Below are 57063 nucleotides of genomic sequence, written 5' to 3'. Positions count from 1 at the left end.
TCAGGAAGAAGGTGTCCTGGCAGTCTTAACGGTCTCATGCTCTTAGCTTTTGACGGCGATGTAGGTTTCGCTCAAGGGTGGTGGTAACGTTCAGCAGATTCATTTCAAGGCCTTGCATGCGTTAGGTGGGCGGTGGTTTGTGCGCTGGATGGCGCCCAAGGTTGGATGCATGCCACCTCATTGTGCGCATTGTCTTGTTCACCTGTCTCGCGCTGGCTTCACTTGATGCGGTACTAAACGACGTGCCTGTTGGCCTAGCTTAATCAAACTCATGTAAAGAGGCGCTCAGATGGAGCAATTTCTGGCAATTTAAGTAAGGCTAGACACGCCTGCAGTCAACATCCACTTCCTCCTCATGTCAGGGAAATTACTATGACATGGTAAATAGAAGAAGACGCGCGCTTTAGGAAGATTGCAAAAATGCTGACAAGGGGACGCCGCGAAGGAAGGTCGTGGTGTGGATATAGCTGCGCATCACAGATCACGCTGTTGCACTCTCGAACTTTTGCAAAATCTTGAAATGCTTCCAATTAGTTTGCGTTTGAGTTTTGAGTTTGAGTTTGAGTTTATTCAAACACATGGCAGGTACATGAAAGTGCACATGAACGTGGTTAGGTGTGATGGGAAAAAAGCTGCATTTAACAGCTTGACTGGCCCCGTCACCAATTAGTGTGGGTCAAATAACACATGCACTGGTGTTTCCGTTATTCTGCCCAGATACGGCGTTATTCTCGCCCATAAAATACGTAGTCACATTCGTCGATGTCTAAAATCGTGGATCAGTGGTCCAAGGTTGGGCAGTCCGCGTACCAGCATTCGTCTTCATATCACAGGTGTGTTACTATCATGTTCGTGTGCTCCGACGATGTATCGCGGCTGTCGCTCTCATAGCCGTATTTACTATCTTCTACAAAAAAGTGATCCTCGGCTTCCAGTTGACACCAAAACTTCTGAAACACTTTGTCAGACACCAGACCACCGTAAGCTTCGGGCAGTATGCTGGCTGGAACGTGTTCGTGGAGCCCTTCCATCTTGTGTCCGTGGAAGTGTATCTAAAAAGTACGTAAAGAAGAAACAAAAAGAAAACGACGTTGATGTGAACTTGACTTTGTTAAGTTATAGGTGTTACACTTCATGATAAAAAGCCAAACCTCTGTATTTCAATGAACACTCATGTCGCATTCGCTTTCATTTTTATCCCTCCTGCATACATTTATTGCTTTATTGTGCCTTATTGCGAAGTCCGACTCATGTACAGGCGGAGAACTATCGCATGAATCTCAGCTGCTGTAAAAGACGACAAATAATAGAGTGCACGTCTTAGTGTGATCCCTGCAAATGAAGGACAAAAGTGCAACCATGGGCGAGTTCTCTTCGACAGAAACGCACGCAGGAATGCGAACTGTGTTTTTTCTTTTCGATTCCGATTACCTTTAATGTGACAACGCTACGCAGTCGCAGCAAAGCAGCGGACGTGGATGCGTTTGTTTTTTTTAGCCAGGAAATGCGTCTGAAAGCCGTTCGATCGAAATCAATTTATCACTTCAAAAGAACTTACCAACGTGTTCCGGAAACATTCCAGTCATGGAACTTGGACCTCGTTTCCTTATGCCAGCTAGAGTGACTGTTGTAAAGCGGTAAAGTCATCGACTATCATCACCACTTCTACTAGCATTCAGACGGCCACATCTGAAACGTACACTGCCTTAACTGACGCAAGACAGCAGTGCTTGATTAAACCCATTCTAATTCAAGTGGAGAGTCTTGAGAAAGCTCGGCCTATGTGTATAACAGGACGCAAATGCGTTCAGATACACCGCTATATTCGAGTCGGCATGGACGTCTTCGACCCCAACATCCATCAGTTGCCATCTTCCATAACACTGAGCGTCAGCCTTCGAGGAAAAAGTGTTGTGAGAGCGCAAACGAGCGAACATCCCCAGTGTCGAGATAAAGAAGTGAGGTTCTATGGCGCGAAGATTGACGCTTGTGCTGAACCGAGAAGGAACATCGCTTAACAGAGTCTCATCTATGCATCACGTATTCCAGATGCAACCGAAAGCACGCATCTTCGACGACCCGGACTACTGTTACTGCGAATGAAATGTTTTTTATATCTCTTACTGTGAAGCCGGCTACCAAAGCCAAGCCATATGGTTCTCAAGCGGAGAAAACGTACTACACTGCTGCAAACAAGGCCCAGGCAGGATGAAAACGCAAAACCAGTGCTGCTGCAGAAAATTTATATCGAGGAGACAGAAGCTTCCTGTCGCATGTTAACACGTTCGACAGTACGCGACACTATAAATGCAGTCATGAAATGTGGTGTTGTGCGGCTGACGTTGCACAGTCAGTCTGACGACGCAGTGTTCACTAACTGTTGTGGAAGTTCCAGAGGTTTGCCAAGGTCGATTGCAAAGTGGTTGAATCATATAGGCGCTACTGACAATCAATTTGTGAAAAAAAATTGTGACAGAACCCATCTCATGATGACTGTCGATGGTAATGCGGTAGCCGTGAATAAATATAGCGACACAGCTTATTGCCACTGTCGAAATGAGTAACGTATGAGGCGTGTAATGCAGCGGGACTCCTTTGACGCCAACTTGGGTAACTAGGTACACGTGACACGGGGAACCGCGAAAGAGGAATCCCACTGCGCCTCACACATAGCTCGTTTCGACGGTGACAATATACAGTGTGTGGGTATATTGATTTAATGCCAACTCATTACCGTCGACAGTCATCATGGGATGTGTTCTACCCGTTTTTATTCATGTCTTTTTTTCCGGTGAAACCACGCGTCATATTAACTACAGTCTCAATGCCTTGAACATGAAGTTCCCGAATTATGAGGATGGTACTCGTTTCGAGGCATGCACTATCAAACTTGCGGTAAAAATGCGCTGTTGTTTCACGTACTTTAATAAAACGCCGTTTTATGCACTGAAGCACAAAAATAACTGGAACGCCCATGTATTTCGATCGTCCCACACTTTGGAAATGAATGTCTCGAGAAACTTGTGTCATCCTGGGAATTCGTTCCAAGTGTATACGCCTTGCGAAATCGCCGGCTACAATTCGTAAATTGCAATATGTGCCGTAAGGTGCTTAGTTGAAAACTTCACAATTTCTTGTGAATTTGTTGATTCTGTATTTCGATTTCTCATGCAAGTAATGTCCGTTTCCTTCGGCAATCTAGTTTAAGGATCAAAATTATACTAACTCCCGCAGGTGATTTTTTACAAATTCTGTATAGTCATTAAACAAGGAAAAGAAAGAAAGAAACTGTACATGGCAGTGTCAGAAATTAAGGAATGGGTCGTCGTACCCTCTTCTCCATGTATGTCTACGCCACTGGCTTTCAACACTTTCGTGTAGCCGCACTCGTTTTTCACGCACTCACCCTCTGAATAATCTTGCTCTTCAAGAACGGACGCACGAGCGCGAAGCAGAAGTCGAAGCCCCTCGACTCTCGCACGACGTGCACAGCCCGCAGACGCAGCGGCATGCTTTCCTGGGACAAGAAACAGGCAGACGATGCACTCTGGTCAATTTGACTAATCAAGCAATTAGATATGAAACACCATTTAATCTCGCGAATACAATACAGAGCTGGAATATAGTCGTAAGCGTATGTAAAAATCAATTTAAGTTGCGGCTAAAGTGAAGCGTAAGCACTAGTAAGAATATGTACACACAGTCAAACATTTACTATATTTATATTGTTACAGTAAACAGGGCAGAAGATGAAGACACGAAGAAGGAACACATATACCTCAAAGGGCTGACAAACAACTGAAGGTTTTTATTGCGAAAGGAACAGATAGCTTTAACAACGTACATGTGAAAAAAAGTATTTGTAGCTTGACGGGGCATCGTAATATTAGCGGGCAGAAGGCTCCGCATATTTTCTTTTGTTAGGCAACCTCCGTGCTTAGATGTTCTCACGCGTCATAGGAGATCATGCTTAAAAAGAAAAAAAGGAAGAGAAACTGAATTCTGGAGTTTTACGTAATTAAACAATGATCTGATTATGAGGCACACCGTAGTGGGGGACTCCGGGTTAATTTTAATCATCGCCCGGGGTTTTTAACGTGCACCCAATGCACAGTCACGAGCAATTTCGGCATTTCGCCTCCATCGAACCCGCGACCTTGCGCACAGCAGCGCAGCGCCATAGCCACTGAGTTGCCGTGGCAGGTAGTTCATGCTTTCACGTGTAGGTTGTTAGTGCTACTTACTCCAGTAAAACTCTTGCTTGGGCTAGTTGGTTCATGCTTGAAGTAGGTAAAGGCAAGGCGCAGAAGACCAGGACTTAGGAAGAAGAACACAAACGACAAGACGGGCGTCTTGTCGTTTGTGTTCTTCCTAAGTCCTGGTCTTCTGCGCCTTGCCTTTACCTACTTCAAGCTACTTACTCCCTTGTTCACAGTAGAGCTCTTCAGTTATTAGTCAGCTAGCGCTTCGTGGTATGTGTTCCTTATCCTTGCCTTTTTTTTTAATTTATAGTGCTTTACGTGCCAGGACCACGATCTGATTATGAGGCATGCCGTATTGGGGGACTCCGGAAATTCGGGCTGCTTGGGGTTCTTTAACGTGCACCTAAGTCTAAGTACACGGGTGTTTCGCATTTCGCCCCTATCGAAATGCGGCCGCTGGGGCCGTTATTCGATCACGTGACCTCGTGCTCTGCAGCTCAACACCGAAGCAACTAAGCAACCACGGCGGATCCCTTACGCCGTTTACCGTTACAAGCCTTGTCGAAGCAACAGCTCGCCGTCGCACACTTTACAACACAGTATATGTAGGTATAGCATATTCTTGACAGGGATACATTTCAGTCTCAATAAAAAAAAAACAGACTGGAATTAATTATGGTGGTCATTTACCTAATTTTGGCAATATAGAGAGCAAGGCAATTGTGTGATGTGGGCCAGGGACGCGCACACGCACGCACAGTAAAAAATCATCAACCTCATCATCCCAAGTCTATTTTATGTTCGTTGCAAGGCGAAAGCCTCTCCCGTCAATCTCCAACTACCGCTGCCTTGCGCCGGCTCACAGCATCTATATATGCCTGCAAAACAGTAGAAACTGTCAAAAGATAAACATATCAAATGTGACGTAGTTTAGGATGTATATATAGTGGTTTTGGCGCGTAGAACCCAAGAATTAAAAAGAAAGTTTAGGATGATACTGCATTTACTAGCCCATGAACTGACCAAGTCACGCCTCCTTCTACACGACACTTGGATACGCTGGCAATAATTAGGTTCGCAAAAAGTGCCAAGTCAGCTGTCGGGCTTCAGTAGCGGAACCTTCCAAACGTAACTTTACCGTTTTGTCATGCTTGGGCAGCAGCACGGATTTACTCATAATGATAGTAATGCTGAATTGAATTCTTACACTTGTAATATGGCAGTGATCTACTGTTGGCAGCGTCGGTTGAGAACTACTAATGTTCCGTCTAATTAAGGAGAAATAGAGAGACACTTGACACAAACATGTGACGTTAGGTTTTCGGGTTTAAATGCATACATAGGGATGAGCCCCCCATACCTCATGATTGTTGTCAAATTTTATAATTTCTACAGTGTAGAAGGTTTGCTGCGCCCTTCGCGTACGTGCTACATCTTGGGAGGACACCGCGCTGTAGCGGAGATAATTCGTTGTGGCTGAGGCAGCGTAGATAGTGCGGCTGGGCGACTTATGCATGCGTAAGCATGGCGTCAGTACAGCTTGCAGACGAATAGCCGACGTTTCTTTCCAGATCGTGAGGGTACGATAGGTGGCTACGGATTTCACATCCCTTTTGCACACGCTCGTGCGCAGATGGTTTACGAGCGTTATTATTAAGGTGTAAGCCTTTACTGGCTCATGAGTGTCCGGGCGCAGTCCGTGGTGGACGCAGGAAAGCGGTGATCACCGGCGAGGGAGCAAGGAGAAGAGGCGCCATGCCAGTAGTGCTGTGCGAGTGGGCGCGTTGGGGTGCGCGCACATCGGCGACAAGCCTTGCAGCCATATGGCTGTGATTGCATCCCATGCTCGCCGCCACGTCCGTTCGCAGAACAGTTCAGACAACAGCGACAGAGGCAGTCATAGATATAGGCTTTCGCCTATCGTGGTTTAGCTGAGCAAAGTGCCCATAGATGTTTTGTTTGTTTGTTGTTTCTTTGGTTCTTGGTTGCTTTACTATGCATCCGTTAAACGTAGCTGCAAGCATGTACAATTCAAATTGACATTTGTTGGAAGACAGCGCTGCGTCATGCGTATTTTTCGACGTTCTTATATATGGTTATAGTGACCTTTCAGCGCTGGTTACATGCTATCAATTTGCTATTCCAACCCGCCGAAATCAATACAATGTTTCTAGTTTTTGTTCGATTTAACAAGAAGAGTACAGCAAACGCTTTTTTTTTTTAATTCCGAGGATTTTCGTTAAACACTCGCTTCATGCCGCCGTGTAGTAGGTTACTAGAGGAGGCGGACATTGCTTGCACAACAAATCGCAATATGCAATTACCTAATTACAACGTTACTCTATAATTCAGCATTTAATTATTACTTTATATGTGCGGAATGGAAGAAAAAGTGTCAATCTAGAACGAATTCTGAGGCTAGCGCCAGTTCCGAGAAATCTGTTGCCAAAATTTGCTATACGAAATACATTGGCGTTCCATTTAGCTTTCACCTGCAGTGCACAAAGTAGGCTTTTGTGGAAAACAATAAATGGAACGCCACAGCACTTCGTAGCAAATCTTGGGGACAAACATGTGGAAGCTGGAGCCAGTCCTAGAATTCCTATTAAATGAAATTTACTTATTGATTCCCGTCTTTGATTTCTCAATTGTAATATCTAACCCGAAAAAACATCATGAAAAAGTTACTATTGGAACAGTGTTAATTAGGTAATTGGAAAATGCGATTCACTGTGCAAGAAAAGCCCGCTCCTTCATGTAATTCATGCAGCTGAATGCAGGAGAAATGCACTGTCTGCTAGAGGCAGTCTTTCAAAAGACATGTTCGTTAGAAACTACAAGAAGGTGAGCATTTACAGTGCGCACTTTTAGTCAGTGTCCCGTGTAGCCTTTTTGGCCGTTTCTCCAATAATAGTGAACGCACTTAACCCCAAGGAACCGCTGTGAACATTCTGGATTAATATAAACAATCCTTTTATGCCTAAATTGGCTAACAGAACGAAAAAAAAGAAAGGGAATGGCTGCTTAAAACGCACACACGCACAAAAACAAAGTTTGTGTGACATACAGAATAAAATTCCATTGATGTTTACTGCAACACATGACATACTATTGCTTTGATCAAGTCAGTGCGAAAACTACGCATTTTTATACACAAGAATGAACATTTCGGGTCATTTGGATTTATCCATTAGTGAGAGTTAGTTTTACGAAGACTTGCAGAATGAACAAGCTGACCACACGAAAATGACAATGCCCGCCAATGTTCATCATCCTTAGACGCATGCACAAGTACCAATACATGCATCTGATGTATTTTCACTGGCGCAATTGATAACATATAAGGACAGGGTCCTGATAAGCATGCGCGCTCTACATTTTGCAAAGGTGCATGTTTCGATATTCTTAATAAATTTTATTTTTACAGTCATTGCAAAGCAAAGTTTGAAATCAAAACGGTCCTGGCAAATCTTCAAAAGCATTGAAGGGAGGGCTACCTTTTACAAACGGCTCTGTAAAATATGTAGCAACAAGGCAAGAATCTTTGAAGGAAAATCTGAGATGGTGTCTGACACGTATAAGAGATTTTGAACCATGAAATGGTAGAGCGCTACCAATCCATTCTTCCCAAAATCAGAAATCGTAGCGCAGAAACACACAGTTGGACAGAAAGGAACACAAACAGATGATAGCTCACGTGGTCGTCCCATTCTGTCCGTCTGTTTCTGCGCGCTGAGATTTGCCATGATGTCGAACTAACAAGCCCAAACATCCACATTGCTTCCCAACTTTTCAAACACTGAGGATAGCGTGATCCGTTTCCATATGCCCTCCTATTTGCATAATTTTCGTTCTGAAGCGAAGGTAATGCACAAGGGCCCACCTGCACGTAGTCCGTTAGGTCTTTCATTGGGCCCAATTTGCAGTTCCTAGCGTGCTCAACACCGAACCCTTGGAAGTCATTGATGACAACGACGCCGGCCGTTTGACCTGAAGGGCTTCGCTCGAGGTGCTTCAGACACAGCATAAAGGCTCGATGTACATCAATTTGCGGCACCAAAGTGGGGTTCCACATGCCTGAAACCACCACCACCACAAAAAAGAAAAAGAAGAAAATGATAAGGCGATGGCCGATTGTGGGCGACACGTACACTTTTCTGACGACACTGCAGCATTACAGACGACCGGCTCAGCACGAATAACAGGTCTGGACTCAAAGCTCAGGCTAAAGTGGACACGTTCCTTACCACTTTGCACAGATTAACGCGTTACTTCCAGCATTGAGTTTGCTGTGTGTGCGTAAAAAAAGTACGACGACAGAAAGCTGAACTAGTATGGTAAGGATTCATTATGCTAAAAAAGGTGAGGCATGCAGACAGGACAAGAGAAGAGAAGTGGACAACACGAACGCCGACTATCAACTGAAGGGAGCGCAACTGAAGGCAGCCTTTTTTTTTTGCATAATGAATCCTTACCAAGTAGCTCAGCTTTCTGTCGTTCTAAGCTTCATTTCTAGTACTCTGAGCCCTTTTCCATGTTCCCCTTCTGCACAATCCTGCTTCGTTAGCTTCTTTAATTGCGACATGCATCTTCCGCGCTAGAACCATGTCGTGGTTTACTCGTAATCGTGTAGTCCCATTGGAAGTTCAAATGATGTGCGGCTTCCTTCAACCATCAACTGGAAATGCCAGGAGGCTTGAAGCTATTCTTTCTGCTGAATCATGGCGCCAAGTTGAATTCTATCAGGAGTGGTTAAAGGTCCGTTGCGAGGCTCTGGGAGACGGTCATCATTGGAACCGCCTTTACGCCGATTGGAACAGGTTAGCCGAGCAACACGTGGACGTTTTGTGGAGGATGAAACTTCCAGAGCTTCAACAAAGTAAGAGGTAACATCTTTCTAATAATTCACCCTTAAATAACGTACTGGTTTTTGGAGACGCCATCGTAAGTAATACCCATAGAAAAACCCTTGCTTTAGGTCCTAAGCGCTGTTTTAAGCCTAACATAAAACCCGTTGACGTTTTAAGCATACCACGCTGCATAACCAGGTTCGTCCCGCAAGAAGAACGCTCGCACTGTATTTCAGATTGCATTGCAAGCATTAAACAATCAAATTCTCATTTTAAGACGTCTGACCCTGTCCGACCGTTAGTTAATTACCTTGTAGAACATAAACTTAGACCAGTAATATCTGACAAGAAAGGTTATTTCGTAATTATGCCAGATGACATGTTTTCAGAAAAAGCGATTTCAGCCATAGAAAAGAATTTACAGCCAGTAAAACTCAAGCCCTCGGCAGTTTAGCAACGTGCGATTGACCTCCTGTCAAGGCATAATATTGATAGGGTTGTCTCTAATGTCAAGAAAGCAAAATCCCTCACCTTAGAACTATTTTTCTCGGCGAAGACCCATAAGCAAGAAATTCTTTTTCGTGCTATGGTGTCAGAAAAAGGGACGTGGCAGATCTGTGTCGCTATAGTTACCTACAGAACTGCTTAGCTTCACTCGTTTTTTCAAACACCTTTTGCTTGCGTAATTCTCAGGCACTAGCTCAGTATTTGAGAGAGGAAAATCCTGGTGATTGTACAGCCTTTAGCATGGATATCGAAGACCTGTATTACTCCTTGCCGCATGACGAGTTGCTAAATTCCGTAAATGAGTGCATTAAAGAACAAGTGCAAGAGTCGGCTGTTATTGACAGATGCGGTGTTTCCACGGGAGCTTTTCTAGAAATTCTTTCAATGTACTTAGCTGATTGGGAGGAGACATGGCATGTTTCTGCAGAAATCAGGCATTTGTATTGGCTCAAAGGTTGCCCCTATTCTTAGCGATATTTACCTGAGTAAAGTTGACAGCTGCTTAGAGAAACCCTTAGGTGATTGCGTTATCAAGATATTTCGTTACGTTGATGATTACCTGATTTTCTGCAATAGAGAAGAATTCGATTCCGCTGCTACCTTAGTAAGTGAGCAATTTAAACTTTATGGAGGATTAAAGTTTGCCAAGGAATTTCCTCAGCGACGCCTAATTCAGTTTCTAGACATTTCCTTGGTCTTCGAACAAAATCACGTTTGTTGGCAATATATACTCCCCAAGGTCTTCGAAGCCGTTGTTAAACTTTCAATCCAAGCATTCCAAAGTAGTAAAAAACGGAATTGCCATGTCGTGCCTTAAGTCTTCTCTCACGAGATCCTGCATGCACAAAATGAGCGCCAGTTTTAATGCACAGGTCCGGCGCCTATAAAAAGCAGGTTATCTTAGCGTAACAGTGGACACTGTCGCTGAATGCCTAAAGAAGTCGGTTTCGAGGGGAAAAGGACGTGAATACAGAAAGCAGTAATAGCAAAAAAAAGAGTAGTGGCTGTTCCATACATTCATTCAGTATCGCACAGGCTTAAAAAAGTTGCAAGTAGATATGATGTTAATGTTGCTTTCACTGCCCCCAATATGCTAGGTAAGATATGCGCTGCTGTGCAGAGAAAAAAATGAGCAGGTAAAAGGCAGAAAAAGAACAGATATTTGTCCAGTGAAGCACAATAAGAACAACAGTTTTACTGGCAGTCGTACGGGTGTGGTTTATAAAGTTCTCTTTAGCTGTGGCGAGTTCTACGTACGGCAAATGGGGCGGTGTATCAATCAGAGGCTAATGGGAACATAAAAGGTCGTTAACCGGTGGATCGCTTTCTACTCTTTCCCTACATCGCCAAGATTGTAACTGCACGCCAGAGTTAGATGAATGCGCGATATTGTACAGGCACAAGGATGAAGATACGCGTCTTATGGTAGAGGCATGGCATATCTATAATGGTGGATGTGCCTGCGTGAGTCAACCTTCGATTATTTTACATAAGGTAGATATTAAGTGCCTTAACAGCTATCTCTCACGTAGACAGGCACATGTACCCGACTGACGTGGTGATACCATTCCAGAGCATGCGCAGAAGAGTTTTGTGTCTTTCTTTTTTCGCGTCTGTGCTCCCTTCAGTTGATAGTCGGCGTTCGTGTTGTCCACTTCTCTTCTCTTGTGTCCTGTCTGCACGCCTCACCTTTTTTTGCATAATAAAAAAAAGTAGTGCTGAACGCTGACATGAATCACAAATGACCAGAAATTTTGGGCACTCTGGATCCTTCATACACACGTCTTTTATACGCACAGCCTGGGCACGCGTGTGAAGGCACTTTATTGGGCACGAAAAGCTAGCGCTTCTGGTGCCCATGAACTGACGACACAAGCGCTTAAACTCTATTTTCTGCAAATATCTAATCGCATTGGAAAAAAACAAGACTTTGAGCAAGGAAACGAATTCTCGCCCAAACGCACATCACGAACGCAGCGGTACTCTTTTCTATATATGGTCGAACGTTCATGAGAATCCAAACGCTTGCCCATTTAATTTTGTCCTATGATTCACTGTCTATACTTTATCATATCATAAAATTTTGCGCAGAGAAAAAGTGTTTTGCACAGGGAGTAGTGTTTGATGTGTAAGTATTTATATAGCTGACACGGCTCTCACCTCTAACATGTTTCGAAATTACGTGATCGACACTTTTAAAACACTTGTTTGATTTTCGGTTGCGGTGGGCGCATTCCGGCAGGAGGGCAATGCAGAAACGCTCGTTTCGCTCAGTTAACGGGAACGTAAAGGAACCTCAAGTGGTCAAACTTTACCCTGTACGGCGCTCCTCACGCATCACTCAGTTTTCGGACGTGAAATTCTACATCAGTTTGCAACTGTTTAAATATACAAGGTGATGGAAGTGTATGTAAACCTAAGCGGTGACCGATATAACTTCCGACAATACCTCAGAATATTATTTCGTCGTTTCGGTTCCGACGTTGACGAATTCCTTTGTTCGCTTCATCACTGACAATTTCACCGATTAGTCTCGCATAGCGATTTACATCACTGTTTGTAATTGCGGAAATTTTTAATTGCAGGGCTAGTATTGAAGGGAAAGCCGCAGTGTGTCGTGTCTGGAACCACTACGTACGCACGCATACTTGATATTAAGGCGAAAGCCTTAAGTAGCTCGTTGGAATGGTTCACCCCCCCCCCCCCAAAAAAAAAAAAACGCGGCATCTAATCGACTCGACTGGTACAAAAAATATCATCATCAGCAATTGCTTATACCCCGGTAAGCAAGCAAAGATGCAATGGCTCATACCCAGTATACGTTTCTATAACGAACAAGCTTAAAACAAGCACCCGAACCATCAGTAAAGCATTGCATACTCCCCTAGGAAGTGCGCTATATATATATGTATACGGGCGAGGATGCTCGCCAAGCGAGAAACGAGGTGCTACTTGCGAAGCGGTGGAAGCAATGCGTTTGACCGCGAATGCTGCATTCACCTGGCGAGAGGATGCAGCGTAAAATAGAAGACTAACGTTGTTGGAGCGAGTCTGATACCGCTATACGAGCGCGCGAAGCCACAGCTAAGCGTTGAAAACGAGCCGAACTGCGAAAGCAGCAAAGCGACAATGTGAGACGGCAGCGTAGAGAGGAGGCCAAAGCTCGCAGACAACGGCTTGCCACACGTGTACTTCGCACTGCGGCTCGTTATGTCTTGCAAGAAGTCTGACCCCTCCTATGGTATAACTTAATGCATTACCACTTGTGCAGCAGGCTTTCGCCTTCACGTGTTACAAGAGTGGAGCATGCTGCCGAACTTTTCTAAGTTAGTGTAATATCAAGAAATTAGCGTATTCATGCATGGTGTACGTTTGGTGTGATCAAATGACATCCATTAGAACCAGTAGGAAATTCTAGAATAGTAAATGTCTCTCCCCCCCCCCCCAAAAAAAAAAAAACGCGAAGTGCGCTATTAATCTTTCAAAACTGGCGCTAAACACGTGCTAACCCATGAATGACTGCTTTCAGCGACGAAGGTAAAAAAGTCAATGGCATGTGCTCACCACTTCTAATCAGCACAATTTGCCGCCCTTGAGCATCTCGGTGAGGTAGAACAGCTGCTATATCTCTACACTCTGGAACAACAGTTGAAGGTCTGAAGTCGTCAAAAATTTCCCGACAGTTGTCCCGGACGCGGTAGTACTTTGTGATGCTCTTCAATGCTGCCTCAACATTGTACTTCCGCACACGGAGAAACCGGAGCAGAAAGTCAGGGTCGTTGTGCCAGTTGAGTCCGGGCTCGGCTAGATCGGGCGAGAAAATGACGGATTAGAAACGTTGTTTTTTAACGGAATGGTGCATTGATGTATTTGAATCCATGACAAGGCTCCATTTAAATACTTGCAGTATTGGATCCTGCCACCTTTTTTTATGCAGAATCATTCCTGCTGCAGCTCCCAAACAAAAGAAATTCACACGGAATCAACGTTGTTTTTTCCCTCGTAGAATACAGTCTTGTTAGCGACGTCACCATCTGTTCATCTTACGGACGGTTTGAATGTCACCTGTTTTCCAATAGCGTTTGGGGGAAAAAATTGACAACATGAAACATTTTAATTTTTGCTAGTGACTCAGTTGGTGTTTCCCTATAGTTTTACGTACTTCGAAGTCCCTCTGGTCTAATTATCTGCCTTATCAAGGTATGAAAGTAATCCCACTTGCGAAATCCCTGTTAACCGCGCGCCAGCAGTACGAAGAAAGCTGTTCGTACTCAAGAATGGTCGATCGGCGCTAAAACTGGCGCTAGTCGACCATGACAACGCAGAAATAGTTGTGAAGGCGCCATTAACAGTTCTTATGAACGAAAATGTTAGGGAATCCGACCCCTGATTTACATAATTGCGTAACGTTGCACGAGACTACCCTACTCTTTTATGTGCATTTAGTTGCCTTTAGTCAAGCTGCAGCCCACCAAACATGAAAGAGCCCACCAGGAACCGCGGACGACAGGTCGCGACTTCCGAACTGTCGGTGAAGTGATCGTCATGGTTCAGGTTGCGCTATGCGAGCCTCGTTCGCGCGAACCCGACAACTGCGAGTCGAATCAGCTGACGGGTCCGGCGAGAGAGAAACGAAGAGGGGAAGGTTGGGAGGTTAACCAAGGACATGACCGGTAGGCTACCCTACTCTCGGGAAGGCGAGGTCATCATCCCTCCCGACTTGCCATCTGCGACGTTTGAACGGCACTGCTGTCTTCTGACACCCTAGAATGTGCAAGTGCAGTTGTAACTGCATTTGCCGCATTTTAGGGAGTCGGGACACGGTGCTCAATGTCGTCCGCTGTCGAAGGGAGTCGTACGGGAGAGGTAAATCACTCTCGAAGATTGTACACGCGCTTTTGCACCACTTACGCACCTTGGGGTAGCCTATACGCCGCACTTCTCGCAACGTTTAAAGAAAAGCACATCTGAGTGCCCGCACCGCAGCATAATAGAAGATTCTGTTGAGCATAGTCTCGTTGAGTGCCCACAAGATGACAAGCAGCGCGAGATCTTTCGCAGTCGTCTGAACACTTCGAAACAAGCGCCCATACTCTGGGCAGACAATGGGCGCCTTTGTCGTGCCCCAACAAACCGAGATTGGCTCTACGAGATCTTCCCGTATATAGACAGTGAATAGATAAATTCCTTGCGAACTGCAGTTAATGTGCATATTTCATTTTCTCTATTTTCACATTACCTGCACATGCTCTTTATTTTCGCCGTGATCCACGTACTTGCTCTGTTAATGTTTTGTCATTTAGTTATAGACTTGACAATTTGTATTATCAATATATTTTTATTTACCTGAGATTTAGGGTAGCGGGACCCACCTAGGCCGAACTTCCAATTTTTCACATTTAGAAAGTCGCAGTTTCGCCCAAGGAGCAAAACATTGCTAGCGATATCAAAGCATTTGACAACTACACGAAATAAGGTTCGCAGTTTAATCGGCCATATAGACTGCAGTAAACATTCGCTTACTGATTAAATTAACAACCGAAGAAGAACGGCAGTTTGGGCGAGTTGGTGGTTTTCCATAATATGTTTAAGAACAGCGCTAAAGACGTACACCGGACAACAGAATAGAAGATGGGACACACACAGCTCTATCCTTTCTTTTTTTTAAGAAGCGCCGTGTGTGTCCCATCCTCTATTCTGTTGTCCAGTGTAGGTCTTTAGCGCTGTATTTAAACATTAAATTAACAAGCACGGTGTCCCGCGTGCAAGGCAAACATGAACAGATCTCACTGGATGACCGTGAGTATTCGTTGTCAACACTGAAGTGAGAAGAGCGCCGGCGGCGGCGAGCAATCGTTCCGTGTTGCCTCTCGCTTCACAGCGCGTCTTCGAAACATCAGAGCACGCAACCTCCAACAGTAGGCGCGCATGAAGACATCGCGCATAAAGCCACAAGTAATCTCTGCTCGCCCTTGATTTGCACCCGCCGCAGACTACCTCCAAAATACGGCGCGCGGGCCGCGTACGCGCTCAGCCACGCAGATAGCCATGTATAGCCACGGTTGGGCTAGAAGAGACGCGCTCTTCTTCCCCTAGCGCGCGCTTGATAATAGACAGTTTTAGCAGAGCGTTTGCTTGCGCTCCGCTCCGCACACGTTTCACGCGCGCCGGTGGCTGCATAGAATGCATTGATTTCGCTTATCTAACAAGCGCGTCTCCCAGAGACGCCACTGACGTGCTCTCAGCTTGGCGGTAAAACGATTACGAAAGCAACTACACGCCCCCTGACGCACCGCTAAATCAGGTTTGTAGCGGAACGTGGTCAGCGTCCCACGTTCCGCTGCCGCTATGTGTGCTGTGCGCACGCGCGTCCCAGTAGCGTTTTGCTGAGCGGCTGCGTGCCAATTGTTGCGATAGGCCGGTCTGAGCGGAGCGGACGGTAAACGCTCTGCTAAAACTCTCTAATGTGGCCTCCGACATTGGTCACGCGGGAAGACAGCGCGCATCAAGCCACCGTGTTTCCCGGCTCACCTCAGCACGCTTTCCCTCGCGCCCGCCGCACAGGACACGCAAGGCGCAATCTTGTCGCACTTGGACGTTATACTGAACATCACGGTGACGGCGATGGCGAAAATTCGCTTGGAGTGTCCGCATAATTGCTATCGCAAAAAGATGACAGTCACTTTAGCGTATACGCTGAAAAGAATGGAGGCGAAGCTAGCCTGCCCGCTCACGAGACATTCATTACATTACTTGACATTTTCATTCTAATGCGTTGTTACTCCATATTACTTATTTTATCCCACCGAAGGTCGTGGGTTCGGGTCCCTTAATTAACACTACATTAATTAACCGTACCTTAATTAAATTCGCCTTAATTAACACCAAAGGTGGTGAATTCGACTCTCGTCCTTCACGATGTCAATTGGAATCCAACTTGAAGATATGGCTGGTTCGCCCGTGTCTCCGTGTTGGGTCGTGGGTCCGAGTGCCTTAATCAACTTTGCCTTTGTTAACACCATAGGTCATGGGTTCGACTCCCACCAAAGGTAGTGGATTCGACTCTCGACCTTGATGATGTCAATTGAAATTTGACTTGGAGATATGGCCGGTTCGCCCATATCTCCAATTGGGCTCGAATCCCACCAAAGGTCGTGGGCTCGAGTGCCTTAATTAACTATATCATAATTAACTGTGCCTTAACACCACAGGTCGTGCTGACACTTCTTCGCATCGGCTTCACGCTTTCTTGTAAAGAAATTTATGGCCTATTTCGCCCTAATTAACACCAAAGGTCGTGGGTTCGACTCCCACCAAAGGTCGCGAGTCTTCATTAAATTCGCCTTAATTAACATCACAGGTAGCGGGCTCTACTCCCACCAAAATTTGAGGGTTCGAGTCCTACCAAAAGGTTGCGAGTCTTAAGTTCGCCTTAACACCAAAGGTTGAGGGTTCAACTCCCTATGAATGTTGGTGCCACAACACCGGACGGCGTAATGCCGAACATCGGATTTTTTTGTCCCATGAGTCGCCTAAGGTTTTCGTCTGAACAATAAAGAAGATATGGACGCGCTCCCGCGTACTCGGAGGCCGTATATAGCGTGAGTATGCCCTCTCCCCTCAGTGAGTCTAGACACCCCACCCCAAATGATCCCACTCCTCAGCCGTCATTGCGACTCGCATTAGATTCCGTCCTACAAGCCGACACGACTCGAATTTATCGTGTCGTGTTCTGCCATGTTCATCGCACGCGACAGGACGGCTCTATATGTGCCTAAAGTGTTCGTATACCCGCGCAAATTCTGCGGAGCATATTAATGCATAGTGGAAGCCGCAACGGTCGCGTTTCATTTTTTGACTGAGTGTGCTGTTTACAAGTTCAAGCGTGCGAAAGCACAAATTCACCTGTGCCACCATTTACTCCTGTATTCGCACAATGCTATATATGCAGTCATCGAGAAACAAGCGTGAGGGGCTGACCGTTCAGAAGCTTGGTGAGATCGTCCAGAGCCTGCTGCCTGACCTCGTCCGTTTCTCCCAGCTCTTCTTCGGCGATTTGTCGCAGCTTGGGAAGCAACGGCGTGCCCGTCATGATCTTGCCGGCACTAGACACGTAGATGGTGATACTTCTGCACACTGGAAATACAAACAGTCCACAAGTGAAATCCTAAGTAACTTCGTAAAGAAAATAAAAGCACTGGGTGAAAACGCATAGGAATACGCACGAAACGTTTGAACTTAATTACATTGAAGAATGAGGCTATCAAATGTACTAAATCATTGTCTATTAAACAAATATGCACCGACATTCTGTAATAGGTTTCCGTGACAATCGTATATATCGGTGATCCTGCAAGCCTGTTTCTTGGCGATTCTTGGGGGCCTTGGCTAAGGCTTGTCTGTATAATGAAGCGTTGTTCCGTACTCTGAGAAGATCGGTTTTCCTGCCTGCAAAGCTGTTCACAGATGTGCAAAATGCCAACAGAGTTCATTAATTCATTTCACGAAAAAACGTGCAAACGTGTGTGCTAAATAGCTTGATAGAGGTATCGAAAGGGCGGTGTTGGACGACTTTCCTGGGTTCATCCCTCTCCCCCGGCCTACACTCCTGGACACGCATTCAAGAAACCTCAGGCCAAATTCACAAATCTTTTCGTTCGTAAGTGTTGTGTGCTATTGGCTGGCTGCCTTCGCTAATAATATGTCTGACATCATGACTGGTCAGCATCAGCTTCTACGGAGAATATTTTGCGTGGGCAGGCCCTCGTTCGTAAGTGAGCTTTGCCATTGGCTGGTCGCCATCGCTAATAACATGTCCAGCGTCAGGATTGCCTGAAGCTTTCTCTTATGAACTATTTTAGCGTAAAAAGTTTTTGTGAAAAGGGACCCTCTTTCGTAAGGGCATTTCCTCATTGACTGGCGCTTGGGAGCCTGCCACTTACGATAGTGATCGGCATGATATCGAAACGATACGCTGACGCGGCGAACATCCGAGACAGTTCTTACGTAAGCGACGTTCTGTGAATATTGAACCTGATCCGCCACTGCAGTGTCAAAAAAAAAATAATAAATAAAAAAATCGGCAGGTTTGTGCAACGTTGCAGGATAACAAGGTAACAGCGAAGCTGTTAGTATGACTATCAAAGCCCCTCCTCATATTCCTCAGCGAACCGCCTTGAGCGCCGGGCAATCTCCAGAAATTTACATATTCTCCAGGGTCCGTATTCACAGAAAGGTTCTTACGCTAGAAATATTCGTAAGAGCACGTCTAGTCAATCGTGATACATATTATCGAATCTGACCGGCACTTACGAATGAAAAAGCTTCGAAGTGAACTACTTAGGTGAACGTTAACGAATTACATGCTGCAGGTGGTCAGAAATTGATCCGGACCCCTTTACTACGGCGTCCCTCGTAACCTACGCTCGTTTTTTGAGACGTTAAACATTAGTTCTGCCTCAGGCTTCTCCCTATAGCTTTCACGGTGGCAACGGCAGCGGTGCGTTAGTGTTGGGAGAAACGTCAGCGCGTAAGCTCCACGCATTCTGAAACGCACACTTTCGAGATGCATGCACATTCTTTCCGGTTTGCCCACCGCACTAAACCGCCCTTCTGGGACGCGATCTCCGAGGTTTCGCGGATGCTGTCGCTCGGATAGTTCAATCTGAACGCTGAAGACGTTCTCTGCGGCAAGATCGCCACAGCTCCGCCGACCATTCTGCTCAAGGAAAACTCATAATATATATATATATATATATATATATATATATATATATATATATATATATATATATATATATATATATATATATATATGATCCCACTCCTCAGCCGTCATTGCGACTCGCATTAGATTCCGTCCTACAAGCCGACACGACTCGACTTTATCGTGTCGTGTTCTGCCATGTTCATCGCACGCGACAGGACGGCTCTATATGTGCCTAAAGTGTTCGTATACCCGCGCAAATTCTGCGGAGCATATTAATGCATAGTGGAAGCCGCAACGGTCGCGTTTCATTTGTATATGTATGTATATATGTGTATGTATGTATATGTATGCATATATATATATATATATATATATATATATATATATATATATATATATATATATATATATATATATATATATATATATATATATATATATATATATAATGTCCCTTCAGTCGCAGCATGCAGTAGTAGCAAAGAATAGAGCACCGACATTAAGCTTAGGCTAAATTGAACATTCTGATAACCTAAATTACTTCCATTTGACTTAGTGATATGTATCGTTACAGAGTACCGCTTGGGGAAGGCACTGCCGTGTTTTACGTGGCGTTTGGTGTTAGGCATGTCGGCAGCTTTAGCCAGAGTTAAAAAATATGCGAATTCCACGTAGCTGGATAGAACCAAGGTAATGTTTGCCGTCGCTTGGAGATAGTCAAACAATTGTTTTTATTCCGCCTAATTAGTCTTAACTGATTAACTTCTCAAGTATTAAAGTTACATAAAAAGTGTCAGTGAGACAATTTTTACAGCGACCTGAAAAACTCCCGACCGACACAACTTTCTGTTGCTCAATACGTGCTACATAACAGTGTTTTTCCGAGCGTGAAAGAAGCCCGTGAATACACGCCAAGTGCTTCGAGCGGCCAGTCATGCGCCAATTATATATATATATACATATATATATATATATACATATATATATATATATATATATATATATATATATATATATATATATATATATATACATATATACATACATACATACATACATACATACATACATACATACATACATACATACATACATACATACATACATACATACATACATACACATACGTACACATATATACATACATACACGTACACACACACATACATACATTTTATCTCTAAAATCTCGACACGTTCTCTATACATCGACAATATCAAAATTATTTCGCTACGCGAAAGGGTGTTCTCGCGACTTCCGCGGAATTTCGAAGATTTATCGTGATGCCACTAATTTGCTCCATGACTTTGAAACCTCACCTGCATGTTTATCCAAGCACACACTATCATATACAAACTGCCAACTGGGTACACCCAGTAGTTTTTTACGTCAAGCGTTTCGGAATCCCGACCAGCGCCCAGGCGCACCACAATTAGTGCAATTTTGTCATTTACCTTGTGGCTCCCCAGTACGTCCTCCAACTTTCATATTTCCCCGGCACGTTTTCAAAGGATCACACTCTATTCGCACGAAGGGCTAACCGCCACATTTAGCATATATTTTTCTCGTGGCAGTTCCATATACAGCACCAAAAGAGATTCAGGTAAGCCATTACCTAACGCAACAATATTTCACCCGCGCATGTAACTTTGCCCATCGCATCACGCTCCTTATTGCGACCAATTTTCAGCACGTTGCGACGTTTGGTGCTTCAGAGAGGTGGGCGTTTACGCCTACGCGTTTGTGTGTACGCGTCTCGTTCATGTGTCTGGCGTTTTGGAGCGCTTCTATACTCCGCTGCAAAACGGCACGACTTTACGTGGTAAATGACTGCAGCTAACCAAAATGAATTTGCAGCCTTCCGCCGGCATCTGCCATAAACCAAGTGCAGCTTTGTAACGTAACATATCATTTAAAGAAAATCCGAGGACACCTGAGCATTTCTTATAAGTTGCCACTGCAAAAGCATTAATGTCCAATTAAACGGAGCGGAGTGGTCCTTCGAGTTTTGCGCTGCGAGTAATGTTTGCGTTAATGCTCGTTCCGCCCGCCGTGTCCACTATCGTCGAGTACGTTGACGACGATAGTGGATTTCGCTGCTTGCCTCTTCGTTCGTTTTGCTGCGTTCTTCCGCTCCCTTAACTTCGTCTGCGGTGTGCTGGCGTGCACGGCCACGTTTGCCGAGGTTGTGGCCGCCGACGATGTAGATGCTTCAGACTCTGCAGGGGTACGTGCTGCCCGAGCCAGCAAGCGCGACCCAGCGTGGCCTCGCTGTGGATGGGGGAAGTCAGCGTCTCTTCGCTGCACAGACGCCGCCGGCTTTTGCGCTCGGGAGGCATGTGACGCTTTCGCATCTAGATAATACATATATATTACCTTCTTAACGGCGGTACATCGTTCTCACGCTTGGCTTTTGCAACGACTCGTTTTTAACGAAGCGTCGCCACGACTTCCCGAACTGCCAGTAAAAACAACAGTCGCATCGCAGTCATGCAGGAGAAGCGACAGGCCCCATCAATCCTCCATGGATTTCCTGCGACTGTCTTCGCGCCGTTCGCTCACCACTTCAGCAAGCAGCAATGCTCATACCAGATATGCTGTGTGCGCTTTAACACGTTTGAAGGTCGGCACTTACGTGGTTCAAACATAGGACCGCAAGGTAATTTGAAACATAAAGCAGTGTTACCTATAGTGCTAAGTGATGGGACAAGTGTAAGAAAACGCGCTCTTGATCCGCCGAGACGACAGCCGAATTAACTGCACTACGGGGACGCACGTCCGACGAAGACATGGGCGGACATTTAACTCTGCATGCGCCGTTTTTTCGCCGTGTTTTCCTGCGTGCCCTTAGCTCAGTCCCATTTCGCAATGGACCAGCTGACCCGCAACGAAGTTTCACTCCTTATCCGTCGTTCGTTCTGCATACGTCCTTTCCCTCGCGGCTTCCGTTTGCTCTGCTAAATATCTTACTGGTTATTCGACACCGTCCTGCACGCGGCGCCCAGTCTTCCAAGTAGGGGATACCTTAGTTAACATGTTGTGGCTGTCGGCCCAAGGGAGTTTATAGCCATTTTCATTTCAATATGTACGCCCAGCGGGCCCCGTGAGAATCTTCTTCCTGTGCTATCAGTTTGTCCACCCTATAATAGCAAAAGAAAGTACACAAACTGCGCAAGAAACACGTGTGCGTTGACTAATCATGCACCATCATTCTCGACCAAGCAAAACGTTCGTAGATTATAGAAACGTTGATTGCTTCTATGTCAGCGTCGCGACGGCACTCGATGTGCTGGTAGCATAAAGAACTTATCGGGACGCTCTCCCCCTTTCCCATCTTTAATCTCCCCCATCCCTCTCCCATGTGTAGGGTAGCAAACCGGTTAAGCCAAACTGGTTAACCTCCCTACCTTTCCTTCTCCACTTTTTCCTTCCTTCCCGATTTTTCTTTTCTGCTCACCTCTCTATACTGTGATGCAACCAGTTCTTGGAGCGCATGGCTTCGCTGCCTTATATACGCCAGTTTGTTTTCTTTTTTTTCCCCTTTTTTTTCGCAATGAGGCAGTTGCATGCACCTTGGTCTGTGACAGCATTATATCGCTGTGCGTGCCCAGCCTCCCAAACTGATCGTCGGCGAACGCTGTAAGCTGACGGGCAGCTTCAAATATTTCCCGGTTGTCGAGAAGCGACTTGGTGAACTGTATATGTTACTGGTGAACCTTAGTTTATTTATTTATTTATTTCACGTACTTTCAAGGCCCGAAGGCGTTACAGAAAGGAGTGGAGTCAAAACAAGAAGTAATGCAGTAAAAAAATAAAAATAAAAAATACAAACAAGTATTAACAAAAAATTTACAAAAGATATTAACAAAAGGCATTCTGAGGTTGAGGTTATACCGCGTCATTGAGCTAATTTTTACAACGAAAGCGAGGGAGAAAGATATTCAAAGAAAGACTGGACAAGGGAAGGAAGTGAACCACAGCATGTTCCGGCCGGCCATCTGTATATGCATAAAGAAAGGGCGGGGCAGGAGCTCGCCAGGTAAGAAGTTTGAAACATTCAGAAAAGGGGAAAAAAATAAATGGTACTCTATGTGTACGCGCAGCGTAAAAAGAGAAGTGCAATATTTTTTACGAACTGATCAGGCGTCGTGAGTATACGTGCCATTTTGAGCAGGAGAATGAGAGCGCTACACTGTCGCCACTGGCTATCGGCATGCAGTGCCGGTAATTGAACATTAAAATTAAATTCTGTGGTTTCACGTGTCGAGACAACGATATGGTATCGCGGCACGGCGTAATGGGGGACTCTGAATTAATTTTTGCCAAGTGCGATTCTTCAATGTGCACCCAATGGATCTGCTTTTATTTTTTTCGTCTCCACCGAAATGCGGCCAGCGCGGCTGGGATTCGACCCCACGCCCTCTTGCTTAGCAGCGCCCCGCCAAAGTCACTGCGCCACGGCGGCGAATGAACAGCACGAAAGCACAATGGACAATAAAAAAGGAAACTTAAAAAAAAACGGCAGACTTGTGCGACCGCGGACGCATTACGCTAAAGCGTTTGACAAAATATCTTATCAGCGACTTTTATTCAAGCTTTCTCATTTCCATACTGACATCCTAAAATGGCTTGAGCAATGTTTAACTAACCGCTCGCAGTACGCCTCATTTAACAATCACTCTTCTAACATTGCATCCGTCACATCAAGCGTACCACAGGGGTCCGTCCTCGTCCGCCTTCTTTTCTTAGTTTACATTAACGACTTACCCTTGCACGCATCCTGCCATATGCGTACGTTTGCCGATGACCGTTATTTACCGCGCAGTGAATACCATCGCTAACCAAGCAGCTCTTCAATTTAACCATAACTACGTACAACAATCGTGATCTTTGGGTTGTAGGGGTTGGGGGACGGACTTCGGGATGAAGAACCAAACTTGTGAGGATTTATTCTACATTATGTACAGAGAGGTGAGCGACAAGTAACATTTGTACAGTCATTACGGGCCAGCAGCAACTCGGACGCTGCGGCCCGCGGCAAGAAGTTCGAGAGAGGTGAATCCGGGAATCAGGGAATGTCCCAGCATGCTCAGGTCTCTCTGGAAGGCTTCTTATAAACCCTTCGAGCACTGTAAGTCACGTCATCTTTGACCAATGGGAGAGTCCGCTCCGATGACGCCACTTTCAGCCAATGGTAGGCGCCCGTGTCGCGGTGTCACACCTGGCGGCCCTCTGTGGTCTTGCCTCGCAGACTGGCAATGCACTTCTAACGAGGAGAAGGGGAGGGCTGCTCATGCTCCATTGTCGGATGCCCACCTGCTAATCCCGGCGGCGCACGAACTTGTTGGCACGTGAACTTGTTGCCTTAAACTTGTTTGCTCGGCCGCTCCTCTGGAATGCGCTTTCCTGCTTCTGCATTCCTCAATTAGCTGTGCTGCAATCCGATGTGGTCTGGGGAACTCGAAGTAATCGCAGGAAACAGCTCCATATCTAACAGCTCGTCCTCGCCCCGGTTGTTCTGAATGGCCGGTGAACTCAATTCGCTGGCCATGAGGAACGCTGAAAGAAGCTGCAGGGTACTGGGGTCGAGCCTCGTTTGACAACCCTCGGGATCCTGGGCCCTGGAGAACATACGTCAAACAAACCAAACAACACAGCGCTGCACCACGCGTAAGCGCAGGCTCTTCACCCCTGACTCGCCAGGCTATTACTGAGTCAAAATCAACCCTGATCTTTTAGTTCCCCAATTTCGACAAAACAGTTGTAACCACCCCTCCAAACAGCTATCCATTTCTCCTCGATTGCCGACAAGACCAGAGTACTATTGTTGTTGCAAAACAAAAGGGTCGTTGACGATGCAAACAACAAATGAAAACAGCCGAACATAACTTAAGTGGCCTAACTACACGAACAGCATGTTTCCAATCTATCGCAGTGGCGTACTTATCGCACGTATTGGTGCCACTGAACAATCTGGTCAACCTCACAAGTACGTAATCACAAGCGCACTAGCCTTGTGGTCACTAAACAGAACGCGTACTTGCGTTGTAGGCAAACTCTTCATTACGCTTAATCACGTTTCTTCCTTTAGTCCCTCTAGGACACGTGACTTAAACGAACAATTAAATTCGCGGGACTTAACACTCCGCAGAACTCTTAAAATGATGCGTCTTCTACTAACTCTTTCCACGCACGTTCACTAAAGAAGTCAGAATACGGCTGCCCTTCGCACACACTAGCAACCCAGTCATAAAGTCTGCTTCCTTCCGTCCACACAGGACACGCGCTAATGGAACTAAGAACGCTCCTCAGTGCAAATCATGCACTCACTGAAAATCTACGCGCTTAACCTTAGAAAATTCAAGAACACTTAAAAAGAAAGAAGGTTAAATAAAACACACGCGCGTTACGATAGGCCTCTCAACAATAACCTTGACCCTCAGGTTACTCACACACACAAAAAAAAAGCCTATCTACTTATTAATGAGCATCTCGCGAGACTACATGTTTACTTAAAACGCATCTTTCAAATCTCGAGCTTCTCAAACCAAAAACACAAACAAAGCTCATACGTTTACATATTGAAAGAAATCTCAGTCTTAAATCGCGAAAACTTTCCGATGCTCAAAATAAAAAAAACAACACACTTCATTTCTACGGAAGGGCTCTTGGCCTCCCTCTCCAAACGCTTACGTCTGACTCATACTTTGAGTCGAACGCGGGGTGGACGTGGTCTGAAAGCTACTCTGGCTGCCGAGAGACAACAAAAGGGTTGATTCACGATCAGCTCCCCCAAGACGTTACGGTCTCCTGCCAATTTGCGTCCCCGCGCCCTGCTTTCAACACGAACTCGATTGACCGCGTCGCTACTCCCCACCTGGTCTCGTCCTGCCACCTTGCGTTTCTTCGAACTGCACGCTGAGCTGTGAAAAGAACTACGGAACGACGAGGAGTTTAACAGCCTCGTGCCCTTTGTCCGCGTCCGTGCAGAACATTCTTCGCGGTCCCCCTTTGACCGGTGGCTCGACCATTCTCGATGCGTCAACATCGTCCGAGACGACCGCATCTTTTTCCTCGCGCCCTGCCCTTTTGGGTTTCTCGCCATTTTTGGCGGCGCTACATTAATTACCGACTTTCGGTCTTTACCGCGCTTCTTTTTACGGCGCTTTCTCTTTGCACTCGCCTTCATGTCGCCTTCTCGTGCCTCGTGCTGGCCGGTACACATTTCGTCGGCCCGGATCGGTCTCTTACCCGCACAGTCTGAGTGATTTACATTTAAATCTACTCTCACTTTGCCTCGACTGGCGGACAGCCCAACCGACTCTGGCACAATGCAGCAGGCTTTACTCGAGTTAGACAACTCGCACTCTTGCGAACTGCCCTCTGCTACATTGCCCAGCTCACGCTGTGCATCGGCACACAGCCCGTCGGTATCGATCGCTGTCTCACGCGCACAGTCCGAATGATTATTAACTGAACCATCCCTCTCTAGGCTATCTAGACTGGCGGAGAGCCGCACCGATCCCTGAACAATGCAGTTGTTCTCTCGTGAGCTACGGAGCTCGCCACCCCGAGAACTATTCTCAACTGCATCGTCCAGCTCGCACTTCACTTCTGCACGCACCTCTGGCCTGACATGGGTGCTCGCTTCTGTCGGGTCAGAAGTACCCTTTTCTTCGCTAGCAACCTCGCTAACATTACCAGCGACGCACACGCGCGGTAACTGTGCCAATTTGTTCGCAGCTGGCCTAGCTGTCTCTACAGTCATCTGTTGGCACAGCACCTCGTCGCTCTCACTACGGCCTTTAACGGCCTCTGTTGCCACTAAGGCATCGTTAGCAGCTAGCCTTTTCCCTTCACTTATGAATCTGCAGCCACTCTCACAGGCACTACTCTTTTCGTCGGCTTCTGGCGAAAATCCGTTCGATGCTGCCTCACTCTTTCGCTCTGTACTACGTACAGAATTCTCAGACAGCCGTTGTCTCTGTGCCAATAATTGATCACAATACTGTATCTCTTTGATCAGTGCTGCCTTCTCTCTCTCATACTTTTGCTCACGCTCAAGCTTACGTTGATTCTCACGATCGTGAAGCTCACACCTAAGAGTAAGTTCTTGAAGCTCATGCTTCCGTTCATTCTCGCGTTCTTCACGCTGACGCTTACTCCTAAGTTCACGACGCTCTCGCAAACGTACACGACGCTCCCGCTGCCGTGGCTCCTGTATCACCTCCCAAGCAAGCTTAATGCTTTCATCATCATTGCCACTATCGTTAATCGCTTTTACGATAGCTGGCGTTTCCATCCGTTCGTCCGCCTCAACTCCCAAATCGTCGCACACCAACAACAAGTCCAACCTCGTCAACCTTCTAAGATCCATGGCAGCTGCCCCGACAGGTGGTTAGAACTGTTTTCCTTAATTAATTTGTGCAAACACACAATGCAACAAACTCCCGATTCCCAGAACTATCAAAATTGAACACACAACCTTTGAGTCTGGCGAATCATAAGGAAAAAAACCACGCGCTCACTTACGGTTGCAGCCCCCTGCCATCCGGTTCATTCGTCCGCTGTTTCCGGTTCCTCCGGACTCCCTGGGTCGAAGGCTCGCTCCTTCTTCGCTACTCCCAGTTTCTTCGGACCTCTTTCGACGAAGGCTCTCTCTTCTTCGCTCTTCCCGGTTCCTTAGGATCTGTCTCGACGAAGGTTGATACGTAGCGCTGCCACCAGCTGATGCATTCGGAGGCGATCCTACCGCTGCCACCAGATGTAGGGGTTGAAGGACGGACGTCGCGATGAAAACCCAAACTTGGGAGGGATTTATTCTACATTATGTACAGAGAGGTGAGCGACAAGTAACATTTGTACAGTCATTACGGGCCAGCAGCAACTCGGACGCTGCGGCCCGCGGCAAGAAGTTCGAGAGAGGTGAATCCGGGAATCAGGGAATGTCCCAGCATGCTCAGGTCTCTCTGGAAGGCTTCTTATAAACCCTTCGAGCACTGTAAGTCACGTCATCTTTGACCAATGGGAGAGTCCGCTCCGATGACGCCACTTTCAGCCAATGGTAGGCGCCCGTGTCGCGGTGTCACACCTGGCGGCCCTCTGTGGTCTTGCCTCGCAGACTGGCAATGCACTTCTAACGAGGAGAAGGGGAGGGCTGCTCATGCTCCATTGTCGGATGCCCACCTGCTAATCCCGGCGGCGCACGAACTTGTTGGCACGTGAACTTGTTGCCTTAAACTTGTTTGCTCGGCCGCTCCTCTGGAATGCGCTTTCCTGCTTCTGCATTCCTCAATTAGCTGTGCTGCAATCCGATGTGGTCTGGGGAACTCGAAGTAATCGCAGGAAACAGCTCCATATCTAACAGGGTGATGACACTCAAGCCTAATAAATGCTCACTTGTTTCATTTACCAGTCGGCACCGCCCGCTTCGCTTTTCTTATCAGATTGGTGACGTCACCGTGGAATTAGTAGAATATTATAGATACTAAGGTGTCTACTAGGCTAATGACCTAACCTGGAACGCGCACGTTACTAATGTTATTTCATCCGCCGTGGTTGCTCAGTGGCTATGGTGTTGGGCTGCTGAGTACGAGGTCACGGGGTCGAATACCGGCCACGGCGGCCGCATTTCGATGGGCGCGAAATGCGAAAACACCCGTGTGCTAAGATTTAGATGCACGTTAAAGAACCCCAGGTGGTCAAAATTTCCGGAGTCTTCCACTGTGGCGTGCCTCATAATCAGAAAGTGGTTTTGGCACGTAAAACCCCATAATTTGTTTTACTAATGTTATTTCATCGTCTAACGAAACATTGGAATTTCTAAAACGTCATTTTCGCTTCGCAACATTGCATGTAAAACTGTTAAGCTTGTAAATCATTGGTAAGAACGAAACTTGGGTACGCATATTATATCTGAAATCCGCATCAAGCATATCTCACCAAAGCCCTCGAGGCAGTTCAAAATCGCGCCACCAGGTATATTTACCAGCATACCGTACTTGAAAAAAATAATCTTCCTTATCGCTTCTATCCTTTCGTCACCGCATTTCCACTCTCTCCCACTTTCACAGGCTCTACTATTCGACGCTTAATCGCCCACCATACGATGTCCCTACAACGCGCCTGTCACAACGCATTGGACATGACCTGCAGGTAGCACAAGCACATACATGCACAAATACATTTTCAGCCTCGTTTTTCAACGGAGCAGTTAAAGACTGGAATGCCCTACCTGATCAAGTCGCTGCCATCACCTACTCTTCACAATTTGTTCAAGATGTAACTTTTTATTTACAGAGTTGAATGCATTGTAACACTTGTTTGTATATGTTGTATCCCCATCCCCTTATGTAATACCCCGAGTACAGGGTCCTCAAGGAAGAACAATGAAATGTAATGAAACGAAACCCAAACGTTAGCGAAGCAGAGTTCCCCAACAGTAATACTGCAACATTTCTGGTTCCTGTGTACCCTTCTCCCCACCACCGCGCGTCGCGCTAAGGCACAGGTTCTGAACGCAGATATTTTCTACAGTTAGTAAGCGCAAAGGGTATCGATAATATGCGTACAAAGTATCGAGGAGAAATGCTTGCTTACAGCGACGAACTTCAGACTAGCCACGGTTGTTTAGTGGTTATGGTGTTGGGCTGCTAAACACGACGCGTCGCGGGATCGAATCCCGGCCACGGCGGCCGCATTTCGATTGGGGTGAAATGCGAAAACACCCGTGGTACTTAGATTTAGGTGCACGTTGGTGCACGTTGCAGGTGGTCAAAATTATACCGGAATCCCCCACTACGGCGTGCCTCATAATCAGACCGGGGTTTTGGCGCGTGAAACGCCCTTATTTAATTTAACAAAATTCAAATTTAAGTCAATGCTCGCATGCCCCATGCGCCAACGGTTTGGGGAACTTCGTACATTTCCTGCGAAGGCTGCAATGTATTTAGAACCTTGACATTTCTACAGCATGATTTCCCCAACGCACACTTTATTCTTGCGAAACTTTATATCAGTATAATAATCATATATAATGATATATCAGCATTATATCTGGAAACGGCAAACGTATCATGTATCAGCATCATGTATTTGTATCGGGGAGGCGAGAGCCCGTCAAGCTGGATATCTAGCCTTTTCTCTCCCCCTCTCACATCTTTGGGATGGAATATGAAGGCATTACTATTATTACTAGTACTATTATTACTAGTACTATTATTACTAGTACTATTATTACTATTATTATGTGCTGGGCTCGGTGGCTGTGCCACGATGCAGTCTTCACACCCGTTCACCTTCGCTGCCCAGGTATCTGCCCCACTCATCATCCAGATACTGTTCCTGGCTCTGGTTCCCGCCGCTTCCGATGCCACGGCTCCCAGCGAACCACTTCGCTTCGAGTGTACCGCCGGCCCTTGTCAGCTGTCTACAGCTTCGGACAGTCCGGCAGCACCACCGCTGCTGTTCCTCAACTGCCCCCGGATTCCCGTGCCGTCATCGGCAACAACCGAAGAGGCGACCTTAAAGCAGCATCACCCACGCGCGGCACTCCGTGGGCTCGGTGGCTGTGCCACGATGCAGTCATCAAACCCGTTCGCCTACGCTGCGCAGTTCAGTAACCAGTATTGCCTTTTCACAAAAAAATCAAGCGACTCCTGTCTCCTTCAGCTACCGAGCCCACAGGGCTGCCTTTCCATTGTTAATGAATGTGCTGATGTAGTACGTACCTTGTTGTTGTTGGCTGGCGAAGTCGAGTCAAACCCAGGTGCCGACACGGTACTCACGGAACTAAAGAAGCTGTCTGATGGTCAGTCACAACTACTCACCGAGGTTCAAGGCTTTAGAAACCACCTAACAACTACCGAACGGGCTATATCTGACCTCAGTAACGGATCATCCGACCTATAAACTCACTATCGAGATTTGGTAACATTACGCACCGACATGGAAACGATCTGCACTAACACCACCCAAACAGCCAAAGAAATCAGAGGAATGGAAGCCCGCCTGGATGACACCGAAAATCGCTCGCAACGTAACAATAATATCACAGATAACAATGTATCGGAAAAATACGCCCAATCTGAAAAAACAGTCCTCAGCCTCTGCCGTGATCACATAGATCTAAGTATTGACCCTAAAGAAATTGAACGGGCTCACCGTCTTGGGTGCCATTATTCGCCCAATAATAGACAACTTTACATTTTTTAAAACCAAAGAGCTAATCCTTTCTAATGGCCGTAAGTTTAAAGGGACTGATTACAGCAATGGGGAGGATTTTTCACGCTCTGTCCGAGATGCGCGAAAGCATCTCGTTAGATATGCCAAAACTAAAACCACAAGATTTGGTTCGTCGGTTCTATAGGCGGTACGCATTCGACGAGTCATCGCAGACAGTAAAAGAAATCTCATAGCATACGGTTCATCGTCATGTAACTGAACTTCCCTGTAGCAGCCCTCGTGGTAAACTTCCAAATCTTTCTTTTTCTATTATTTTCACAAATATACGCAGTTTCCTCCTCAAGCGCGGACACATCTGCAATCTTGTTTCATCATCTATCAGTAACAGACTTATACTAACTGAAACGTGGCTAACAGATGACGTCACTGATACTGAAGTTCTTGCCGATCTACCTAATTTTAATGTTTTTCGCAAGGTTTTTCGCAAGGACCGCAAGGGCTCCATGCGAAGGAGGAGGTGTACGTTCTAATTGCCATTAACCAGCAATTGACTTGTTCTGTTATTAACATCCGATCAGAGCTTGAAATACTATGGGTTATCTGCCGTTCCGCACCTCAAACCGTCATACTAGGTGTCTGCTACAGACCTCCCCACAGCAATCCAAGTTTTTCTTATAACCTAAATGATAGCCTAAATCAACTTACTGCTACACATACCAAAGCGCGCATTCTTTTTTTTATTGAATTGAATATTAGGAGAGGTTGGCGCCTTTATGGTGGCACCGGCTACTCCTTGTCACTTGGCAAAGGAAACAAGTTTGCGTAAGAAGGGAGAATAGCGACACGAAATATGGCACTCAGTACAACACTGGATGAATAAAAAATATACAGTCCAACAGTACATGAGTCGCAAAGCTCTGTGCATTAGTTCAGTCCACGTACGCATATATTGTTTTTGGTGATTTTAACTTTCCGGCTATTGACTGGCAGAACTTAACACCAAATAGCAATAAAGAAATAACTAACTTCCTTGACGTCTGTCTAAATTTAAATCTCATCCAGTTAGTAAAAGAACCTACACGCGTCGTACGTGATTCGTCAAACATCTTGGACCTTATACTAACTAATCACCCTGAAAGTTGATCAAATCTTACTTATCTCCGCGAAGTTAGCGACCACAAAATTCTACATGCTCCTTTCACCTTCATCCCGGAATGGCGCCAAATGTTCCACAAAACGATTCGCCTTTACGACGAAGGCAATTACAATGAAATCAACAACCAACTGCTTGCTTTTATGCGTTGCATATTGCAATCACTCAGTTCAGCCCTTGGGCGCGGCCGGGCAGCCACCATTGACCTTGAGTGCAACCACGTGACGTGACGTCACGACAGCCGGAGGAAAAGCTGGGCCCCAACTCGCGCGGTCGCGCGCGGCCGCAGCCACCACCTGACTCCCGCTCCTCCCGCTAGGGGCGCTGCGCCGGCGCGTGACGTCACGGAGGAAAAGCTGGGCCCCAACTGGCGCGGTCGCGCGCGGCCGCATATTGCGCGGCCGCGCAATATGCAACGCATTCTTGGCTTAACCAAGCTAAGCCTGGCCATTTTTATTTCCAGACTTCGAAAAAGGTTTCCACGACCGATCAATTGGCTTACTGGCTTACCTTTAAAATCAAGATTTCATTTCATTTGAAATCACCGAACTAACGACCAAATCCATTGCCACCATTACATTTCGTGCCAATCATAACAAACCATGGTTCACAAAGTTCTTGAAAACACTTGAGAACAAAAAGAAACGACTTTTGCGCGCAGCAAAACGAAACCCGAGCGCATGTGCATGGAATTAATACTACAAAGCCGAGTCAAACTATTAGCAGTCAATTAGTAATGCCAAACGCGCATTTTTTTTTCAAACTGACCTGCCGAAGGTCCTAACCAATAACCCCATAAAGTTCTGGCAAGTTCTCAACCCTGATCATGTGCCTACATCCCACTTACCAACACACTCGGCGAGGAAGTGAGCGACGTTGAATGTGCAAATATATTTAACACTTCATTCTCATCCGTATTTACCAACGAAACTGATATGCCACCATCTGTCCCAACTGGCCAACCAATTAAGATCGCTCATGCCGCCAGTCACATTCGCTGCGCACGGCATCGCTTGTATCACTGAGAATATTAAGATGTCATCTTCTGCAGGTACTAACGAAATCACCAGCCAACTTTTAAAAAACACTCGGCATGCTTCTACAGTGTATTTATCCTTACTGTTCACGCAATCACTTTCAACAAGTGGCATACCTAGCGATTGGAAGGTGGGGAAGGTCGTTCCGGCCTTCAAATCAGGTAACAAAGAATCACCCCTTACCTACCACCCCATCTCTTTAACAAGTGTGCCAACGCAAAATCATGGAATATGTAATCTATCCTTGCATAATGAATTTTCTTTACTCTATTAATTTCGTTTATCCTTCTCAACACAGATTCCGTGAGAACCTATCTTGTGAAACACAATTAGCTATTTTTGTCCATGACTTGCACATGACCCTTGATTCTAAGCTTCAAACTGACGCAATCTTCCTAGATTTCGCGAAAGCCTTCGACAAAGTTCTTCACAAGGGCTTGCTACTAAAACTTTCTTGGTTAAACTTACCTCTGTTCAGCATTAACAAGAACAGAACACTTCTACATAAAACTTGAACATACAATGTCGGCTCACAGGCAAGGTTGAGCCGACATGCACACCGATTTGCTATGAAAATTGTAAATTATATTTAACAGATTCTTTGATTTACTTCATTTGATTTAGCCACTCAGTATGTGCCACTGCGTGTGTGCCCATTATTGGCCGATCCTCCATAATGGGCATGTCCCACTACGATTCCTACATGAAACCTGGACTTACAATGTCGGGTGACAGGCATCTCTAATGCGCACCAACATGTTGTAAATTAAATTTCACGGATTCCATTATTTACATTATTTTTTTTATTTAATTATTTGGCATGTGTCACTGGGGTTGTATCTGTTCTCGACCAATCCTTCATAATGGTGAATCTCACTGTGACACAAGAGGCACCGAATCCCTAGATGTCAATTGATACGTATCGTGTTTTTATACGTATACACCTGTCTTCACAGTTCTTTCCTCGACTAGTATCATGCATCGCTTTCGTCCTTGTGACACCGGTGTGTCTCACGCTGTGCATCCTCCTGATTTGGAGTTCGCATTTCGGTGTTGCTTGTGAACGATTGGAGCGTATACATAAAAAATACCATCTCAATAAAGTTATGATTTTTCTGGTGGATAAACATAAACGCTCCATGAGATTACACGTTTCATATGATGAAAGTAAACACATTTGTACGCATTGCCGTTAGTTGCAAAGCCTTTAATTAACCGCTTTACTAAAGCTTCGCTTCACATAGATTTCAACCTGTGCGTTGGATGTGCATTTCTTTAGCCGGCGAATATTTATTCGTTTTGGAGTTTGTCATTGCCCGTTTTTTTTTCTTCTTTCTTTTTTTTTCTTGGTGATGACATGTTATCATGATTTTATTATTCTTAGCCATGTCGCCACTTTCACATCTTTACGGACCATGACGGACATCCGCTGTCGACAACAAAACGTTCTCAGCTACACTCGCGACAGCATAAAAAATGCGTAAAGTACGACACACGCAAGCTGCAGACACGATAGCTTCGGATTACATTTTGAATATACGAGAAAACATCAATATGTTACGCGGAAGCTGAAAGACGAAGCCCCTTTTCAGCTGCCGTTTGAGGTTTGTATGAGTGGCCGCGGCCGCTAGATGGTGGTACCGTTAGCACGAAATGCATCCTCATTCTTGCAGGCCCTCCGCCTAGAGCAAGAGCGTTATTGAACTAATTGAATTTCTAAAAGCAAAATGCGTCAGAAAATTCGTCGCGTACGACTTGAAATCTGCAGACATGATAGCATCGGGTTCAAGTTTGAATGTACGACAAAACCTAATTCATTGACGCAGAAACTCAAACAGAAAGCCTTCCAGCTGCCGCTTGTTCTTGTGTGAACACCGCGCACGCGGGCACGAAAAATCCCGACCAACTATAGAGGCTAACAGCTTCGCTGTAAAATGCGAAGTCCCCCCCGTTGATTGCTGCGCAACTCGTTTTGCTTTTATTTGACGAGAAGCATGGTGGCAGGAAATAAATCTTCACAGATCGGCATTATATTCAAAATAGATCAGCGTCCATGGTTGTCGTTCCAGCGTCAGTGAATGTTTATTCACGATTTCTCGCTCGACATCATTAATAACAGTTAAAGCTCTGTACCACCGAAAGCCCAGAGTTATTTGCCGTAGTGGATATGCCTGAGAACTGCAGGGCAGTCTGTTCGGAACCGAAGTTAACAACTCATACCAACATAGGCGGCAAGCTATAATGTTTCCAGGGGGAGGGGGGATGCATATTACCTAGGGCATATTAATTGTTTCCAGTACCATGGAGCAGCCGCCAGTAATTCTTTCGTTACTGAGATTTAATTCGGTAATTGCAATTAATTATCTAACTCGAGAAGTACTGTTGTAATTATCAAAGTGTCATTGAGGCATTTTAGGTACCCCCAAAGGACATCTAACTGCGGTGTTTTCAGCGACGTACTAATTGCGCACAATTTTTTTCTACTGGTAAAGAAACCCCACGAGAAATGAAAAATACCACGTGACTGCACCCCCCCCCCTTACATCATAAAGCAACACGCTCAAATAAGCTGATTCAGAGCAATTGATGTACCTGTCGCTAAGCCGCATGTACAGCGCATCACCTTGATAATGGTACGGAAGAAGCGCCAACAGCAGGTTTCTCGGTTTCGCAGCTATTCCTTCCTCTCATTTCTACCTCACATTTATGATCCGTATCTGAAGGTCGACTGATCACATTGATAACAAAAGCCTCTTGGTGACGCGGCCGAAGCGCCTCTCTGACCACGCACGAAGCGGGAAAAGCAACGGAATAGGCATAGAATGTTTCAAAATCTCGGCTCAGCTCGCACCGCATAGAAAGAGTGTGCACGCAGCTATATTTCGCGCCAGAAACTTGTTTCGGACCAAGCACAAATTAAAGTGAAGGTCTTATTTTTTGTTAGAGTGTATACGTGCTGTAAAATCAGGTTCGTGGCAAAAAAAAAGCGAAATAAACAGACCGAGAAGCGACTCACGTGTAGAGAAAGGGCAAGACCGATGCGTTCAAGAAAGTAAATGTACCACTTCTAAACGAGCAGAATTGGCAATGGGGACGTACGCACAAAAAAAAGAAGAAAATTATGCAGATCCCACGCACTGTGGGAACCGATGTAATCAAAGCTTTCCGTGCTGGCTGCTTTTATTGACGAAAATTAGCGGTGATGTCGACAGCGAAAGCTTAATTTCTTCAACGTTTAGTCTAACACGGGAGTAGTGAGTTGATATTACAGGTTACCTTGCGTGCACCACTGCTGTTTGTCTGCGTAGTACACAGAACAAAAGGGAGAAGTGTTTGCGTGAGGCGTCGTTGAGAGCCATATTTCATAACCTGTACCTCCCTCCATACGCGACTAGAGAATTTACGGTAAGCGCTGAAAGTATTTTTTTCTTATCTTCTTTTTTTTCGTACTACATTTAAATACTATTCAAGTTCGCCGAAAATATATCGTGTATCTAGCCGCGTTCATGGCCACTTGCGTACGGGAGACTCTTTTTTTTTATGAGGTTTAACGTGCCAAAACCACTTTCTGATTATAAGGCACGCCGTAGTGGAGGACTCCAGAAATTTCGACCACCTGGGGTTCTTTAAACGGGAGACTCCGAAACCACGTTGTTGGAAGCATTGAGAAATACTATGCCGTGCCACCTGCCGAGATCAGCGAAACCCGCCTACTGCGGTTAATTTAAGCATGTTTTCAGGCATTTGAGATATACTAAATGGGCTTAAACTGACTCTACCGACATGCCTCGCGCTGTCTTTCTAGCTAAAGCCCCCCCTCCCCCCCCCCCGCCCCCAGAAAAAGAGAAGAAGAAAAAATTGTGGCGCTTAAGGAAGATAAAAAAGTGATGAGAAGGTTTGCAGTGTCACGCAAACGTTAAGAAAAGATAACGTAACGACAACAGTTGCAAAGGTCAAATATAGATTTTAATCAAGTAAAAAAAAGAAAAAAGAAAACGCAGTAGTTTGAGTTCATTTATTTCTTCTGCATTTGCACTTATATTCGTTTTCGCGAGTTTCCGTTTGTACTCCTGTGCATCACGAGCATGTATTCGCAACGGTGAAAGGTCGTCAGTACGCCTGTATGGTTTGCCTAGCCGAGTTCACGGCCACCTGCACACGTCAGATACCGGAATTACATGGCCAGAACCGTTTAGATATCGTTCTATATTGAGAAACCTGCGGATCGTGGATAAACCAAAGAAGCTTTTAGGCGCGTATAGGGCCCTCTGAGCTGTACTTGTCGGCGATAAGGTAGCCTCGCCGCCTACGGGATTATCTGATTGAGCTATGTCGAATGCTCGGTTACCATAGTCGGAAGTTCGAACCCGTCTATAAGTTTATTTTTTATTATTTGATGATGGTGAGCTTGAAATTCACCTCCTCCAGTGCACAACATCTGCAGGCTTGGAGTGACGCCTGACACCGGCAAAATATGCCGAAAGCGAGTGGGGCTATATTAATAGAGGTACAACCACATTATGAAGGCCCACTAAGCTTCAACAAAGACACTCCCTCACCAGAACAGGAATTGGCCTCCCTGGTGCAGTAGTCGGCCACTACCTCCCGAATGATTCGTGCAATTAACCCGTGGCCCTCAGTCCCCAGCAGCTGCAGAGCACCTGACCAAGGCGGTGGTCAGACCTGTAACGCAGCAGAGGGTGCTAAGAATCTCTGGGTCCGGACAGGCCGCCGATGGAAACGGACCCTGTCAACCTTTAATTGCCAAACTCTGTCGAGTGAGGCTAGCTCAGTAGGACTCCTTGAGGAACTATCAGACATTGTTTGGGACATAATCGGCCTTAGTGAGATTAGAACTGGTGAGGCTTATACATTGCTGAATAACGGGCATGTCCGGCATTTCTACGCAAAGTTAGGGTATTTATATCTCGAAACTGGTGTCAGCTTGAAAATTCGTTGCAAGTGGATCCTGCGACCTCAACGGCTATAATTTGTAACTTGCAACATGGGCCATAATGTAATTAGTAAAAAATAATTAGTGAAATTTTATTAATTAATTGATTTAGCATCTAACTTTTTTGTGCAAGTATTGTCCGCCGCTTCGAGTACACCAGCTCATGAACTAGACGTGTGATATCTGCCACAGGCAACATTTAAAAATTTTTGAAAGTGTTCGATGAAATATATATATATATATATATATATATATATATATATATATATATATATATATATATATATATACAAAACAATCTTGAATAGCAGTTCCGCTTGAAGAAACTTCGTGGTATTGAGGGCCTTATAGGAATACAAGGCCGTCAATGGCCGTAAGAGTTTCAGAGGTTACAGCTTTTTTCAGAATCACAACGTGGTTTTCGTAAGTGACGATCAACAGAATCAGCATTATTAGAATTGAAAGAACTCGTACTAATAAACATCAAAAAGAAACTGATAACTCTAGCCTTAGTCATTCCATTATTATCCATTATTCAAAGGCGTTTGATTCACTTGACCATAACATTTTAACACAAGCTATCGATATGTGGAGTACGTGGTAAACCTTTATCTTTAATTAGATCTTACCTTTCCAGCAGAAGCCAGTACGTATGTATCGGCAAGCACAAATCATCCTTACTAACAATAACGACACGCGTACCACAAGGAAGCGTATTGGGACCGCTTCTGTTTAATGTTTACATAAATAGCATAACTAACATTGATTCGACAGTAAAGTTCATTATATAGGCAGATGATTGCACCGTGCTTCTTTCTGGTCCTGACACGACCAAACTGGCAGTTGACTGCAATCATATAGTTGACAAGCTTGTCAGCTGGTCTTCATCAAACTCGCATAAAATTAATTCTGCAAAAGCAAAAGTTATGTTCTTTCAAGCCAGAAACAATGCTATGAGGTTAGGGCACGTCATTAGATGCGGAAATGATGACATTTAAATAGTTGGGGAACTCATTTTACTCGGCGTAACACTATCTTCAAATCGTACGTGGGATTCACACATTTTCAACCTATGCAAAAATCTCGCGTCCGTCAGTGGTGCGATGTCGCGTTGTCGTGCGCTTCCTTTAAACATTAAAATCAAAATATATTACGCAATGTTTGCTTCTCGAATTAATTACTGTAGTTTGGTCTGGCTAACAACGACTAAAACAAACATAAAGAAAGTTCAAATATTGGAAAAAAAAGTTGTACGACAGATTGAAAACTTTGAATATTGTTAATCTAGTGTGAGCGCTTTTCTAAACTTCCGCATAATTCGCGTAAAAACCATGTATGACTATCGTGCCCTGGCGTCTTTTTATCATTCAAATAAAATATTTAGGCAGTACTTAGAAAAAACGGCAAGATTATGTGTGCACAGGCCTGTGTTAAATAAATTCTGCAGAGACATGTGGTTTCTCCCAAGTTATCGCACAAATTACGAACTACAAATGCTGCAACACAATCTCCCTTTACTTCTGAACAAATACAAAGATTATATATATATATTATATATATATATATTATAGGATTATATATTATATATTAAGGATTATATATATATATATATATATATAATCCTCGTATTTCTGGTTCTTGTGTGTTGATGATGCACTCTTTTTATTTTCATTTTATATTAATTCTATTAGTCGGTTTTGTTTATCTGCATATATGCTTAAATATTCACTTCATGTATTGTTAACTGTTTCGTTTTTGCCGTTTCGCTGTATCTGCCTTGTAACGGCTACTTGGGCCTCTGTCAAGCTGTCTACACAGCTTTTAGCCATCCAGTACCGTCTGATGAATAAACCGAATTGAAATTGAATTGAAAATACAAGACCTCATAGTAGAAAGCGTTTCAATTTCACAGCCTGAGTTCTCTCGCACCACAATCTGGCGTCCTCGTCGGTGTAACCTTCCTTCATGTAATTGTTGTATACTTTGCTATCACTAATACTGCTTCGCCTTTCCGGAGAAACTGCAGTATCTCTCTCTTTTTCTTTCCGTGAGTCCGAATATAAGCGCTGCTACGCATGACTGCAGTTGATTCTCATTTTGAGTGAACCCGGCTTGCCCCATTTCGGTGTCCAGGGTGTATACAGGGTGTCCCAACAATCATGCACCAAGACTTTAAAAAAATAGCAATTGCGTTACTCGGTGAAAACCTAGTGCATATTAATTGTTTCCAGTACAGTGGAGCAGCCGCCAGTAATTCTTTTGTTACGGAGATTTAATTCGGTAATTGTAATTAATTATCTAACTCGAGAAGTACTGTCGTAATTATCAAAAAGTGTCAATGAGGCATTTGTACGTACCACCAAATGATTTCTAACTGTGGTGTTTTCAGCGACGTACTAATTACGTACAATTTTTTCCGACTGGCAAAGAAACCTCACTAAATATGAAAAATACCATGTGACTGTGCTCCCACCCACATCATAAAGCGGCGCCCTCAAATAAGCCGATTGAAAGCAACTGCATTGCCTGTCGCAAACCTGAAGAGACAGCGCATCACCTTGATAATGGTACGGAAGGAGCACCCAAGGAGGTTATATAAAAACTCAATTTTCTTTAACCTCCTTTGGAGCACCAACGAAAGGCTTCGCAGCTTTGCAGCTATTCCTTCCTCTCGTTTCAACGTTCCGTCTCTCAAGGCCGACTGATCACATTGATAACAAAAGCCCCTTCATAACGCGACCGATGCGCCTCTCTGATCACGCACGAAACGCGAAAAGCAATGGAATAGTCACAGAAAGTTTCAAAATCCCGGCTCTAGCTGCTCGCACCGCATCGAAAGAGTGCGCGCGCAGGTATATTTCGCACCAGGAACTTGCTTCGGACCACAGCCAAATTAAAGGGATGGTCAATGGCGTAGCGAAAAAAAATTACGGGGTTTTTACGTGCCAAAACCACTTTCTGATTATGAGGCACGCCGTAGTGGAGGACTCCGGAAATTTCGACCCCCTGGGGTTCTTTAACGTTCACCTAAATCTAAGTACACGGGTGTCTTCGCATTTCTCCCCCATCGAAATGCGGCCGCCGTGGCCGGGATTCGATCCCACGACCTCGTGCTCAGCAGCCCAACACCATAGGCACTGAGCAACCAAGGCGGGCGCGTAGCTAGGTCGTCTGGCACCGGCGGCGCATAGGTCTTCTGAAACGTAGCAGTGCCCGCTCCGTTTTGTGAGCCTGCGATGCGTGGGGCCATGATCCAACAATCTTAGCCTCTGAAAATGGTATGCTATGCAATGGGCTTAACACCCTCCGAAGAACGTCGCGTTCAATTTCATAGAGATTACAAAATGCAACACGTGCGCGATCGTCTCTTCCCATTTGCACGAGTCACATATCGGTGTGTCGGTCATTCCCATAAGGAATAAGTAGGCTTTCGTAAAAGCCACCCCTAACCAGAGGCGGCACAGTAAAGTTGCATCATGACGGAAGAAGTTCGATTGAATCCACAGCCTCAATGTAGGATTAGCAGTGGCCCGTAGAGCGGCAAGTTCTGTTTCCGTAGAGGTCGTTATATGGAACACTTTGAACGTAATTGTGACTTGTAAGGCCGGGGATGATGGCAGCGCTTGTGGAGCTGGTGGCTGAGAAAGATCAATCAGTGTAAATCTGCGTGCTTTGTTCATATGTCTCGTTCAGTAATGACAGTGTGAACAGACGTAGAGCCACTGTTGATTGACGGGTCTTCTTCGTAATTCCCGGAATCGTGAGGCGTACTTGTGGCTGTCGTACGCTCCAGAGGGGTAACAGTGGTCTTGCTGCTGGCTAAAGCCCAACGGAAGGTAGCCTTGATGTGTCGCAGCAAGTTTGGAAAATGCGGGTTGAGGTCTTTGGGCTGGCAATGCAGCAATATAGTGACTGGGTAATGTGTGCTCTAAGGTTGTCAATCGTTATATATGTTGGAACCAAGTAGTCTCTAGCAATCATGATTGTTGCGTGAGTCGAGGCGCATCGTGGTAGTCCAAGACACGTCACCTGGCCTTGCAAACTTTCGAGGGTACGAATGTTTGTTTTACATGTGTTCTCCAAAACCGGCAAGCTGTACCGTAAAAAGCCCAGAAACAGTGCTCTGTATAGCGGCAGCATGGTCCATACCGACGTGCCCCAGGTTTTCCCGCACAGGAAACTCACTATATATACAATTGAAATTAGTCTCCGCTTCAAGTAGATGCAGCGGGGGCTCCATGAAAGGTGCCTGTCAATAATCACACCTAAGAAGCCGTGATATTTTTGGTATTTGATACTCTGGCCATTGAGAGAAACAAGGTACGGTGCCATGGGCTTGCAACTAAATGTGATTAACGCGCATTTTTCAATGGACACTCTAAGGCCTTGTTTGCGGAGATACGAACAAGTTCGGGTGGCTGCCCGCTGAATTCTTGCGCGCTCTTGAAGACGAGTCACTGCTGAAGACGGAAGGCAAATATCACAAGCGTATATCATCATCATCATCATCATCATCATCATAAGCCCGGTTACGCCCACTGCAGGGCAAAGGCCTCTCCCATATTTCTCCAACAACCCCGGTCATGTACTAATTGTGGCCATGTCGTCCCTGCAAATTTCTTAATCTCATCCGCCCACCTAACTTTCTGCCGTCCCCTGCTACGCTTCCCTTCCCTTGGAATCCAGTCCGTAACCCTTAATGTCCATCGGTTATCTTCCCTCCTCATTACATGTCCTGCCCATGCCCATTTCTTTTTCTTGATTTCAACTAAGATGTCATTAACTCGCGTTTGTTCCCTCACCCAATCTGCTCTTTTCTTATCCCTTAACGTTACACCTATCATTCTTCTTTCCATAGCTCGTTGCGTCGTCCTCAATTTGAGTAGAACCCTTTTCGTAAGCCTCCAGGTTTCTGCCCCGTAGGTGAGTACTGGTAAGACACAGCTATTATACACTTTTCTTTTGAGGGATAATGGCAACCTGCTGTTCATGATCTGAGAATGCCTGCCAAACACACCCCAGCCCATTCTTATTCTTCTGATTATTTCTCTCTCATGATCCGGATCCGCAGTCACTACCTGCCCTAAGTAGATGTATTCCCTTACGACTTCCAGTGCCTCGCTGCCTATTGTAAACTGCTGTTCTCTTCCGAGACTGTTAAACATTACTTTAGTTTTCTGCAGATTAATTTTTAGACCCACTCTTCTGCTTTGCCTCTCCAGGTCAGTGAGCATGCATTGCAGTTGGTCCCCTGAGTTACTAAGCAAGGCAATATCATCAGCGAATCGCAAGTTACTAAGGTATTCTCCATTAACTTTTATCCCCATTTCTTCCCAATCCAGGTCTCTGAATACCTCCTGTAAACACGCTGTGAATAGCATTGGAGAGATCGTATCTCCCTGCCTGACGCCTTTCTTTATTGAGATTTTGTTGCTTTCTCTATGGAGGACTACGGTGGCTGTGGAGCCGCTATAGATATTTTTCAGTATTTTTACATATGGCTCGCCTACACCCTGATTCCGTAATGCCTCCATGACTGCTGAGGTTTCGACAGAATCAAATGCTTTCTCGTAATCAATGAAAGCTATATATAAGGGTTGGTTGTATTCCGCACATTTCTCTATCACCTGATTGATAGTGTGAATATGATCTATTGTTGAGTTGCCTTTACGGAATCCTGCCTGTTCCTTTGCTTGACAGAAGTCTAAGGTGTTCCTGATTCTATTTGCGATTACCTTAGTAAATAGTTTGTAGGCAACGGACAGTAAGCTGATCGGTCTATAATTTTTCAAGTCTTTGGCGTCCCCTTTTTATGGATTAGGATTATGTTAGCGTTTTTCCAAGATTCCGGTACGCTCGACGTTATGAGGCATTGCGTATACAGGGTGGCCAGTTTCTCTAGAACAATCTGCCCACCATCCTTCAGTAAATCTGCTGTTACCTGATCCTCTCGAGCTGCCTTCCCCCTTTGCATATCTCCCAAGGCTTTGTTTACTTCTTCCGGTGTTACCTGTGGGATTTCGAATTCCTCTAGACTATTTTCTTTTTCATTATTGTCGTGGGTGGCACTGGTACTGTATAAATCTCTATAGAACTCCTCAGCCACTTGTACTATCTCATCCATATTAGTAATGATACTGCCGGCTTTGCCTCTTAACCCATACATCTGATTCTTGCCAATTCCTAATTTCTTCTTCACTGTTTTTAGGCTTCCTCCGTTCCTGAGAGCATGTTCAATTCTATCCATATTATACTTCCTTATGTCAGCTGTCTTACGCTTGTTGATTAACTTCGAAAGTTCTGCCAGTTCTATTCTAGCTGTAGGGTTAGAGGCTTTCATACATTGGCGTTTCTTGATGAGATCTTTCGTCTCCTGCGATAGTTTACTGGTATCCTGCCTAACGGAGTTACCACCGAGTTACATTGATATATGAATCGTCTTGGGTAATATTTCAGCAAGGCTAACCATCGTTAGATTAAAGAGAATAGGGCTCAATACACCTCCCTGTGGGACGTCACCGTGACAACAACAAAATGACAAAGAGATGGTTAGCTATGACTAGGAGACAGTGTTTTTATTCAACACCGCGAAACTGATACAAAACAAATACAAACGATACAAAACTGATAAATGGAAAACTGCATACTGACGACACACAAACCACGCACCAGCGCCCCTCACACGAAACGTTCCGCTACCATTTACACCCAGTCAGGCTGTCTTCAGACATATATGGCAACCCCCTCCACCTGGCACCTGGGGCCCGCGGCCTCTGCGCCCCCCCCCCCCCCTTTACTGCGCCACTGGGGACGGTTTTATTTTTCATGCGAGTGTATACATGTTGTAAAAAAGGTTCCTGGCAAAAAATAAAAGCGAAATAATAAACAGACCGAGAAGCGACCCACATATAGAGAAAAGGCAAAACCGATGCGTTCAAGAAAGTAAATATACCACTTCTAAATGAGCCGAATTGGCAATCCTGCACATACACAAAAAATGAAAAACATCAGATTTCAGTGTGCCCTTATTATCTATGAATTCGTAAGCGCCGTTGAACACCAGCTGCTGTCTATAGAGGACGTGTTCGAATACAATGTAGGTGTCCTTCTGAAGCTACGCAGCAATGAGACCGCTTCATCACATCTTCTGTGGCTTTTTTGATGAACGACGCTGGAATTCTACGGCAGATATCCGTTATCCTCACCTTAAGCTCATTTGACGTCCGTCTCGATCATGTAAACACGATCTTTCACATAATCCTAAAAAAAGAAATCGAGTGGAGAGCGGTCGGGTGACCTATAGCCGGCCAATTTACAGGCCCGTGCCTTCCACTCTATCGCGCATGAAAAGTCACATCCAGCCAGTTTCGTGCTCGGCTGCTGCTGTGTGCGGGTTCCCCATCTTGCTGATACCACAGAAGTGGAAGACGTGACAGCGGGACTTCGCTGACAAACTCATCCATCACTCCTTCAAAGATTTCGTCCCTGTAACGCTGTCCAGTCAGCGTGTGATAGAAGATGGGACCGATTTTAGCGCCGGCGCAAATTCCGAACCAAACATTGAACCACCACTGGTACGGCCCCCTTGTGAGCTTTACCCAGTGTGGATTGGAGTCACTCCAATAGCGTGCATTCTTCAAATTTACCCAGGCGTTTCCCTGAAACTTGGCTTCATCTTGCACATGATGTTGCTCAAAAAGCCCGGTGGCTCGTCGGCTTTTGTGAGGACCCAATTCGAGAAATCTAGACGATTCTGCAAGTCCTTATCTTCTGAGCATTGTTGCAGGTTAAGATGGTACGGGTGAAAGGCCGAGTAATTGAGAAACCTCCAAACTGACGACTTGGAAATTGGTACCTTGGCGGCCAGGTCCTGCAGGCTAGCATGAGGGTTTGAGGCCATAAATGCTAGAACATCCGTGCGTAGGCTGGGACTCAAAGATGGAGTCCTCCACCGCTGTTTTTGTAAGTTGCCGCTTTGTCTAAAGTTTTCATAATTTCTGATGATAGTCGGGGCGTTTGGTCTACCAGCACACTTGCATGACTGGTTTATATATTCGCTGCCTTCATCTTGTTGCCATTTTCAGCTCCCAAGGCAAGGATCATGTTTTCATTCTGCTCAATAAAGACATGGCGACTGGGAAACAAAACGCACCTTTAAACCTAACCCGCCGTGGTTGCTCAGTGGCTATGGTGTTAGGCTGCTGAGCACGAGGTCGCGGGATCGAATCCCGGCCACGGCGGCCGCATTTCGATGGGGGCGAAATGCGAAAACACCCGTGTATTTAGATTTAGGTGCACGTTAAAGAACCCCAGGTGGTCAAAATTTCCGGAGTCCCCAACTACGGCGTGCCTCATAATCAGAAAGTGGTTTTGGCACGTAAAACCCCATATATTACCTTTAAACCTTTGCGCTGACGTTGTCAGTTCACTTTTGTGGTGATAGGTGCTGTGGTAAAAAAAAAGAAAAAAAATGAGAAAAATACCATCCGTGCACTTTATCTACGCAAAGACAACAGCTATCACAGCTTGTTTCCAACTAAGATCAAACGGGTCGTGTCACTTCAGCCGGGGCGCGGCAGATAAGGAACTATATATAGCTCGATCACGATGTTTTTCTTTATTTCCTTAATTTCGTTCTGGCTAACTCAGAAGGAGCTTGTTCGACGGCGCTGCTTTATGATGCGGGTGGGAGCGCAGTCACGTGGTCTTTTGCATAGTTCGCGGGGTTTAATTATCAGTCGAAAAAATTAGTACGCCATTAGTACGTCGCAGAAAATACCGCAATTAGATGTCGCTTGGCTGTGCCTATATATGCCTCATTGACACTTTGATAACTAAGATAGTACGTGTCGAGCTAGATAAATATTTACAGTTACCTAATTAAATATCAGTAATGAAAAAATTACTGGCAGCTACGCCACTGTACTGGAAACAGCATGCACTAGGTTTTCTTCGAGTAACTCAATAGCACTTTTTTTAATCTGGGTGCCTGATGGTTAATTGAGACACCCTGTACCTGTGCGTGCAAGTGACGATAATTCCATCCGTAATAAATGTTGTAAATTAATATAAAAGTTCTGTTTATTTCATGAGTCATTAGCATTGCTCACTGGAAAGAGAAGCAGTACTGTGACACATATCATTCATGTGCATTTTGCACGCCGTTGATAAAAGACTGCCGAAGGGGTCAAAAAAGCACGCAAAGCAATTTGAAGCGAGGTGAACATAATATTCATTCTCTAGGAATATGCTATTCATACCTTTAGAAATAATATTTAATTGGCACTTTTTCTTTTTCAAAAATATAATAAACATTGTCCTGCGTGTATATTTAAATATATTGTATATGTGCATGGCGCTTACAGTGTAAACTTAGAACAATGTTGAAGTGAGAAAATATGGATGAGCCAGCCATAGTGCTTCTAACGCGCTTGTGTCAGGATTTGCAAATAAAGTGAAAGTATGAATTAAAAGCTGTGCACGTCGGCGCCAAAAAGGATGCAGTAAGCTATTAGCCACCGCTTCGTGCTGTCCTTTCTTCGTTTCGTGTGTTCCTTGCGGTAACTTCCCAAATCATTAGCCACAATACAATTTTAAGTAGAAAGGCCGAGGCAAGTCAAGAGAAACCTCAAATGATGTGGGTGACAAAACTCAGGTAATAACATTTTAGTTGTGTGTGTGTGTGTGGGGGGGGGGGGGGGTAGGTTTCGGCATCACCGTCGCCGGGCGGGAGGGGCTTGGCCACCTTCGGAAAACTCCGGAGGGAGCTCGGGTCCCGGAGCCATCCCCCCCCCCCATCTCCCCCGTAATCAGCGCCTATGCATACCAACATCCAAGTTAACAACTCATACAGTAGCACTGCATTGTTTTAATCACGGAAGGTGCACATGGTGCAGCATCTCCTGGACATAATGTTGTATTTCAATGGACACAGAGCTACATTGGCGCTTCCAGAAATTACCAAGCAGATGAACTGGCAAAACGGGTTCACGAACACGGCGGACTCTACGCATCAGTCTTTTGTTTAGAAGTGGCATAAAGCACATCTAAAGAAAACTTAGTACAGAAGGTTCTTTTTTTTTGTCGACAAAATGTTTTCGTCGATGCAGCAAAAAGATAATACTGCATGCAGCGGGCCCTGGACTAAAATTCCGATCTATTAGCTTACCCAGAGACGCGGAAACTATTTCATCGACTCCAGGATTAGGTCTTCCACTAAGAAACGACTTCCTGCGTAAAATTGAGCGCACTGAATCCGCATCACGTGCTTCTGTTGAACCAGATGAGGACATCTCGCGTGTATACTTGTCTGTTGTATGCCCGGCAGAGGCGAAAACTGTGCTTCAAGCTTAGAGCGCTGGAGAATTTACGCTAAAGGCCCTTTCAGGATGTTTTCTTAGATCTTGGCCATATGCACTATATCCAGACATTGCAAGGATGACATGCGCTGTGCGAAGTTTTTTTTTTGTTACGTGTAACAAAGCTTCTATGAATGCCGTCATGGTGTGCTCGCGTTTGGTCTTAGTGAGCTTTTTTTTCTCTCTTAAACTCGTGCCTAAATGTGTGACGCTGCATTTTCCACCATTTGTTTCTCTTTCATTTTTTTTTACTTGTCCTTTGGTAGACTAAAATTGCACGTTGGGCTTGGTATGTCATGATGGAGGCAAAAGAAGAAAAGGCTGGAATAGAACAACTTGGCAAATATGGGGACGTATTTTGCGATGATCACTATCGGCAACAGTGTCGCCTCGGATATGTATACTGTGACGATCACTTCGGCGATACTATCGCCTTTGCGTGACGTACTGGTCAACCAGCCAATCAGCGTGCGCCTGACGTCGATAGCACTAAGTCAGGCGAAGGCGATAGTATCGCCGAAGTGATCGTCGCAGTATACAGGGTGTTTCAGCGAACACTTTCAAAAATATTTAAAACTTTCCTGTGGCAGATATCACAATTCTAGTTCAGGAGCTGGTCTACTCGAAGCGGCGGACAATACTTGCACAAAACATTGAGATCCGAAATCGACTAATCAATAACAATTCACTAATTAAGTTTTTAACTAGTTACATTATGGCCCATATTGCAATCTGCAAATTATAGCCGTGGAATTCGCAATGCGGATCCACTTGGAACGAATATTCAAGGTGACACCAGTTTCGAGATATAAATTCCCGAACTTTGCGGAGAAATGCATTGGCGTTCCAGTTAATTTGTTAACAAAACGTCGTCTCATACGCTGAAGCACGCAAGTAACTGGAGCGCCAAAGTTCGGGAATTTATATCTCGAAACTGGTGTCGTCCTGCGAATTCGTTCCAAGTGGATCCGCCTTGCGAAGTCCACTGCCAGAATTTGTAGATTGCAATATGGGTCATACGATAATTAGCTAGAAAGTTCATTAGTGAATTCTTAATAATTAGTCTATTTTGCATTACATTTTTTTGTGCATGTAGTGTCCGCCGCTTCGAGTAGACCGGCTCATAAACTAGAATTGAGCCCTCTGCCACAGGCAACCTTTAAAAAATTTTGAAAGTGCTCGCTGAAACACGCTGTATATCCCCTGGACTATTCACGAAGCACGTCTGACTGATTCTGCTAGTTGCTCTTTTCTGACCGCATCTTTTGTAGCCTCGGCAATAACGTGGCGCAAATTTATCTTTAATAGCAACTAGCCGTTAACAAAATATACAAAAAGGAGGGAAAAATAAAGAAGAAAAGCTGAAATTTCAACGTAAGTACACTCCTACGAACGCTTTAAATGATAATTTTCTTGGGAATCAAACCTACAAAATTTCCCGTTATTCTCATATGACAAATACTACATGCGCATGACATCCAGCAGTGATTAAGCAAAAATGTCATGTACTGCTTGTTTTCCCTCCTTCGTGTATTTAGCTTTGGAACTTTTCCTCGTTACAGGTGAGATGTAAACATAGATGTGTGAGCGCGTGAAAGTGAACGCATGAACCACGGTATAAAATGCATGAACGCGGAAACTGTGCTACGCGCAATCTGAAATTACCAAACGATGCAGTGAAATCAGCAATGCTAGCCTTACCTATACGTGTTTCACACGAGGCTGCGCAACGATTTCTACAAATAACAGGCAATTGACGGTCACGATTCTCGAGTTCTTGGCCGGTATAATGTAACGATTCATTCATTAAAGCAGCAAATTGGGCGTCTTGGTACATATGTGAAAAGGCGGCAGCGCAAAATGACAACGACGGAGACGACAATTAAGGACTAGCGCTGATACACGGTCAACGCTCGTCCTTAATTGTCGCCTCGTGTCCATCCGCGTTTTCTTGCGCCGCCGCCTTTTCAAGTAACGATTCCTTTCACTCGATCACATTCCATTCTTATCCAAAGCTAACGACCAGTCGATCCTGGTGACGGCGTGCGAAAGGGAAAAAGCACTGGAATTGGAGTCGTTACATTGTCCAGGCATTTTTTTTTCGTGAATACAACCACTGATGCATGAGTGCCTCTTTTGTTATTGTCAATATTATTGTTACCCGCCGTGGTTGCTCAGTGGCTATGGTGTTGTGCTGCTGAGCACGAGGTCGCGGGATCGAATCCCGGCCATGGCGGCCGCATTTCGATGGGGGCGAAGACACCCGTGTACTTAGGTGCACGTTAAAGATCCCCAGGTGGTCGAAATTTCCGGAGTCCTCCACTACGGCGTGCCTCATAATCAGAAAGTGGTTTTGGCACGTAAAACCCCGAAATTTTTAATATTTTTGTTGCTCTTGTTCTGAGCAGCATTTTGTTTAGCTGTCACGCCCACCTTGTAACACGCACCTAGTGATAATCACCGCGCGTTCGTTGTTAAAATTACATAGCTGCCCGAGCAAGCTAGCTAACAATTTTTACAATTTAGTGACTGCAAGAAAAGCCTGCGTTCGTTGTCCAAAACGCCGGCCAATAATGCTTCAGCAAGCGGGAAGAACTGCACAGCCATTGTTGAGAACTCGCTCGTCAAAATTATGGCGTAAATTGGCAAACCGCAATGGTCAAAAATGTGGTATAAGCAAGGAATTCAAGCGGCAAAAATTATGCTTTTCACTGTCAGGCGCACACAGACCACACGGATTGTACTGGCCGATTTAGTATTGTTCAGTTTAGTTGCAGACGCCCGTAGTGCTTAGATTTCGGTGCAGGTCAAGCCCTCCACCTACACGGCTCTGTTCACAGCCCCACGCGACAGCATAGGGACCGTCACTCCTCCGTCATCACTCAGTGTTTACATAACGGATGCAGCACTTTCTCTAAATTACGGCCGATGCACTAACGAGGCACGCAGTACGCCGGATGTCATAACAGAACAAACAGCACAGGATATACGTACGACAGGGAACCGTCCCACGCAGCTGAGCATCTGCCTGTCGTTGCGGCGCGCTGTTGAACGCTTGTGCACACGCAGGTCCCGCCGGCTGTGGAAGTGGGATTATCCGTGGAGCAGAGATAATGTTCTCCCAAGCCGAGTCGCTGGAACCGGTCGCTTAGTGTAGTGGCCACGCGCGATGTGCTTGCGCCATCGCGGTGCGTGCAAGGCCACCGCTGACGCGCACTCGAATCCGCCGAGCCTCGAAACAGGTGAAAGAGGCGAAGCGCAGAGGCGTGGCGTGCAGCTAGCGTTACGCCGAAGGGAGCGCGCTCTCTTAGACAAAGTTGGGTCACGGACTTCCAACCGCCGCTATAGCGTGGCGTTTTCGAGGGAAGTTGGTCGAGTCGGCTCACTTGAACGCAGTACAAACGCTTGTAGATTTGCATTTTCGAACGCAAATCGCTGCTGTTTCCGCCCTGAAGCATCCTAGGGGTTGTGAATTAGTAGGCCACCGTTTCTTGTTCTCCTCTACAGAAGTTGAGATGGGTTCTTGCAGACAATTACTCCCGTATTCGCAAATGTGCCTTGACTTGAAGCTCATGCTTGACTTAATCTAGATAATGCCTGAAGTGACTGTGTCCAAAACGCTCATTGCGTTTCCTTCGGCGGGTTCACATCAGACGTTATTTTGACGCAGTCAAGCATGAGCTTCAAGTTAAGGCCCATTTTTCAATACGGGGCTCAGATGTTTAGTAGCGAAGGCGGTAACATGATGTAGATGGCGTCGCTTATCAACGGTCGGCTAGACTGTGGCTAGATAGTAGAAGAAGAATCTTCAGTCATTTTTCCCATCCTACCCACCCCTGTCAATTGCTGCCTTCCTGCATAAAACAAAGCTCACACAACTCCAATAGTTTGCCTCTAAGTATCAATAAGGATGTTCGAAAGTAATTGCTCCCTTGAAAATAGCTCGCCTTTCATTCCTCCTTATCTATCCAACAATGTACCTCAACCACAGTGTAGCCAAGAGATTCATGCGGGAATTCGGGAAGTTATGGAAATACGTATAATAATAAGTGACAACAATTCCATTAATAACTTTTCTTTACAATTTTCCAGACGTAGCCTTGGGCTTGTGAAGTGTTATCAGTGATTTCCCCCTCCCCCTACCTTTTTTCTTTTTTTTTTTTTGTACGATGGGAGTGCAAGTCCACTGCAAGCTCGTCGGGAGTCTGTATGGTATTTGGATAAAGCGCTCCGAATGACACAACGGTAAGCAGGGGGATGTTGAAGCTCTCTGCCAAATGTCTTAAAATTATTGAATCAAAAAAGTAGAAGAAACCATATACACTATGCTCGCAAAAGAAAGAATGTAGCCATCGTTTCCCTTATTTTTGACCGGATATTTCTGTATTTTTACCGTTTTGTGAGCCTCCGTCGGTATGTTTTGCTTCGGGCGAATGGTAGGTAGGACGTCATACGAACCCGAAGGACACGTTGGTAATAAGAGCGTCTGCCTGCAACACCCCATTCTTGCCTTACGAGATGCGCGTTGCTGGTGTATTGTTATATATACACACGGCTCTTTTTTTTTTAATGCGCGAGCATTTCTATGCTTACCCAACCAGAAAACCCTCCGTCCGTCATGTAAGACGATCGTTTTCAAGATAGAGCCCGAAGCATCGAGCAACTGTACCTTCGTGCTAGTCTGTCGCTTCGACGCGAACGAAGCAGCAAGAACACAGTGCTCACGTACGCAGCTCTCAGCACACGCCGTACTCAGCCCGCGTATAGCAGGTCAGCTTCAAGATACGGGCCTGCGCGTCTCTTTCCAACGCTAAGTAAGCGGCAAGCACAGAGCGTGCCAAGCTATCAGCAGTCGCCACTCTCTGTCGGCATCGCACATCGCTTTCAAGATGCGGTCCGCGCCGCCGCGCCAGACGTAGCCACTGCCGGAGCACGAATGATCACGGTTCATAATGGTTCGACGCGGACGGAAGGCGCTAAAGAGCGATAACGGCTTATAATGATCGGAAAGTCATGAGCGCACCAGGCGGCGCCACCTGCAGTATAGTTTGCTTGCATCATCAGTTCACGTTGCGCCGCCTTCCGCAGCAGTTCGTGTCGCCGCAGCGCTGTCGCGTTTACCGTAATGGCGCAAGACGACCGCAGCCGCTTACTGAAGACGAACGGAAACACAGAAATGCAGAATGTCAGAGTCAATACAAATTACGATAGAAACAACGAAGCTGCGCAGAGCGGGGAACTATAGCAACACGCTGCCGAACACAACAAACAAGAGGAATGACGCCGCGGGCCAGTGCCGCCCGACACCGACGTTCTATATAGAGAAAGCCGCAACGCAGAACAAGCATATATGAAATATAAGCGCGCAATACCCAGCATCACCGGGAACAAAGAGCGAACCTGAACGATCAACAAGCGCAGATAATACAAGCGCGCATATATTTCCTTCACCTGCTATACGGCTCCCTCGTCATTTCATCCTACGTGCACATCCGCTGCGGGCTATCTATAACACGAGCGAACATTGCTTGTACTCGCCTCTTCTATGGTGTCTCGCGCAGGTCTGAACAGCTCGGTGTTGCAACCACGCTTCCCCGTTTCGCTGTCTACTAATCTGCTACCACAGTCAATGTTTGGCCTTTTGAGCGAAACTGAGACTTTTTAAAGAAATCGTCGTTGCATGCATTGAAGCACAAATGTTACTTAAATGCCCACGTATTTTGTGGCACATTTTGGGAATGACTGTATCGAAATTGGTGTCATCCAGAAAATTCATTCCAAGTGGGTGCGCTTCACGAACACACTGGCCACAATGAGTAAATTCATTAAAGAAGTAGCAATTTCGCCGAAAAGGCGAAGCATCGATTGCGATACCAAATTAGTAGACAGCTATAGGAAGTAGACATGCTAGTTTTATCGACCGTATAAACTTGTATACATTCGCTTACTAACTAAATTGACAAGCATGGTGTCACGTGTTCACAAGCAAGAATGAACATATCTCACTCGATAACCGCTTGCACTCGCTGTCAAAACGCGGGAGTGAGAAAGCGCGGCAGCAGTAGCGAGCAAACAGACATTCGTGCTGCCTTTCGCTTCATCGCGAACTAAGAGGAAACTAAGAACAAGCTAAGAGGAAGCTTTAGCTCGGGCCCAACTCCGACGCGTCCTATTCGAATACATGTAAAACGCAAAAAACACCTTTCTGAGATAGCTCCTGGACCGATTTCAATGAAATTTGTTGCATTTGAGAGAGAAAGTTCAATTCTAGTGACTGTTGGAAGTGGAATTTAGATTTAGGGCCTGAATTTTGTGAAAAGAATTTTCAAGAATTCGAAAGTTCGAAAAAAGAATAGACGCACAAAGTTTATAAATTAATAGCTCTGCATCAAAAACAGATATCGTGGTTCTGTAAACGGCATCCATTAGATCATACAAAGCGAACGAATTCAATACGTCAATTTATATCACGTGGATTTGTTACGTTGGGTACAAGGGTTCTGCAAAAGCTGTATTTCCATATTACTGCATTTTTCATATTTATATGTAACAGATCAATTTTGTCCGCTTTAGCTTTACTATCAGATGCAATTCACGGAATTGTGATATCATTTTTCTCTCCCGAGTTATAGAGTTGTAAACTTGATGGTTTCGTTCTCTGAAAATTTTTGATTTTTGTCAATCTTTAATAAAAAAATGAACGATCTAAATAAAGAATTGGAAACCAACAGTCACTACATTTTCAGTTGTTCTTTTAAATGCAGAAAACCTCGCCAAATTCAGTGCAGTGGTTGGCGAGAAAAACAAATTCTCCTTTTACATGTATTTACATATAGGAGCACCCGAGTTGAAGCTTCCTCTATAGACGAGGCAACCTAAAGTTTGCCTGCGCGGCACCAGCGCCGAATGCTCCCCTAGCGGACCGATGGAAGTTTCGAGGGTCGTCGCTGCGCTGGCGCGCGCCCGTGTTCTGTACGGCGGGAGCGCTCGTGCGAGTGGTTTTTGCGATGCCGAGTGCGACCTCATCAGCCAGGAAAGGTGGCACGTAATACTGATGTGTTGTCGATTGCCACAGCAGCCTCGAAAACACGAAAGGTCCTACGCAGCCCGTGAAGTTCTACAGATTTCCTGGGAAGTGGTACGAGAAGGACAGACGACAAGCATGGATAACTGCACTGCGCGGCCGAGTCAAGTAAGTCTCATACTTTCGCATTCGCGTGTAATATCTTGAAAGCGGAATAGTCATATGCCTGTTTTTAGTGCACGGCTGTTTGTCGTGTCGCGCTGTTGAATTGTGGTGGCATCCGCCGTTTGTTAGCGGTAAATGCATGCGTGTTGCACCCCTAAGCTCTACGACGCGTGATCGATTCCCAGCCACGGCGGCCACATCTCGAAAGGGGCAAAATGAAAGAACACCCTTGTTACCGCGTGCTTTGATTTTTGTGCACGTTAAAGAACCCCCAGAGGTTAAAATTATTCCTGAGACTCCCCATTACAGCGGGCCTCATAATGATTTCGTGGTTTTGGCATAGTTTTGGCACTTAGAATCCCCGAATTTATTTGATTGCACTGCGGCTTCCCTCGCGATCGGCATGGACGAGCTCAAGAGAATTATTTCCCTTTTTCAAACGCTGCAACTTAAATTACTAGTTGTGCAGGTAACGAAAGGGGCCGCGCGCTACTTTTGTGTGGTAGCAGACCGTATTTAATGCAAGCCGCGGTCGTCGCGTGCGTCGGGAAGCGCCAGATCGGAAATCAGCCGCTCGAGACGTGCGCGATATGTTTGTTGCTTGCCCATGCTTTCTATGTATATAAGTGTGCAAGTATCATAACTTGTAGTGGTACCACTCTTGTAGAATAATATATGCACACAATCACAGGAACGTTACCTTTGCAAACATATTACTGGGAGTAATTTAATCCCCACAACAAATAGGCACACATACTGTTTCATTTATATGCGATGCAGATGGAAGCGGCGCCAAGCAGACCAATGGCAATCACAACAGTCTTCTCAGCAGTCAGCACCACCGGGACATGTGCTTTCGTACTGCAGTGACACAGCTCTTGAGTAGCAGCAAGACACGTGTGAAACAGACTCCAGAACATG

The 57063-nt window shown here is 45.5% G+C and overlaps 1 protein-coding gene across 4 annotated transcripts; it reads right to left on the bottom strand.

Annotated features, from left to right (window-relative positions):
- Positions 1–540: 540 nt before the first annotated feature.
- Positions 541–52528, bottom strand: LOC135896064 (alpha-tocopherol transfer protein-like). 4 transcript variants are annotated; one of them, XM_065424393.2, is made up of 6 exons: positions 51948–52494; positions 17540–17695; positions 13124–13363; positions 8086–8279; positions 3407–3517; positions 541–1052 (listed from the first exon to the last, which is right to left on the bottom strand). In XM_065424393.2, the coding sequence occupies exons 2-6, from the start codon at positions 17649–17651 to the stop codon at positions 828–830; spliced, it is 882 nt and encodes a 293-aa protein (XP_065280465.1). In that variant the 5' UTR covers positions 17652–17695; positions 51948–52494; the 3' UTR covers positions 541–827. The 4 variants fall into 4 exon arrangements, with proteins under 4 accessions (XP_065280465.1, XP_065280467.1, XP_065280466.1 ...); XM_065424395.1 differs by lacking the exon at positions 51948–52494 and adding an exon at positions 38201–38324; XM_065424394.2 differs by lacking the exon at positions 51948–52494 and adding an exon at positions 30998–31386.
- Positions 52529–57063: the final 4535 nt, after the last annotated feature.

This window comes from Dermacentor albipictus, chromosome 1 (genome assembly GCF_038994185.2).
Source record: "Dermacentor albipictus isolate Rhodes 1998 colony chromosome 1, USDA_Dalb.pri_finalv2, whole genome shotgun sequence".
Classification (NCBI taxonomy): Eukaryota; Metazoa; Arthropoda; class Arachnida; order Ixodida; family Ixodidae; genus Dermacentor; species Dermacentor albipictus.
The sequence above is the reverse complement of the archived record's forward strand: the minus strand, read 5'-3'. Positions and strand labels throughout refer to the sequence as shown.

What these genes read in the sequence shown, in the direction of transcription:
- LOC135896064 (XM_065424393.2), bottom strand. Translation starts at nt 17,651, where the DNA reads ATGACGGGCACGCCGTTGCTTCCCAAGCTGCGACAAATCGCCGAAGAA. An exon ending in TCTCACCAAGCTTCTGAACG is followed by an intron (nt 13,364 to 17,539) that starts GTCAGCCCCTCA and finishes CGCCCGATCTAG; the next exon opens with CCGAGCCCGGACTCAACTGG. An exon ending in AGAGCAAGATTATTCAGAGG is followed by an intron (nt 1,053 to 3,406) that starts GTGAGTGCGTGA and finishes CGTACTTTTTAG; the next exon opens with ATACACTTCCACGGACACAA.